Source organism: Drosophila teissieri, chromosome X (genome assembly GCF_016746235.2).
Source record: "Drosophila teissieri strain GT53w chromosome X, Prin_Dtei_1.1, whole genome shotgun sequence".
In the NCBI taxonomy this organism is placed as follows: domain Eukaryota; kingdom Metazoa; phylum Arthropoda; class Insecta; order Diptera; family Drosophilidae; genus Drosophila; species Drosophila teissieri.
This window is the reverse complement of record NC_053034.1, coordinates 23,263,956-23,335,272: the sequence shown is the minus strand read 5'-3', so window position 1 is coordinate 23,335,272 and position 71,317 is coordinate 23,263,956. Positions and strand designations below refer to the sequence as shown.

Genomic DNA, 71,317 nt, shown 5'->3' with positions numbered 1-71,317 from the left:
GCCCATTCCGAAATTTGGATTCTTAAAATTACCTGTAATGTAAAAAACAATTTACTTATAAAAATGAACCCTTTAACCATTGGTACCAATTTCGGGACTACATTTTTATACCCGTTACTCGTAGAGTAAAAGGGTATACTAGATTCGTTGAAAAGTATGTAACAGGCAGAAGGAAGCGTTTCCGACCATATAAAGTATATATATTCTTGATCAGAATCAATAGCCGAGTCGATTTGGCCATGTCCGTCTGTCCGTCCGTCTGTCCGTCTGTCTGTCCGTCTGTCTGTCCGTCCGTATGAACGTCGAGATCTCAGGAACTATAAAAGCTAGAAAGTTGAGAATAAGCATACAGACTCCAGAGACATAGACGCAGCGCAAGTTTGTCGATTCATGTTGCCACGCCCACCCTAACGCCCACAAACCGCCCAAAACTGCCACGCCCACACTTTTGAAAAATGTTTTGATATTTTTGCATAGTTTTATTAGTCTTTCAAGTTTCTATTGATTTGCCAAACAAATATTTGCCATGCCCACCCTAACGCCCACAAACCGCGCAAAACTGCCACGCCCACTCTTCTGAAAATTGTTTTGATATTTTTTCATAGTTTTATTAGTCTTGCAAATTTCTCTCGATTTGCCAAAAATCTTTTTGCCACGCCCACCCTAACGCCCACAAACCGCGCAAAACTGCCACGCCCACTCTTCTGAAAATTGTTTTGATATTTTTTCATAGTTTTATTAGTCTTGCAAATTTCTCTCGATTTGCCAAAAATCTTTTTGCCACGCCCACTCTAACGCCCACAAACCGCCCAAAACTGCCACGCCCACTCTTCTGAAAATTGTTTTGATATTTTTTCATAGTTTTATTAGTCTTGCAAATTTCTCTCGATTTGCCAAAAATCTTTTTGCCACGCCCACTCTAACGCCCACAAACCGCCCAAAACTGCCAAGGCCACACTTATGAAAAATGTTTTGATATTTTTGCATAGTTTTATTAGTCTTTCAAATTTCTATTGATTTGCCAAACAAATATTTGCCACGCCCACCCTAACGCCCACAAACCGCGCAAAACTGCCACGCCCACTCTTCTGAAAATTGTTTTGATATTTTTTCATAGTTTTATTAGTCTTGCAAATTTCTCTCGATTTGCCAAAAAACTTTTTGCCACGCCCACTCTAACGCCCACAAACTGCCTAAAAAACCAATACATTAAAAGTTTTTAAAAAATTAAGGTTTTAAGGCAGCCAGCCGTAATAGATCGGTCACCGATCATCGGTGCAGCGACTTTTTGGCAGACGCTAACAATATTCAAAACTGCAAAAATGCTTCAAGCGTTATTTTGTGCACAAATAAAATATTAGTATTATTAAATACACCCTTTGAAATATTATTGTTCTGCCTTCACGAAATAAGCCCAATATTAATATCTGTTTAAATATTATCTTATTATATAATTTTGATCGGAGCAATGCTTTATCTGAGTAGCTGATATATCTAAGTAGCTGATATATTATGATAAATAAATAAAATCATATGTTGTTTTGATTTTCATTCCCACTTTTCAATAATTCAATATAAATTGATCTAGTGTTGAAAAGAATTTTAGTGTTAAATCTCGCTCTTAGCTTCTCTCTCTCCTAGAGCGCTTTTCCACGTTTTTTACAAGTGCGTGGCAGGTTAATGTTAGAGAGAGACGGACGTCTTTGTTGACACTTTGAAAATAGAAATCGATGCGCACTCTTTATAAAGAGAGAAACTCGGTTTTTGAAAAAACATAATATTATCAATATGTGCCATTTTTCCTTTCTGACCCCTTATTCATCTTCTTCTACTATAGTAAAATATATGTCTAAACTATTTCCTTTTGGTAAGATAAAAGTTAAATTCTAGAAGCTTGAAGTTTGTTTTTCCTATGAGCTGGCAGGCGCTACAATCATTAAGCCTTTAATAATATGTTATGGTTATTTGGCTTTTCTCAGGTACTCTTCAATAATTCAATATATATTGATCTAGTGTTGAATAGAATGTAATTTTAATAAGAGCATTGCTCTTAGATAATGTTATATCTAAATGTAAGAACTTGCTCTTAGCTTACGGTGCTTTCCCGCGCTTTTCTTGAAAAAGTAAATAGTAAAAGAAAATAAAGAAGAAGGGAGTCAGTCGAAGACTAAATTTGCGTATTACAACATCTTTTTAGAGCCGAGTGCGATATTTAATTGACTTTTCCAGTTCTTAACGTGTTTTTTGCCAACCAATAAGTGTTAAGCTCAATTTTTAACGTAAAGATTCAATTTTTTAATAAAAAGTAGCATACATTAACGTAAAATTATATTTTTAAATTACAACGCGGTCGTAAGTGCTGTTGCTGCTTCGATTGACGTCGCTGCCGTTTGGCCCGCTGCTGTCTCGCCGCTGCGCTCATTGCTAAGTATCAAATTTGTAGTTGAATTTTCTTTATCCTTATATCGCCCACGCTTTTCTACCCATATTAATATAAGAACTGAGCCTTTTTAAAGGCTTATTCTTATATTTACGTATTCAGCGTATATAAACTTAATAGTACTAAAAGTTTAAGTCTTTTTAAAGACTTGTACTTATAAAACTATTAATTTAGTTAAGTGTGTTCTAATAATAATAATTTAAGCTTAAGTCTTTTTATAGACTTTTTCTTAACTTAATATTATTTTGCTTTTTTTTTCACTGTTAATTTTAATCTTTTCTAAAAATTCTATAAATTATTATATAAGAATTAAACTTTTTTTAAGAATAATTTGTATATTTTTATACGTACATATTTTACATATTTATACGTATTTTTTTAATAGTGCTGCAAGCGTTAGTCTTTATAAAGACTTATACTTCTAATACTATTAATTAAATTATATTGATATTTAAAATAATAATATAAGCTTGAGTCTTTTTAAATACTCATTCTTATAATATTATTTTGGAGAGAGTGGAGAGAGTGGCCAATGCAGTAACTCAGCGTAGGCGTAGGGAAGACTCGTTAGTCAGGAATGCAGAACAGGGCGTCAATACAGTGCCGCGAAGGTCGAGACGCTTAAATCGTCCTGTTCGTGCGATTGAGCAAGAATCGAACTCTGAGTTTCGTTCTCAAAGGCGGCTAGATCCTGCGATTCGCGCAGCTGAACAAGCAGCCGATACTTTGCGACGCTTTCACATGCGTATAGACCCCGCGATTCGTGAGGTTGAACAAGCAGCCGATACTCGACGTCGTTCTGAAAGGCGACAAAATAGCGAGAATCGAGCTGTGGAGCAGGTTCAAAATACTGCTGGCCATAGGGAAAGGCGCTTGGATCCTGCTCTTCGCGCAGTTGAGCAAGCAGCCGATACTCGACGTCGTTCTGATAGGCGACAAAATAGCGAGATTAGGACTATGGAGCAGGAACAAAACACTGCCAGCCATAGAAGAAGGCGCTTGGATATTGTGTATCGCGCGGGTGAGCAAGAAGCAAATACCCTGCGTCGAGCACTGGCAAGAGATACACAGGAACGCTTATTAGAAAGAGAGCGTGATAGGGCTAGGGCCGGAAGGGATCGCAGGGCAGTCGAGCAGGCGAGAAATACACTTCTCGACGAAGCGCACGATTAGCTGCTTGACAAGCAACGATCGATGCAATTAGAAATGTAAGTTAAAGAGTTAGTCAGTATAGTGCAAATAGGGAAGCAGAAAATCTTCGGAATGCACTTCGAAGTCAGGAGATTAGACTTGATATAGCTCAGGAAAATAGGACTATTAGAATCAGACCTATTGAAATAGAAGCTCACATAGCTACATTCAATAGGAATGTTAAGCTTGGCCCAGATCAGATTTGCATTTGTTGCAAAGGATTGTGGTTCCCCAAGCAAATAAGTAAGCTTTCTAGGTCTTATTTGGAAGAAAATTGCGAGTTCAGGGAAGAGATATACCAAAATGCAAGACATCTTGCTTTCGCTGGTAATCTTTTCAAGTTTTGGAAAACTTGTCACAGCAATATTAAAGCCGGCCGAAAGCCCAAAGGGGCCATTTCAAATGGCTTAGATTTCCCAGAAATTCATAACTCTTTGAGGGGCCTAACTCCCTTGGAAGAACGACTGATTTCACCTCGCCTTCCATTTATGATTATTAAGTCAATAGGTCATGAGCGTCAAAGTGCTATTAAAGGAGCAGTTGTTAATGTCCCTATTCCAGTAAGCAATATCGTGACGTCTCTTCCACGAGCTTTCAATGAGGCTGAGGTAATTCAGCTCCACCTCAAACGAAGAATGGAATACGGACATGATTTCATGGCAGAAACCATACGGCCTGCCAAAATTGCTGACGCTATTAGGTATTTAGTTAATACTGAGCTTTATAGAAAGCACAATGTGTCAGTTAACGAGCAGTGGATCTCTGACTTTACATCCGATACTGTTCCATTCGTAGCATCTCAAGCTGATGTAGCCTTTGTAGAGGGACAACTAGCCATCCAGCAGGAGGATGAAAATTCGGAGGAGCGTAATTCTGATCAGAATACAGAAGCCGAAGAACTCAATCCTGGAGGACAAGAAACTTTGCTTGAGAATAACCAGACACATACTGTAGGAATGACGAGAATTACAATAGCTCCAGGTGAGGGCCAAAAGCCTCTCGACGTAATTCTCGATGCAGATTCTGAAGAACTGGCATTCCCTAGCATATATGCGGCATTAAAAGACCATCTTCAGAAAGCTACACAACCATAGTTAGATCTGAACTTAGGAATGTAGATAGGCGAGGTTGTCGAACTGATAAGTTATTCTTCAATTATAAGAAGTTGGAATTAATAAAAATTCGAAATAATATTTCAACTTGCTTACGTAAGCGGAGTGCCTCCAGTGCCATAACAGCTGCTAACGTCCTAAATGAAGATTTTATGGGCAACCTCATATGTTATGATGAGGGATATAGGATCCTTAGGGACATTCGCACGTCTCCTGCTCACTGGGAAGATGAGAAGAAAAAGGTCATGGCCATGATTCGCCAAATGGGCTGCCAACTTTTTTCATAACTTTATCGGCCGCTGAAACTAGGTGGCCAGAGCTGCTAGTACTGCTCAAGCGCAATGTAGATAGGGTTAATATAAGTGAAGAAGAAGCTTCAAGTTTGCAGTTTAGGGAAAAGGCGCGCCTTATAAGAACAGACCCAGTGACGTGCGCTAGATATTTTGATTACAGGTATAGAGAAGTTTTAAAACTTATGAAAAAGCCAGGGGGTGTCTTTGGAAGTAATATCGTTACTACCTATTACTGGCGAGTTGAGTTTCAACAGAGAGGTTCGCCTCATATTCACGGCATGTTTTGGCTGAAAGATGCCCCAAAAGTGGATTTAAACAATGAAGAATCTATACGTACTGTAATAGCCTTCATTGATCAGTTTGTAACTGTGGATGTTACGAACCCCGATTTGGCTCCGTATATTGAATACCAAAAGCATAAGCACGGGCATTCGTGTCTTAAAAAAGTGCGGGGACAATCTATTTGTCGTTTCGGTATTCCATACCCTCCAATGCCCCAGACGGAAATTTTAAATCCACTTCCCGAAGCAACTCAAAATTCTCTTCATCACGAAAACTTCAAAAAAATTCGAGATTTTCTACTTCGCAATCATGCAGATGACATGATTAGCCATTTAAGCATATTTGAACATTTTCTTTCTCACAACCATGTGAGCCTCAGTTACGAGGACTACATTTATGCTATTAGGTCTAGTTTGAAAAAACCACAGATTTTTCTACAGAGAACATTTGCCGAAATTCAAGTAAATGCTTATAATAAACACATTCTTTCTATGCAAAGGGCAAATATGGATATCCAGTTAATTTTGGACCCTTTTGCTTGCTGTAGCTACATTATTAATTATATTAACAAATCCCAACGGGGTATTTCGAAGTTAATGCGAGAAGCAGCGAATGAAATTAGAAGAGGCAAATTAAGCATTCGACAAAAGCTACAGTATCTCGGTCACAAGTTTATATCAGGCACTGAGATTTCTGCTCAGGAAGCCGTGTATTGTTGTCTGGGAATGGCGTTGTCCGAAGCAAGTAATAAGTGCGTTCATATCAACACCTTCCCTCCAGAACAACGAGTTCGTATGCTTAGACCTACACGCGACCTTCAAAATATGCCTCAGAATTCAACTGACCTATTTCTGAAAGGATTGCTGGATAGATACGAACAAAGACCAGATTTCCATGAAGGCCTGTGTTTAGCCGATTTTTCAGCAAATTTTGAGTTTTCGAAAAGCCGTAGAAGTACTCGTCAGAGGGCAAATAGTGACGATGAAACTGAAGAAGCAAATGACGTGTTAGGAGATGTATATTTTCCGCTCCGAGATGGAAGCGGTTTTATTAGGGAAAGAAATAAGGCCAGTATTATTAGGTATAGGCCATTTAATATTAATACAGATAGGATTAACTATTTTAGATCATTAGTTATGCTTTTTTCTCCGTGGCGAAACGAACAGGTAGATTTAATTCTAAGAAATTGCGAGGAATTTTATAGGGAGAATGTGGAGGCTATTAAAGCTAACTTTGAAAAGTATAATGCCATAGATAGTTTAGAAGACGCGCTTAGAAGGGCCATGGAAGCAGATAGTATAGAGGAAAATGAAGAAGAGGAGGTCGAACCTCATGAGGAGTTTAGGGCATTAGCTATTCCTGAAATATCTTCTCAAATTAATGTTTTAAACTTAAACAACAATTTGTTAGATGTTGATCCGGATAGCAATATCCGGGTAATAAAGCTTCCGCCACTTATATCCCCTTTAAACTTAGCCAATTTAGTTAGATCTCTAAATTTGGAGCAAAAAACTTTTCTTACTCATGTCTTGCATAATGCAAGGTCAAATCGAACCTTTTATGAGTTCGTAGGTGGCGGAGCAGGTGTCGGCAAAAGTAGATTAATATCAACGTTATTTCAATATTCAACGTTATATGGTAGAGTAGGATGCGACCCAACTTCGGTAAAAATTTTACTGTGTGCTCCCACAGGCAAAGCTGCTTTCGGAATCGGAGGATCCACTCTTCATTCCATGTTCTCTCTCCCTGTAAATCAGGCTGGGTCCGCATTTAGAAGTTTAAGTCCTGATTTGTTGAATACCCTTCGTTCAAGATTTATTGATCTTAAAACTCTTATAATAGACGAAATTTCTATGGTCGGTGCAACAATGTTTTCTCATTTAGACTCTCGCCTAAAGCAAATATTTTCTAATGTTGAAACTCCTTTCGGAGGTATTTCGGTTATCGTGTTCGGCGATCTTAGACAGTTGCGGCCCGTATGTGATCGCTGGATTTTTCAGGCCCCGTCGCATGATCCATACAGTGCTATATTTGGATCGTATCTGTGGAGTCCTTTTAGGTTTTTTGAACTCACAGAGATAATGCGACAGCGAGATGACCAACCATTTGCAATTGCACTTAATAACATGGCATCCGGCCAAATGACGTCTGATGATGTTAGCTTGCTTAGATCTAGAATTTCCGATGAAAGTCAAATTCCAAATGACTCAATTCACCTTTTTACAAGTAATCAGGACACAGATCGGTACAATAGGGAGAAGCTAAACTCGATACCCACTGCTCAATTTCTCTCGGAAGCTTTAGACTCAGTTAAGTCCGCTCAAATAAGCTTAGAGCAGAGGAACAGATGTCTGGAACAAGCTAGGTCCCTAAAAACATCTGAGACACAAGGATTGTGTACCTCGCTCACTTTAAAAACCACTGCCAAATATATGATGACGGTCAATGTAGATACATCAGATGGTCTCGTAAACGGAGCCACTGGTGTCCTTAGGGAGATAGGCTTCAGTACGTCCAACACTCCAGATCTTCTTTGGATACAATTTTTAGATGAAAGCATAGGAGTAAATGCGCGTTCCAAGCGCAGACATTGTGAGGAGGCTTCATGGACGCCGATTTCGAAAATAATAAAAAGTTTTCAAATTAATTCTAATCAGGCAACTACCATTGACCGAAAGCAGTTTCCAGTGGTTCCTGCAGAAGCAATAACTATTCATAAAAGTCAAGGCGCTACGTACAGTAAAGTGGTAGTTCACACTAACTCCAGCATGCAGAGAGCTGCGCTGTATGTAGCCTGTAGTAGAGCCACAACTGCGGCAGGTCTTTTCATTATTGGACCTTTTGTCCCCCCAAGATCCGCTCAGGATTCAGCTTCAGAAGCAGAGCTCCGAGAATTGCGTTCCACTAAGCTACTGAATACCCATTTCGATTCTTTAATCAATAGTCCGAATCTTCATATTTTTTTCCATAATACGGAAAGTTTACACTGCCACATAAGCGATGTTTGTTCCGATCGTCTAATGCTTAGGTCTTCTCTTTTGTGCTTCGTTGAAGCATCAACATACTCAAATGAATTATACGAAATTCCTGGTTTTACCACAGCAGTGAGATTAGATTGCCAGTCAGTAGCTAGCGGAGCCCGACCAAAAAAAGGCATTCTCGTTTTTATTCGAAACGAACTATTTGAGAATGTTAGTCTTTGCTCAAGTGGTCGATTTTTTTCAAATCCTTCAAATTTAGCCTCTCCTGTGTTTGAGTTTGCTATCTTTAAGTACCGATCTTTAGGGATTCTTGTTTTATATAAAAGTCCGACCTATCCCTTCAAAAAGTTTGAAACTGAATTTAAGGAGTTATTTCAGCACCACACATTTTTAAATAGTAATTGTTTAGTGTTAGGAGATTTTAACTTGTGCCTCCACTCCATCTCTGGCTGCTGCAAGCAAATTTTCGATTTCCTAGTAGATGTAAAGGGTCTTAGTTCTTTGCTAGATTTGGATTCGTCTACAACCAATTGCAATACGCATATTGATTGGGCGTATTCAAATATTTTCGATAATCGGGCCACTGCGCGCACATTTGAGACCACATATAGTTACCACAGTGGTATATTAGTTAGCGTTAGGGAGGCAGACTAGGTATTGTAGTTATTTAATTAAATATAAACTAAATAAGTATTTATTTTCATTATAATTAGTCATTATTAAATTTAAAAAAAAAAACAAAAAAAAATAAAAAAAAAAAAAAAATATTATTAAATAAGTCGGATAATTTAATTTAATAAAAAAAGAAAAACCCAAAAAAAAATTTCATTTTTAGTTATTAGATGTATTTATTATTAAATTAAAACAAAAATACCAAAAAAAAAACAAAAAAACTTAAAAAAATAATTAATATTTTTAAATAAGTCTGATAGTTTAATTTAATTTAAAACAAACACAAGAAAAACCCACAAAAAAATTAAGTAAAAACAAAAAAAACCTAAAAAAATAATTCATATTTTTAAATAAGTTTAATTTTAATTAATTTAATTTAATTTAATTTAATAATTCATTTTTTAATTATTTTATTTAATAATATCAATATCTATGTCTCCGTATGCTACGGACAAACAAAATTTTTGGGGAACATGGAGTTTTATAAATTGTTCAAAGTTTTTTATACCCGTTACTGTAGAGTAAAAGGGTATACTAGATTCGGTGAAAAGTATGTAACAGGCAGAAGGAAGCGTTTCCGACCATATAAAGTATATATATTCTTGATCAGGATCAGTAGCCGAGTCGATCTGGCCATGTCCGTCTGTCCGTCCGTCTGTATGTCCGTCTGTCCGTATGAACGTCGAGATCTCAGGAAGTAAAAAAACTAGAAAGTTGAGATTAAGCATATAGACTCCTGGGACATAGACGCAGCGCAAGTTTGTCGATTCATGTTGCCACGCCCATTCTAACGCCCACAAACCGCCAAAAACTGCCACGCCCACACTTTTAAAAAAAGGTTTTGATATTTTTTCACTTTTGTATTAGTCTTGTAAATTTCTATCGATTTGCCAAAAAACTTGTTGCCACGCCCACTCTAACGCCCACAAACCGCCCAAAGCTGGCACGCCCACACATTTGAAAAATGTTTTGATATTTTTTCATTGTTGTATTAGACTTGTAAATTTCTATCGATTTGGCAAAAAACTTTTGGCCACGCCCACTTTAACGCCTACAAGCCTCCAAAAACTGTCAGTGTTAAAGACTCTCCTTCGCACTTCCACTAGCTGAGTAACGGGTATCAGATAGTCGGGGAACTCGACTATAGCGTTCTCTCTTGTTCAAAGTTTTAAAACTCAAGTCGACTCGTAGGTCCCCAAAACTGATTTTGGTTTGAACGACCCCGTTGTAACTCAACGGCCTCCATGTGGTGTTCCCTGGGTACCGATTTAAAAATTTTAATCGGAAGCTAATTCGAGCGGCGAAAAATTACGTAAATATATGAAGGCATATTTATTGTTCTTTAAATTTAGCTGCTGAGTAACGGGTATCTAATAGTCGGGGAACTCGACTATAGCGTTCTCTCTTGTTTTATTATTACTTTGCTTTTATTTATTGAATCTTCTTGTATAAGAACTAACAATAAGTTGAAAAATCTTAACTATAACATGTATTTTTTGAACAGTTGTATTAATTTTCCAACCGTTCTATGATTAAACGGCCCTAATAATTTATTCGCTGGGTTGGTAGGTCCTTTCGCCGGAGACGGGAACGGCTGCTGAGCTGGATTAGACATCTCGCTAGGTGGGTGGGGTCCGTGTAAAGCTTGCTATGGTATTTTTCCTTAAGTTCCGTGATTGCATTGGTAACTGATGGTATATTTAAGTCTCTTTGGATGTTTTCACTCCGAACGTACCACGGTGCCCCAGTGATGGTTCTCAGAATCTTTGATTGTGCTCGCTGTATGATGTCAATATTGCTGTTGCTGGCATTGCCCCATAACTGTACGGTTCGAATTGGCAGTATGCTGAGCAAAGGAAGGTAAGGCAAAAACTCCCTTTGAGGGTCTCCACTGGCATACAGATGGCATCCTGAAGATCCACTAGGATGGCTGCCTTCCCTTGCAGGTCGGTGAAGATCCTCATTTCTTCACGCAGCACATCCACCCCATCGCCGCCGAGATACGGCTCCTGCACCAGTGCGAACATTGAGCCCGATCTTCTGAGTCGGACTCCGAGCTCGATGGTCGCAGCTCGGCCTCGGCCACAGTTCGCTTGGATGAAGCTAAACATTAATGTCTAGCTTGCACCCTCGCTAGCACCGCACCGTATATCGGGCATATAATGCCCCGAGGGTTGCCCTTTGTGACGGCAGTTCCGGCAGTCCACCGGGTTCTGGCACTTAGCCGCGGTGTGGCCTTGTTGCCCGCACTGGCGGCATACATTCGTCTTCTGGCGGCATTCGCTGACCTTGTGGTCGAAACCCACACACCTGTGGCAGGCATATGTCCGGACCTGCGATCGGCATCGGAAAGAAAACCACTTGATGTAGACACGGCCTACATCAAGTTTCGCCATCGCCTTGTCGCTGACCTCTAGCGTCACGTTTACGGTGGCGCCGTCAGTCACCGACCACGCCTTGGTGACCAGGTGCACCGACCTCTTGAACTCCGAGGCCGTCATCTCGCCGTCGAAGTTATTCTCGTGGAGCTCCTGCATAAACTCCTCGGGGCCGATTGCTGTGTCGACGTCGTAGACGACGACTTTCCGCTTCTCGGCCGCGTTTCGCGCCACATTCAGCCCTACTTCGGCGAATTTTTTAGAGCTCACCACCTTCTGCAGCTCTCCGACTGAAGGAGTCCGGATAACTGCTCCACCACCTCGGCGGAGCTCACGCACCTCATGCACCCTGACTCCGAGGGAGGGTGCGACCATCGTGCGCACCTTTTCGGCTATCGCCTTCCCCGATAGCGCTGGGTCATCGCACTTCACCACTGCTGACCACGTCTCGCGAACCTTCGTGGTCCGCGGGGCCGCAATGGGTGCAGCCTGAGGCAGCTGGGGAAAACGCGAACTGGCGGATGTCGGCATAGACGGCGGCGGTGGGGGCGGCATAGCCAACCGCGTCTCCAATTCTCCACATCGGAGCATCAATGCCATCACCAGCTCATCGTAGCGGCTGATAGCAAACGAGAGCTCATCAGTGTCTACTCCTCCTAGCCTGCGAAAACTGCTTCTCACCATTCGCTGCGTGGCCGACAGCTCTGCCATCATGGCTGCTTGCCCAGCACGGGCGGCAGCGGAGGCAGCTGTGGCAGTGGCAACAGCAGGTGTAGCGACAGGGGCAGCAACAGGAGCAGCAGCAGGGGCAGCAGCAGGGGCAGCAGCAGTGGCAGCAGCAGTGGCAGCAGCAGGGGCAGCAGCAGTGGCAGCAGTAGTGGCAGCAGGGACCATCCGGGGGTCCTCCAGCGACGAAGGCGCCTCATCCAGCGCTCCCACAGGCTCGGGAACACCACGCGAGGCCACAGCAACGAGCTTGGCCTGCGTAGCTGCCGAGCTCTTCGAAGCCTGGTGGCTTCTGCGCCTGCCTCGTCCCGGCTTCCGCGACGCGCTGCTGGCGCTCGCGGCACTCGCGGCAATCGCGCTGCTATCGCTCTCCATAGGACTTACCACGATTGTGGCTCCTCCTTCTGGCGACTCCGGAGATTGCGCGCTCACTGACAAAAGGTTGTTGCTTTTGTGTACGAGCTCCACCTATTGGCAGATTTGCGCAACCAAAGTACCAGTCTGGCAGCACCGAACCGTCCCAAGACACAGACCGTAGCAGCGACAACAACCAAACAGCTGATTGCTGGTAGCGCGGACACCAACCGACAGGCCCAGCTGTTTAACAGCTGACCGAAAGCTCGCCTGGAACCACGTGCTGTTCTCAGTGGAAAATTTGCAATGATTTATTGCGAATTGTTCCGAAATCACAGGCTTTGCGCTCGCGTAAATAATATCACTATTTCCGCGGAGCACTCAACCACCGATTAATTCACTTTCCGAACTTTGTTTTACAAAGAAAACTTAGCTTTTCGCAATCTGAACACGAGCGTACCGAAAACACGTCCGTCGTTAATCCATTAGATAGGGACAGTAGGAATCTCGTTAATCCATTCATGCGCGTCACTAATTAGATGACGAGGCATTTGGCTATTTTTTTTTTTTTTTGATCGCAAAGGTATGGAAATCTGCGAAAGATACTAGGGCTGCCATCATTTCATTTGGTCAGTTTCCTAGCATGCACGATTCATTGCTCTATCTGAACCGAAGTTCCCCAACGCCTACGTACTAAAACCATCCTCATAGCCATATGCCAAGGCAGCAGGCAGATGTATGTGAACCAAACGTTTTAAGCTACGTCCAATCACGAGAAAACCCGCTAAGGTACATGAACTGTCTAAAACAGCCAAGACTGCCTCTCATAACCTGGACGCTAATGATATTTTTTTTTTTATTATTACTTTGCTTTTATTTATTGAATCTTCTTGTATAAGAACTAACAATAAGTTATTTGCAGCTTTAAGTGGAGGTATAATTTTCTCTTAATTAGATCTTTCCAACGCTTACAATCAGTTAACTTTAGATGAAAAATCTCAAAATCTATGTACCTGGAGTACTCACATAGGAACTTTAAGGATGAAAAGGTTACCGTTCGGCGTTAAGCCAGCAGCGTCCATATTTCAAAAGATAATGGAATCAATTTTAAGTTGCATTCCAAACGTTGTTGTCCACCAAGACGACATCACTGTCTCTGGAACAAGTCTTAGTGAACATCTAAAACACTCAGAATTGTGCTTAATAAGTTTCAATCTGTAGGTCTCAAATTAAATGCAAACAAATGCAAGTTTTTACAGGATACAGTATCGTATTTAGGTTTTACTATTAGTAGAGACGGCTTTCAAAAAAATGAAGGCAGGTACAAAAGTGTAATTTTTATTTATTTATTTATTTATACTCTGGTTCCGGGGCAATTACAAATTACCTCTAACCGATTGTTAAGCTATAGCTACTAGGCCTTAAGCTATATTTACATACTTGGATTTACATTAAATTGAGTTTTAATAGTAATATGAGTAAATATTGGTTAGAATAAAAGTATTGTCTATGTTTTACATTAAGTGATATAAGTTTGTAGCCTTTAGGAATTTCAGGGAAGAGATGATATTCATGGTACTTGGGGATAGGGAATCAATTGGGTTAGCTGGTAGGAACTTCTTTCTTTCCGCCTCAAAAAGAGGACACTCTAGAAAAATGTGGCGTATCGTGATACTGGCGTTGCAGAGCCCACATTGGGGTGCAGGTTGCTTGTTAAATAAGTGTTCTTTTGTGTATTTGGTGTGTCCGAACCTTAGTCTTATAAATTTCACCATATCTTTGCGGTTGATGTTGTCTTGTGGAGTAATATTATAGTTTTTAATTGATGTTTTGTTGGGGTTGATGTATTTGTAGTGTTCCGATGTATTTTCCCATATTAATATGGATTCTTTTTTAAATAAGTTTTTAATATATATTTGTGTATCTTTATAATTTTTATTGATTTCGAATATTTGTGGGAAGATATGAGCTTCCCTAGCAGCTAAATCTGCCGTGTCGTTCCCAGTAATATTTGTGTGGCCTGGGATCCACAATAATATTATTTTTGGTTGGCATCGGTTAAGGATGTCCCTGATTTGGGACGTATAAAAAGTTTGATTATTAATATTGCCTATTGATTGTAGTGATGACAGCGAGTCAGAGCAGACAATAAATCTCTGCTTCTGGCTTTCCGCGTATTGGCAGGCAGCATAAATGGCTGCCACTTCTGCCGTGTATATAGTGCTATGTGCTGGTAGGAGAGTGGATTTGATAACGTGTGTGTCAGTCGTAATGCTGTAAGAGACTCCTTTTGTAGATTTCGATCCATCTGTGTAAATGAATGTGTAGGTGTTATAGTGTTCTTTGAGGGAGAGGAACTTTCTTTGAAATACTTCTGGTGGGGTGGAGGATTTTAAGGTGTAGTGTAAAGTTAAGTTTATTGTGTCTTTTGAAAAAGACCATGGGGGAGTTTTTTGTTTTCCTGATTTTAAAGGAGGAATAAATAAACCATTTTCGTATCTAAATTTGGATACTCTGTGTATGATAGAAGGAATTCTGGGTTTTCGTCTAGATTTTTTAATTTTTTGTAGGACGCTTTGAAGAGGAGTGTTGTTTGCGAAATGGAACGACTTACATATTCTTGCAGATGTCAGACTAAGTCTTAACTCTATTGGCATAATTTCAGCTTTAAAGAGAAGATTATTAATAGGTGTGGTGCGGAAGGCACCAAAAGCGAACCTTAAGGCAGCGTGGTAGAGCGTTTTCAGTTTTTTTAGGTATGAGGTTGGGCAATTCCCGTAAAACGGTAGGCAGTAGTCGATTTTAGACATTAAGAGGGCATTTATTGTACTTACTAGAGATCTGAAGTCGCAGTTGAGTCGTTGGTTCCCTAACCATTTTATAATATCTAATCTTTTGGAGATCTGAATTGCCAATGACTCTATGTGGTCTTTCCACCTGTATTTGTTCGAGATTATTAATTCAAGGATTTTAAGGGAGTTAGTTTGGATAAGGGGGTAAGCCTGAGAATTGATCTTGAAGTTGCATCTGTGTTTTCTGCATATGTGTAGGTGCTGGCATTTATGAATCGGGAGTTTCGCTCCAGAATACTCGCACCATTTTATTATGTCTTTGAAAAGGGGATTGATTTGCAAGGAATTTACGTTTTTGTTTATTTTCTTTACAATAGTGAAGTCGTCTGCGTAGGAGAAAACCTGGAAGCCCCTATGGACTTCAATGGTACGACAGAGTTTGTTGAAGGCTATTAAAAATAGAACCACTGATAATGGGGAACCTTGTGGAATCCCATTGTAGAGTGGTTGGTTGTCTGAAAATTCGTTGCTGACTTGGACTTTAATTTTACGGTTGGTCAGGAAGTTTTTTATAAAATTCAGTATTTTTGGGCCGATTTTCCATCTATGCAATTCGTCGATTATACTGTGTATTCCAATTTTATCATAGGCTTTTTCAAAGTCAAGGCTTATGACTGATAGGTGGCTTCTAGTGGATAGGGCTGCTGTAGTCTGGTAATCTAACAGAGTTAGGCACTCAGATACTGACATTCCCTTCCGAAATCCGAGTTGTCGACTATCGAGAAGTTTGCTGTTAACCGCAAGCCACCATAGTCGGTTTGCTATGATTTTTTCTAGTACCTTAGATATGCAAGGGTTTAGAGAAATCGGTCGATATGAGTTTATGGATATTTTGGCTGTGTTGGGTTTATGGATTGGTAGTATTGTGCTGTTCTTAAAATGCTGTGGAATGTGGCTATCGAGAATGTTATTAAATAAGTCTATAAGGCGGAGTGATACAGGGTAACTGATGTTTTTTAACATGGGATATGAAATCCGGTCAAGCCCTGGGGTCTTCCCTTTAAAGCTATTTAGTGCTGCTCTAAATTCTATGTATGAGATTTTACTTTCTATCAAAAATGACTCTGATGATGTTTCGTAGGTGGGGATTATAGCTTTTGATCGTGTCTTATTTGCTTGAAAAGAGTCGCTGAAATTAGAGTCGGAAGACGATTCTGACCAGTGGGTGGCAAAAATTTGGGCGATGGTTTTTTATCAATAATGTTTAGGGTAGGAATAGTGGGAGAGGTTATGCAGTGAATGTCATTTCTAATCTTTCTGCCACAAAAGGTGTTGATGTTTGCCCAAATCTTTGAAGGAGATGAGCTGGGATTAATTTCCGCAGTGAAGTTTTGGAGTGAGCTACGTTTTGCTTGCTTTATTTCTCTTCTCAGTAAAGCCTTGGCTTTTTTAAACTGTATAATGTTTTCGATGTTAATACACCTTCTTAATTTGTACCATGAATTGTTTTTATTTCTTTTTAATTGGTCGAGAGTTTTACTCCACCAAGGCACAGTGTGTTTTTTATTAAAGATTGGGTTTGTTTGGGGTATTGCGATGTTGGCACTTTGCCGAATAATCTTAATGATGTTGGCGGCTTCTTGGTTAACTTGGTTGCCAATTGGTTTTTCAATGTGGTATGTCAACGTTAGAGATGTAAAGAGGGGCCAATTCGCAGAGTCTACTTTAAACTTGGGTAATCGGTGGTTCGTTCCCGTTACCTCATTTTCAAAGAGGGAAATGTGGATTGGGAAATGGTCACTTCCGTAGAGATCGTGGTCAGTTTTCCATTTAGTGAAAGTGAAAAGGTTTGGAGTTATAATTGTTAGGTCTACATGTGTCATAGTATGGTGTGTTGAGAAGTGAGTGGGAGATCCATCGTTAATTGTTATTAAGTTTGACTGGCTAACATATTTAAAAATAGTGTTGCCCTTCTTGTTATTATTCGGCGATCCCCAGCTCTGATGCCAGCTGTTGAAGTCGCCAGTTATAATAGTGTTGTCGTTAGGGTTTCCAAACATGTTTTCTAAATTGTGTAATTCAACTTTTTTGTCTGGGGCAATATACGTTGATATAAGTCGTATTTTTTGTTTGGAGTGCAAAAGTACTCCAACCGCATCGAAGTCGTTACTTAGAGTTAGAGATTCATATTGGATAGAGTTGTGGACAAGTATTGCTACTCCTCCGTGAGTGTTATTTGACGTGTTTTCGTGTATAAGTGTGAAGTTGATAGGGATAGGGATGTTATGAAGGGAGTGAAGATGGGTTTCTTGCAGGCATATGGCTTTTGGCTTATAATATTTTAATAGTAATTGAAGTTGGTCGTAATTATTTAGGTAACCGTTACAGTTCCATTGAACAATTAATATCATCAAAAATACTTATGTAAAGGGAAAATGCAAATGAAATGAGAATTAAACTTTATAAATAAGTGCTTAGAGCTCTTCTTCGGAGCTGTTGTTATTGGCTATTTTACTTAATTCTTCTGCCAGACTTAAGGAGTTAGGTTTAATTTTTTCGGTTTTGTTTTTGGCTTTTAAAGAGGGTTTTGCAATAGGGTTAGACTTATCTTTAACTTGGCTTCTAAGTTTACGATCAGTTTCTGGAATTAGTCTGTTAGAGTGGGTCATCTTGGGGGCTGCTGAAGTTTCGGTATCCATTTTTTCGTCGACGAATTCTTTTCTTGGGTTTATTGACTTCGATGAGGTACTGGGCTGGGTGTCGATGATGTCGCTGTACGATCTTATTTGGCGATTGAGTTGGTGTGCGCTAGGGTTTTTGTGTGTAGATCCTTGGGATTTGTCATTCTGTTGTGTTGGCATCATTATTTTTTCAGGTTGTTGAGCAGATGTTATCTTGGAGTACGGAGTAGGCTGATGGATATGTCGAAGATTGTATATTCTTGTTGCGGTTTTATGGTCCACTTTTTCAAGAGTCTTAATTGTTGTTATCTCTTTTTGCTTTATAAAAGCGGGGCATGATTTATCTAGGGGGCTGTGGTTGAATTGGTCATTGATGTCGTACTTGCAGTTTACACAGAATTTTGGCTTGTCGCATTCCTGGTCTTCTGTAGTATGTTCTTCTGCCGAGCAGTTCTTGCAGGCTTTATGGCTTTTACAGGCTTTAGAAGGGTGTCCAAATCGGAGGCAGTTGCGGCATTTGAGTGGGTTAGGGACATGGGGTCGAACCTTAACTCGTTCATATCCGATCATCATTGTTTCTGGTAGAATAGTTGATCCAAAAGTGACAATTATTAGTCCAGATTCCTGCAGCTCGTTGTTCCTAAACATACGAATCTTTTCAATGTTAATAACTTTTTGGTGTTTAAGTTCTTCTAATATTTCCGTTTCGTCAATGTTGCGTAGTTCGTTGGAGTAAATAACACCTTTTGAATAGTTTAAGGATTGATGTTCAGATGAGGATACGGTAAAGTCATGGAAAGCTGTTAGTTTCAGTAGCCTACTAGCTTGTATTAGGTTCTTGGTCTTCACTAATAAGGTTCCGTTCCGAGTTTTATTACATGACTCTACTTCGCTTCCGCATGTAAAGTCAATTACTTTTTTAATCACAAATGGTGATACGTTTTCAAATGTTTTGGTGTCTGTTCTAGTGATAGTTATAAACTTCGATTCGGTTATGGGGGTCTTGCCACAAAGTGCGGGGTAATTTAAGTCAGGCGGTTTCGTCATTTCGTTTGTGCTTGGGCTGCTGCCCGGTACACTTGCGTTTGTGTAACTGTTTTCCTGTATAATTGTTTTTGTGCTTTTTTCTTAGATCTTCTTTGTGCGCTTATTTGTTTTTACCAAACTTGGTAGAACTTTGTTTTTGTGATTGGTGGATTTACCGAAGCTCTTCCGATAGCACGTCTTTACCGATTCGTTGTATTCAGATAAGTGTGAGAAAATAATTAATAAAGGACGATATATTGACATAAAAATGTAGACTTAATGACAAAAAAACGAATTCTGGACCATAGTGCATTGCTCAAGTTCATTACTCTACTTTTCCGAACTACTTAATTACTACCATCAATAATAGTTTTTATCGATTAATTTAAGTATTTTTATATGTACCATCGCGAGCAAAAAACTGTCATATTATTATAAAACAAATATCATATTTGTTGTTTTTTTTTCGAAGTAGTTCGGAGCAATGACCGAAAATGAGAGTGAGAGGAGAAAAAATCCGAGTCGACAAAAAAAAAAGCTATGTATAGCCTACTGAATACCGTTCTAATAATTGGTGCGATTTCTATATAGTTTTAATTTATATTTGTTGATTTAAGGATTTTAAGTTTTGTAAGAAATTAAACTGTCGCTATAGGCAACGCAAATTACGTTTTTAATTATTTGTCTCTGTAATTCTAATTACACGGGATCATTATGGTCGGAAATACCCTGGCACCCGCCTGTCAGAATTTTAGGTTTCGTTTTCCGTCACCCCTTTTCTTTTGCATTTGAATTAAATTGTAGAAAGTGACAAGTGGTGTTTGCTTGAAACATTTTCAACGTTAAATATATAAAGTCGGTATTTAAAGGGTTTCGTGTTGATAAATTAGCGTAGCTAATTGCATTCCAAACGGCATGACTTTGCGAAAAGTCTTTAAAATACATAAATGTACATAATATGTTAAGCGCAAGAAATGTGAAGTGCTAAAAGAAAATTTAAGAATGTCCACAGAAAAAAAAACAATGGAATGCAATTGTGATGTTAATTTTATTTTAATTATAAATTATACCACGCCCAAGTCGAAATTAAAGTTAAAAATGGGCCGCGCTATTTTTTTAAAGATTAGTTTTCATGCGTTGATGCGGAACAGAAGTCATTCTGTCTCCGTACATTCACAAGTAAAGTTAAAAACTTTCACAAGTAAAGTTAAAAGAAAAAAGTTAAATAAACCAGCAAAGTTAAAATAAAGCACTTAAAAGTACTTAAAATAGAAAAATCACCAGCAAAGTTAAAATAAAAGACAAAATAAAGCAATTAAGAGCACTTAAAATAGACACACTAAAAACAAAAACTTAATTAGTGAAATAATGGTGATAATTGGACAAAACAAAGACATTAGAATAATGTCTTTGGACAAACCCAGCGAGCTGTAGCTATTTTTCAAAGAAGAACCACTAAGACGAAAAGAAGGAAGAAAGCCAAAAAAGGCAAGGTAGAAGGACAAGAAGCACAAAGGAAACGAAATTAAATCACGGGACCCGCCAAAACTAAAAGCAAGGGTATTTATACCATTACAAGTATCGCATCATAAGACAGAAACACAGCAGATATTATGGCTAATATAATATTCTCTGATGCTTCATCCAATGACGAGGTGGTATCACTGTTCTCGAGCCCAGAACGGCGAAATACCCCGTTTTTCCTTGAAATATCGCCCATGTCCCACGGATCTGACAATTCTCAGCTTAATATTAGTATTATAAACCAGAAGAATCTATCCTCTGACACAGCAATAAAAAGATTAAAAAACCCTTCAGAGACTGCCATAAAAATTGTTAATTCCCTTTCATACAAGGGAAAAGAGAACACGAATAACGAACATGACCAAAATGACCTGCTCTCAACTACTAATACTAACGAAACAACAGATGGCGCCAAAAGAAGCATCTCAAAAGGGAAATTGGCTTCTCCTCCTTCTCCTTCTCACACTAATAGGGGGAATAAACTGACCACAGGAATTCCTGAACGAATTCCCGAGGAATTCTTGGACGATATCCCGAGGAATTCCTGGACGATTCCAGAGGAATTCCTGGACGAATTCCCAAGGAATTCCTAGACAAATTCCCGAGGAATTCCTGGACGAATTCCCGAGGATTTTCTGGACGATTCCAGAGGAATTCCTGGACGATTCCAGAGGAATTCCTGGACGAATTCCCGAGGAATTCCTGGACGAATTCCCAAGGAATTCCTGAGGAATTCCCAAGGAATATACCTGTAAGTCCAGAAAAATCTCCCAAAAAATTAAAAAATTTATTTAAATTGTAAATTAATCTTTTTTTTCTTTTATTCGACTAGTTTTTTCCTTTTTATACCCGTTACTCGTAGAGTAAAAGGGTATACTAGATTCGTTGAAAGGTATGTAACAGGCAGAAGGAAGCGTTTCCGACCATATAAAGTATATATATTCTTGATCAGGATCAGTAGCCGAGTCGATTTGGCCATGTCCGTCTGTCCGTCCGTATGAACGTCGAGATCTCAGGAACTACAAAAGCTAGAAAGTTGAGATTAAGCATACAGACTCCAGGGGCATAGACGCAGCCACGCCCACTCTAACGCCCACAAACCGCCCAAAACTGCCACGTCCACACTTTTGAAAAATGTTTCGGTTTTTTTTGATTTTTGTATTAGTCTTGAAAATTTCTAACGATTTGCCAAAAAATTTTTTTCCACGCCCCCTCTAACGCCCACAAAACCGCCCAAAGCTGCCACGCCCACACTTTTGAATAATGTTTTGATATTTTTTCATTTATGTACATATTACTCTTGTAAATTTCTATGGATTTGCCGAAAAACTTTTTGCCACGCCCACTCTAACGCCCACAAAACCGCCAAAAACTGTATGTGCTGAAGACTCTCCTTCGCACTTCGAATAGCTGAGTAACGGGTATCAGATAGTCGGGGAACTCGACTATAGCGTTCTCTCTTGTTTTGTTTGCATTATTTTTAACACATGCCAGTGCGTGGGCCAAGGCCTTCTCTCCTGGCTGCTGGCCTTCTAATGTGCTTATGCTATCTGTAACGAAAAGTATTTTTATAATAATATTATTAGATTATAGCAAAATAATAAATATACATACCAATCAGAACAGAAAAGAATTTGGGAAATGCTTTTAATGACTTTTTCCCGTTTAGGCCGTCTATGTTGTAGGCGCACAACAGCGTTTCTGACAATACGCCCTTTATTGCCTTTGACAAATTGTTGCTTTTTGAAATTTTTGTTATTGCTTCCATCTGAAAGAAAAAAATAAAAACACAGAATGAATTTTACGATCACTTAGACCATATATACTTTACTTACGTAGCGTTCTTGGGACCCTGAGCTCATGCTCTGATCTAAAGCCACCAGGTCTTCCTCCGATGTGACTGGGAACGCCACATCCACAGCCACATTCTTCGCCTTCCCCTTTACGAAAATCTCCAACAAGGCCGTCATCCTCGCAACCTGGTTCGTGCTATTTATTTATTATTTTTATTTATTTATTATTTTTTATATTATTTAATTTATTATTAGCTTTATCATAAAATAATCATCAATAAATAATAATAATTACCACCGAAGAAGTCCACAGCGAAAAGCGATTTTTTCAACAAATATTTATATTGTGATTGGCTTTTTGTTGTGGATTTTTTCGCGCGATTAATCAAAATTAAAATTTGTATGCTACTCTATTTGTATGCCAAAATAAAAATAGAGGCGCATGAAAACGTATCTTTAAAAAAATAGCGCGGCCCATTTTTAACTTTAATTTCGACTTGGGCGTGGTATATTTTATAATGAATATAAAATTAACATAACAATTGCATTCCATAGTTTTTTTTCTGTGCACATTCTTTAAGCACTTCACATTTCTTCGCTTAACATATTATGTACTTTTCGCAAAATCATGCACTTTGGAATGCAATTAGCTATGCTAACTTATCAACACGAATCACTTTACTTACCGGATTTATATATTTTTTTTTTGAAAATAAATTGAACTTTTTCACAAACACGACGTGTCACATTCACAATTAATTGCAAATGCAAAAGAAAAGGGGTGACGGAAAACGAAACCGAAACTTCTGACAGGCGCGTGCCAGGGTATTTCTGACCATAATGATCCCGTGTAATTAGAATTACATAGAGAAATAATTAAAAACGGACGCACTTGCGTTGCCTATAGCGACAGTTTAATTTCTTAAAAAGCTTAAAATCTTTAAACAAATATAAATTATATATACACTTAAAACAATATAAATATCCCACCAATTATTAGATCGGTATTTAGAAGTCTATACATTGCGTTTTTTCTCGACTCTGATTTTGTCTCCTCTCATCTCTCACTCTCATTTTCGGTCACTGCTCCGAACTACTTCGAAAAAAAACCAACAAATATGAACTGCGGGCAGAGGCAGCGGCAGAGCCACGACAGAATTTTGCTTGACTTTGGTGTTTGAAACTTTGCTAGAAAAAGCCTGTGAGATTTGTTTTTGTTTTTCGAACTCTGGCGAGGAAAAATACGGGAAAGGAATTTTGGTACTGAAGGGTACTAGCCCGGACAGACGCTCAAAAAATCCCGCGCTTGCAAATATTGACGCACGAAATAAATCAGACAACAATTGTGACCGTGGGGAAATATCTTCCCCACACATAAAAACTGACAATAGCAGGGACTGCAACCAAGGGGAAATTCAATGTAAATACACAACACGCAGCGCTTTTTTCTTTAACTTAAATCATAAACCGGATGTTACCAAACTAAGTATAAACAAGAAACCCACCACTGACAAGGAAATTTCTTGGAAGATTACCACTTCCCCCCACCGGAAGGGCGTTTCCCCACGCCCCCCTGCTCAAGACAAATTACAGTCAAAACCCAAATCTATCGCCATGCATACTATGGGAAATACATCAGCATCTCGAACCCTTAGCCGGCCTGCTGCCAAGCGAGATCTATTTAACTCACCCCCTAAAAGCAAGGGCGTGCAGCCAATGAGTTTCTCGGAAGTGGTAACTGGATCAGGATTAGGATTTGTGGCACCCTCCGATCCAGCACCACTAACGAAAACCCCGGGCAAGCGACCAAATGTGGATATGGACAGCTCAAACTACACAACTACACGCCAAATAAAAGGGCATGCGTGCCCTCCGTTTTTGCTACCCCAAGCATCTTTCCCCCCCTGAATACCCCCATCTTCAAAAGCAAGGTGGCCCAAAGTATTGTAGAGGAAATCAAAGCCCCCCGCCACCCAACCCCCTGTGATGAAGCCCCTGCATGCAGCGCCTCGGCGCCAATCAGAAATCAATCAAAAAGAAATCCTAGCAAAGAGTGACACCCCCTTCTTTTCCAACCAGATTAAATCTGAAAGCGGCTTCAGAGTAGTTATTCGCCATTTACACCCTTCCACCCCTTGCACATGGATAACTAGTGAGTTGCAGAAGCTCGGCCTCCAGTCCAACTTTGCACGGAATATGATCAATCCTGCAACTGGAGGCCCGATGCGGATGCACGAACTAGAAATTGTCTAAGTCAAGGATGGCAGCCACCAGCGGATTCTCTCCATAAAAGAGCTAGGCGGGCAAAGGGTGGAAGTTGAAAGGAAGAATAGGACGAGGGAGCCGGTTCAGTGCTTCAGGTGCCAGGGGTTCAGGCATGCTAGAAATACATGCATGAAGCCCCCAAGGTGCATGAAGTGCGCCGGCCAGCACTGGTCTAGCGAATGCACAAAGCCAAGATCAACCCCCGCCTTCTGTTTTAACTGCAACGGAAACCACATCAGCGCATACAAGGGGTGCCCTGCCTATAAGGCAAAGAAACAAAAACTAGCAGTCAACAGGATAGATTTCCACAAAATTAGGTCAACAATGGACGTAAAAACCAACAAATATGAACGGCAGCCCCCCCTCCCATTCAACAAGACCCCCCGACTACCATATAGTACCGAAATAGCCGAAGCCCGAAAGGAAGCCGCCAGGAAGTCTACAATGAATCCGTTCCGGCAAAATGTGAAGGATAGTAGACCAAATCAACCACGCTTTTCTTCACATGAAGCTGCCATACAAAAACGCCTAAATAAATGGCGCCGGAACGCAGACAAGGTCTTCACAAATGGCAGGATCAATCCCAAGGTCAAGGCCCCAAACATGGCTAGAAACCCAGCGCAAAGACATCTGGAAAAATTCCAGAACAGGCTTCGAAATGAACAAAATGTGCATAAGGAACAGACAAATCTATAAAAAACAACGAACCGCAAACAGGGAAATGACGACAGCCCCCCGACAACGAGCAGAGCTGCCATGGCAAATCTGAAGCCAAGGATTGTGAAGGAGAAAACTTCACCTCAAAATACCAACACTCTTCCGAAAAATAGTCACCCCGACGACCCCGTCATTAAACTAGCAAATAGAGTTGACAATTTGGAAAAGAAGATTGTCATTTTAATGGCTTTAATTATACAAGGAAGACAAAATGACCCAGATATGGAAACGTCGATTTAGCTTTAATTAAAATAAGACTGCTAAAGACTGCTATAAGACTGAAAAAAGACTCCAATGGCGTGTTCAGACGAAAAGCGAAGTAGCAACTATACCCTAGCGGCAGCAACTCGCCTAATTTCCCTCTTGACAACCTGTAAACAAGGAAATAACTATAAATAATATTATATAAAATACAAAACGCCACTCACCAGAAAGCAATCCGGACGAAAAGCCTCTTGACGATGTATTCCTGCTGATCCCTACGAAGAGGACGTGAAGGATGTCACCCACTAGGACCCGCATAGATGAATTCAACGCGCGGCAAAAACATGATGAATATCCTTCGAAATGTCATGAAACAACAGCTGCAATCTCTCCTAAAGCCGTACTCGACGATAAAAGACGACCCGACTTGGCGAAATGGATAAACTAACTTTTTGGCAGTTAAAACACAATAAACATACAATGTTTTGATGCCGGCTCCATACTGGGATTCCCCCACGATTTTATAGACCCTAGTCGTGGTGCTGCCGACCCGGCAAAAGGTCGAAATCGTGACCCTTGAAATTGACTTTTTTCCTCAGAAATGTAATATCGACGAAATCTTTGTTAAAGATTGAAATAATTTAATCAAAACATAAAACAGAGAGCTATATAATAATATATATAAAACATTAACAATGTTTTGATGCCGTATCTATGTTAAGAAGCCCCTCGATTTTATTGACCCTTGGCGCGGCGCTGCTGACCCGGCAAAAGGTCAAAATCGTGACTCTTGAATTCGACTTTTTCCTGGTAGCAACGGTATACTGACAACATCCCTGAAAAAGAATATAATAAATTAATAAAAGCATAAAACTACGCAACTTACTACTTCCCGACTTGACGTAACCGAAAATGGAGATTTTGGCACTTAAAACATATAAAACGTATAATGTTTCGATACCGTCTCCATGTGGGGATGCCCCTTCGACTTTCTGGACCCTAGGCGAGGCGCTGCTGACCCGGCAAAAGGTCGAAATCGTGACCCTCGAATTTGACTTTTTCCCGCAGCAAGGTTACACTGACGAAACCCCTGAAAAAGAAGATAATAAATTAGTTAAAGCATAAAACTACGCAACTGACTACTAGAAACAAGAAATAATATAAAACTTACCTTTAAATAGACGAATTCATTTTACATGCGTAACCCTAGCGATTCCCAAAATCAGCAACGGCAACGCAACTGTCGCAGCAAACTGACGAGAATTAATGGCGTCTCCATGCCACAGTCTACCCTCGTCACAGTGGACCATTTGCGTGGCGCTGCTGATGTCGGAAGTGAAAAAATTCGCGCACTCCAAATTCGTCTTTTTCCCCTCAATGACTTCCAGTGACAACTATTGCGTCCAATCCACAGCACTGCATATCCAGCCCATGCTATTTCCAAATCCAACTCGGCAGCTCTCCTGTAAAAAATAGAGCAATTGTTAATAAATTACAAACCAGAAAAACAACGACAACGCCCCTCTCTGCCAATACAAACAAATAACTAGGGTCCGAGGCTCGTCAAAATGCCTGTTGTCTAACTACACGAATTTGCACATTTTTATTAGCCTCTCATCCCTTGATTCCCAAATTGAAAAATCCCGGACAACTGGACCTGTTAAAGAAAAGACAAATGCCAATCAGACAAAAACAAAAAATTAAACACATAGGCACACTTATCTAATGCAATTTTCTATAAGCGATTATAAGATGCTCCTCTATTCCTGGCGAGATGACCTAAGAAAGCGGCAATTCTGACGACTTCAAATCAATGATGACCTCCCTGCCGATTTCTGAAGGACACTAGCTGAGATGCAGCAACTTTTCGGACCTTGCAACGAGACGGCGGCGCGGGAACTGACAGCGTTCTGGACCCCCTGACAACTGGAGAAAAAACCAGAGAACAGTTTGGCAGCTTATTGGCAGACGTAGAGCGTAACGAATCCACTTAAAGCGATGAGTTTCCTGCCCAAATTCAGGCAGACTCCACCGCCAAATGTTGCCAGCAACTCTAAAATGACCGCAATAACGGCTGCGCGGGATCCACATCGGAACCTCAATGTTGACAACTGGCGGAGTGTCTGAAATTTAGAAGAAAATTGCAAACTCAAAATAACGGCCGCTGTGGTGGTAGGAAGTACCACATATGACAGCTGCGTTAAAATATCCACCACGAATTACTCACCTGCAACGCTGGTCCAACTCAAATGTTGCAAGTTGCGCGCACCCTGCGACTGCAACAAATTGGGCCAAACATCCCCAATTCTCCACCGGCAATGACTCCTGAGGTCTCCAGTGACTTGGTGCTTCCGTCCTTCTGGCGGGGGTACCTGTAAAGAGAAATAAAAAGCAATATTAAATTTAAATTTAAAGACTTTGTAAACATTTGGCAATTTGAAAATTTAAACAAAGCAAACAGATGATAATGTTACCATCCTACGCAATCCACCATGAACTTACTTACCTGCAAGCCGGCCCGATTCAAATTTGCAAGTGGCGCGCACCCTGCGGCCGCAACAAACTGGGCCATACATCTTTAAATTTCCACCGACGACGACTCCAGAGGATTCCAGCGACTTGGTGCTTCCGTCCTTCTGGCGGGGGTACCTGTAAAGAGAAAGAAAAATCAATTTTAAACTCAAATTTAAAAACTTTTGTAAGTATTTACACAATTAGAAAATGTAAGCAAAGAGAACATATGTTAATGTTACCAGTCCACGCACTGTCAAGAAAATACTAACTTAAATTTAAATTATATTTACCACACTTGTCCAACCCTTATAGCCTACTGAATACCGTTCTAATAATTGGTGCGATTTCTATATAGTTTTAAGTGTATATATAATTTATATTTGTTGATTTAAGGATTTTAAGTTTTGTAAGAAATTAAACTGTCGCTATAGGCAACGCAAATGTGTCCGTTTTTAATTATTTGTCTCTGTAATTCTAATTACACGGGATCATTCTGGTCGGAAATACCCTGGCACGCACCTGTCAGAATTTTCGGTTTCGTTTACCGTCCCCCTTTTCTTTTGAATTTGCATTAAATTGTAAATAGTGACAAGTGGTTTTTGCTTGAAACATTTTCAACGTTAAATATATAAAGTCGGAATTTAAAGGGTTTCGTGTTGATAAATTAGCGTAGCTAATTGCATTCAAAACGGCATGACTTTGCGAAAAGTCTTTAAAATACATATTTGTACATAATATGTTAAGCGCAAGAAATGTGAAGTGCTAAAAGAAAATTTAAGAATGTCCACAGAAAAAAAAAACAATGGAATGCAATTGTGATGTTAATTTTATTTTAATTATAAATTATACCACGCCCAAGTCGAAATTAAAGTTAAAAATGGGCCGCGCTATTTTTTTAAAGAAAAGTTTTCATGCGCCTCTATTTTTATAGTGTAAGCCAATTTTTATTTAGGCATACAATATAAAAATAGAGTAGCATACAATTTTTAATTTTGATTAATCGCGCGAAAAAATCCACAACAAAATGCCACTCACAATATAAATATTTGTTGCAAAAAATCGTGCGAAAAATAAAGTCTTATTAAAATTGCGCCGAATAAAAATATTGTTTTAAAAATATTGCGCTTAAGGAAATATAGCAATTTAGCTAAAATATGGTTTTGAACGCGACATTTTTAAAACAATATTTTTATGTGACTCAATTTTTTAGTTGCTTTTTGCTGTGGACTTCTTCAGTGGTAATTATTATTTTCTATGATTATTTTATGATAAAGCTAATAATAAATTAGATAATATAAAAATAATAAATAAATATATAACACTCAATTAAATACGCAAAAATAAAGTAATTCTTTTGTCCTCATTAAAATTAGCAAAGGAAGAAAATGGTTGGCTCTAAATATATTAATAAATTAGCAGCTAAGGAAAGGGAAACAATTATTAGGCGATGTGCTCTAGAAAAGCCCAATCAAATTGAAAGCGAGGGTATGGTGAAGTAGCAGGGAATCTTTGAGATGCACATGTTCGTGATAGCTCTGACTTAAATACACAGTTAAAAAATTGGTATTTAAAGCATAAGCCAACACGAGGATGTGCCAGAGAGAAGTTATTGAGATTTTAAATGCTCATAAGTTGAAAATGTAGCCCTTTTATAAATTTAATTGTTTTGATAAACTTGATATAAGTAAAGTAGCAGGCGGCTCTTATTTACATATCGGTTTAGCAAAACAATTAAATAAACTATCAGTGTTTCCCCAATTGCCGGACGTACTGATCATTGATATAAACATTGACGGACTTTCACTTTTTAAGAGTTCTAGGGCAGTTATGGCCCATTCTTCTAAGAATAAATAATATCCATGGCCGCCCCGTATTGACAATTGGTTTTTATGGCATATAATAAGCCTTTTAATTTTAAAGAGTTTTTATCTAAATTGATGTCCGAAACTTCCGAAATGATTAAAAATGGTTTAACAATTTCTACTTCAAAAGTCACCAAGTATAGCGCTGGTCGGAACAGATTGGAAAAAAGATCGTAGTTTCAAGATACTCTCATTATACCTGGATCCTTCCTTGGGTGGAGTAAGCGGGACCTCCTTAACTAGATTCCTAACCCGTTCATTTCCGGACCCCATAACTGAGGGATTAGTATTCTGGAAAGTTGTTCATGATAATACCGACGATAGGGAGCTGAGAGATATATGCATACAGGCGGGAAACCCTAAAATCGTTCAATATGAGTCTGCTCATATATCCAAACTTGCTGAAGACCCCCAGTCTCTGAATATACCACGAGGAATAAGTGCTTAGACTATGATTAAAGAGGAGATTAAAAAAGCACTGATTTTAAACCGAGATAATATAAAGAATGATGTGATATACGGGGTCCTGGATTATGTTCATCAATCAGAATCTCACCTTTGGACATTATTGGAGTCAATCAAGCCTAGATTCCCACGGTTCATCAGAGAATTTAGAGCTTGCACCTTCTCAGGAATAGCCCAAAATTTAATGGGATTATTCCAGAATTCGAGAACCATTCGAAACCAATTCAAGACCAAGTTCTCAAAAAAGACCAACTCTCTGATAATCAAATCAGAGTTGATCTCATTTAAAGTGTTGGGTAGTAAAGTGCCATATCACACTTACGGAGCAATGTGGAGTTGCTCGAGTACCCAAGCTGACATGCTTAGAGTCCGGTCTTGGGGATCCGATGTGGTGGGTGCCACTATACCACATCCTCTGGAATTGCTTTCTCAAGGAATCAAGCCATCTCTTAGATGTAAAGGATGTGAAACTCCTTCAGATTGTCGTCATTACATAGCAGTCCACTTACCTCGTGGCTTGATCGATTATGAGTTTAGGAGGGGACCCTGTGCACCATACCTTGGTTCCAGCACATCAGAGTCCACAAGTATCTTGACGCCGTGGGAGAGAGACACGAATATTCACCTGATATCAAGAGCAGTTCGATTGAGAGATGCAATCAATTGGTTCATATCACCTGACAGTAATTTGTCAAGATTGATCTATGCCAATCTAAAATCATTAACGGGAGAAGACTGGAGTCTCACTGTAAGAGAATACAAACGGCCTGGCTCAGCTCTACATAGATTCGCCTCATCTAGGCAGTCAACCGGGGGGTATTCCGCTCAAAGTCCAATGAAGCTGACCTGGATTAATTCTTCTACCAACACCATGGCGAATGAGTCAATCATGATTTCACGTTTCAATCAGCTTTTATATTATCCCAAGCATCAGCAGGGAAATTCATGATGGAAATGGATCTCAAGGATGCTACCATTTTCATATCGGCTGTTTAGGCTGCTTGAGGCCTATAGAGGAGCCCATGTTGGAGACTACCTGTCAGTATGAATTCCCGGATATGCATGAACTGCTAAATAAATGGAAAATAAAAAAATTGGTTTGGAAATTAGAGCCATAGTTTGTGATGCTCCTGCTCGAGCATTTATTACTGGCAGGCCTGGACATACGTCTAGCCATGGTTGCAGCAAATGTACCCAGGTAGCACGAAAAGTAGATTCTGTATTGACATTTAGCACTGAACGTGGTGAATTGATTACAGATGAAAACTTTAGGCACAGGACATAACCACCATAAAGAATATTTAACTGTTCAGTCCGCTTTAGAAAAACTTGGGGTTCTAATGGTAACTCAAGTCCCTTTAGAGTGCATGCACCTTATTGATTTGGGTGTCATGCAAAAATTTTTAAAAAGAATAGTGGAAAATAAAATAGAGCAAGAATATAGGGTTTCCAAACGAAGGAAACAGCTGCGTCCCACAATAGTTTGCTCGAAAACCAAGAACGTTGGATTAATTGCCGCATTGGAAAGCCGAGGAGTTTAGGCAATTTTTGTTATACACTGGTATTGTAGCTCTTAAAGATACAATTAATGACGACCAGTACTACTTATTCCTTTTGCTGCACTGGGCTTACAGGCTACTTCCCTCTCGCTTGCAACGAGAGTCAAACTTAAATAATGCCCAGCATATGTTGGATATATTCGTGAAGAATTTTCCAATTATTTATGGAGAAAGTAGTGTTTCATAAAATGTTCACGGTTTACTTCATGTAAAAGAGACGATTAAGCAAATCGGAGATCCGGTTTCAGGCTCTTCTTACGATTTCGAGAACTATTTACAAACTCTTAAGAGATTTGTCCGAAAGCCGACACAAATATTACAACAAATTTATAGGAAGATTGTTGAGGATAGTGGGATTCGAGTGGACAATGATCCCGTAAATTTAGAAGGTAGTGTTTTGAAGTTGAAGGGATGTACGCTTAGGAATAAAAGGCCAAATAGTTATTGTTATGTACAAGAACACATCCCGATTGAAGTAGATTATTTTGAACATGATGCAGAAGGTATTTTTATTATAGGTAGGAGAATTTTAGATATTCGTAGCTTTTATAAAGCGCCTGTATCCTCTTTAGCTCTAGGTATTTGCTTAGCAAGTGGGAATATGGCACTCGATTTAAAAAGATTTAAGGTTACTAATATGGTTAGGAAAGCGGTAGCGATGCCATATAAGAACGAAATAGTGCTAGTTCCATATATACATTTTTCGTAGGGTTGTGACGATCTGTCGGTGCTCGGATGGTCAGGAGTCGTCTATGATATTTATTTGATTCCAGCAAAGACTGCTATGCTTAGTTAGTTACCACATCGTTGCCCGCCTCCTATGGCTCTGTCGTCTCCTTACTGCTGATCTTGCTCCGTTCCTGGTAGCTCCTCCTGGAGGTCTTGTCGCCGATCGCCGGCCGAACTGAATGACTTCTAGAAGTCTGGGGTGCGCCTTATATAGCGGTTTGGCGGAGGATAGTGTGCCCGCGTATCCCAACTGATTTAATGCTGTATTAGTGTGGCCGATCTATGTTGGGCCATTGTAACCCTTAGCGCGTGATCTTGGCGCGCGCGCGCATTGTGTTTGAATTTGCCAGTTCCAGTTTTGTTGCTCCGTCCCTATCTCTAGGATGTCGCGATCCGGTAACGCTGTGACACGTTGGCGTGGGGTCGGTGCGATCGGAACTGGCTGCGGTGGCTTCGTTGAGATCTGCGATTTCGACTGCCGTTGGGATGTGACTGCCACCCGGTTGTCGTGGCGTGGGGTCGGCGCGATCGGAGCTGGCTGCGGTGGTTTCGTTGGAACCTGCGATTTTGGCCTCGACTGAGGATGGGGTGTGACTGCCACCCGGTTACCTATCTGGGCCATCTTGGGGTTCGTGGTTGTCCGCAGCGTGTGCGCCACTCGTTGTCTTCCACTGGCCGTTCTCGCCGTTGTGGTCTCAGCGTGTGGTGTCTGCGTGTCCCCCGGTTGCTCTTGGGAGACCCATTTCGGCCGGCGCTGACTTCTTCCGGGCCCCGCCTGGTATTATTGTTGTCTCCACCAGCTGGGTTTTGCCCGTAGCGGCTTCAATTTTCCGGTGTGTTTGTCGAAACTTTATTACGCTTTCTTGGAATCGCTGCATTTTGCTTGCGTGTGTGCGCGAGTTACGTCGTGGTCGAGGATTCGTGCTTCTTTTATATTGATTGCGAGGAGGGTTTTTGATATTCGAAGTGAGTCGCTTGAAGTTCGGTAACAGAATGAATCCTTATTTACAGAATAATTTCCTCTTAGCCTAGCGTACAATTCTTTTGTTCTGCGAAACCCCTTGCGTTGGCGCTTTTCGCCCGGATGCCCCTTCCAGTACTTCGGTTCGATTCTTGGGAATCCTGACTCCGCTGATCCAGTGTGGGTTGATGACTTCGCTGCGGTGTGAGGTGAAGGCATGCTTGTGCCGTCACCGATAACTCCTCCCCCCTCAAGACGGAACGGCGGTCAATGACGTGGAGCCGGCAATCAGGATGTAGATGACTGTAAGGTGGGTCGTTGCGTTGTCGTCTGCGATGTCTTCTTCGGTTTTCAGCGTATTTATTTGTAGTTTCCGCAGGCTGAGTGGTTCTCCTGCGGGTATGGTTTTTACCTCCTCGGCTTTGATCAAGTTAATCTGTAGTTTTCCTGTGATTGTGGTGATGGTGTCGGCATATCTCGTTCCATTTGCTACGATAGAGCAGTTGTCGTATCTTACGATAAACGAGCCGTTTACTATTCTTTCCGGTGCGCAGTTTGTTGTTATGTTGAGGTTTACTGCGTTGGTGATGATGAGTATTCCTTCTATTGGGCTGTAGATTTGCTGGTACCTTGCGGTTTCCACCGTGTCGCATGTCGCTGGTTTGTTGTTGAGTAGGTTGTATAGGCAGGGCTGGTTACCGGGGGTGGGGGGGTTTCGCATACAAATTCGGAGTTTACTTTGATACATGGGTCTTGTACAATATTTAATTATTCGTTATTTCTTAGTATGTAGTTGGGTAGGTTTACTATCTGCGTACCGTTGAACGGTATTGCTATAATTCGGTACAATTTATAATTTGTAATTGACAAAATTGGGATCTTAATTTCGAGTGTTAGGGTTTTATTACTGGTGCTAGTATGAAGTGATAATAATTCGTAGACATCGTGTTCTGCTTTGATTTGTATTCCCTGTTTTGTTAGAGAGTTCCTGATTTAAACTATTTCGGGATTGGTTAGGATGTATTTGGGGATTATTTTTAATTTTGCGAATAAAAGACTTTCCGCTACGCTAGTCAAATGAGCGTGGAGGAGGTCTAAGTTGATATTTAACCTGTGGATAAGACGGTCTAGCTCTATTTCCCTTTGTCCTGTGTTTAGTTCTTTACAAATTTTATTTTGATTTGAGTTAATGATTTCAGTCATTACCTCCTGTTCTCTATTAATGTGTGTTGCTATTTCCCTGAATTTAATTATTGTTTCGTTTTTGAATCTATTCGTTCTCTCCTCCTTGTTATTTAGGTTTGTTAGTTGTTTGTTTATTCTGTCTTCGTCGTTGGCGTCCATGGTACCGTTTACTATTTTCACTATTGTCCCTAGACCCTTGATCAAGCCTCTTCTAGTTCTACCGCTATTGGGGTTGGGTAGCAGAGAGGCTAGCCTATGGTTGATGAGGTCAAGTTTCGCGAGTAGTAGGGATTTAAGGCTAGTGGCCTCCGATTTGTTCAGGAGATCCCCTATAAGCTTGTGCAACCCATTGGATGCGCTCTCGTACTCGTTAAGGTGTATTATATGTGGTATCGTTGTGAATGCCGATACCGTTCTGGCCTTTCCTAATTGGACTTTTATTATTGCTTGGTCGTCAATCTGTAATAGACGTCAGTTAAGTGTTTCTAGTTAGTCATTGGTGGTGTAGTATGCGCCGCATAACGAAATCCCAGGGCAAAAGGTTGGTAATAGAAGTTAACCAAAAACCATGACTTAGTGCACAAAAATATTTTAGTGGAAGAATAAAAAACCCATTGGTGGTAAGAAAATAACAAGGAGCCCCAAAATCCAAGTCCAACTAAAGGGAAGGAAGGGGAAAAAATTTAATTTAAGCCGCAGAAATAACTTAATCGGAACCCAAAATGAAGCTATCGCTAGAGGTATTTCAGTGAAGCCCACGGTCGGAAGAGCAAGTATGCTTTCGTTCCTTTCGCGGATTGTTTCCTGATATGTATAAAGGAGGGTAACCAAAAGGCGATCCTTTCCCTAGACCAAGAGATCATTCAGGAGGATTTGAGCGCGAGGAAGATGGAGCTTCCCGAAGGACTAACAAAATGGAAGAACCAGGTACCCCGTTGCTGGGCGGGATGTCGAAGTTGCAAATCACCCTTGACAATTCGTGTTGTTCGTGTAGTGGAGTGAGAACCTAATTGACGGCGCCCGGCGCCGAGATAAAATTTGTCGAAGAATTTGTATTGTTTGTATTGCACTGGCACCGAATAAAGAGCGCAAGCTCATGATAATTATAGTCCGACGACCGTGGATAGATCTTTATCGTTATTTCACTATGAGCACCTATGGGGCGAGTCGATAATGATGGGATTCAAGGGTCGGTTGAATGTAAGGGGAAAGGGAGCAAATCCGGACCACCACGAGGGCCACATCGATGTCTAGGTTAGGCGATAAGCGGATGCAAAATTTTTTTCTTTTTTTTTTTTTGAATAAAGATAGTGAATAAAAACCCAAAATTTAAATCCCCAATACAGGGAAAAATAAGCAAAAAAGGAGAAACCATGTGTAACTGTCCATGTCGGTGGTCATTTTGGTAAGGAAATCTTTTGTGTATTTTTATACCCGTTACTCGTAGAGTAAAAGGGTATACTAGATTCGTTGAAAAGTATGTAACAGGCAGAAGGAAGCGTTTCCGACCATATAAAGTATATATATATTCTTGATCAGGATTAGTAGCCGAGTCGATCTGGCCATGTCCGTCTGTCCGTCCGTCTGTCCGTCCGTCTGTCCGTATGAACGTCGAGATCTCAGGAACTACGAAAGCTAGAAAGTTGAGATTAAACATACGGACTCCAGGGACATAGACGCAGCGCAAGTTTGTCGATTCATGTTGCCACGCCCACTCTAACGCCCACAAACCGCCCAAAACTGCCACGTCCACACTTTTGAAAATTGTTTTGATATTTTTTAATTTTTGTATTAGTGTTGTAAATTTCTAACGATTTGCCAAAAAACTTTTTGCCACGCCCACTCTAACGCCCACAAACCGCCCAAAGCTGCCACGCCCACACTTTTGAAAAATGTTTCGATATTTTTTCATTTTTGTATTAGTCTTGTAAATTTCTAACGATTTGCCAAAAAACTTTTTGCCACGCCCACTGTAACGCCCACAAACCGCCCAAAGCTGCCACGCCCACACTTTTGAAAAATGTTTTGATATTTTTTCATTTTTGTATTAGTCTTGTAATATTCTATCGATTTGAAAAAAAACTTTTTGCCACGCCCACTCTAACGCCCTCAAACCGACAAAAACTGTCAGTGTTGAAGATTCTCCTTCGCACTTCCACTAGCTGAGTAACGGGTATCAGATAGTCGGGGAACTCGACTATAGCGTTCTCTCTTGTTTGGTTTCGTGTCGTGTGGAGTGTATGTCCGCTGTCCCGTAGTACTGTTTGTCTCGTGAAACGGGGTGTTGTTTTATTCCTCCTGTTCTCCTTCCGGATACACAGTTAAAAAATTGGTATTTAAAGCATAAGCCAACACGAGGATGTGCCAGAGAGAAGTTATTGAGATTTTAAATGCTCATAAGTTGAAAATGTAGCCCTTTTATAAATTTAATTGTTTTGATAAACTTGATATAAGTAAAGTAGCAGGCGGCTCTTATTTACATATCGGTTTAGCAAAACAATTAAATAAACTATCAGTGTTTCCCCAATTGCCGGACGTACTGATCATTGATATAAACATTGACGGACTTTCACTTTTTAAGAGTTCTAGGGCAGTTATGGCCCATTCTTCTAAGAATAAATAATATCCATGGCCGCCCCGTATTGACAATTGGTTTTTATGGCATATAATAAGCCTTTTAATTTTAAAGAGTTTTTATCTAAATTGATGTCCGAAACTTCCGAAATGATTAAAAATGGTTTAACAATTTCTACTTCAAAAGTCACCAAGTATAGCGCTGGTCGGAACAGATTGGAAAAAAGATCGTAGTTTCAAGATACTCTCATTATACCTGGATCCTTCCTTGGGTGGAGTAAGCGGGACCTCCTTAACTAGATTCCTAACCCGTTCATTTCCGGACCCCATAACTGAGGGATTAGTATTCTGGAAAGTTGTTCATGATAATACCGACGATAGGGAGCTGAGAGATATATGCATACAGGCGGGAAACCCTAAAATCGTTCAATATGAGTCTGCTCATATATCCAAACTTGCTGAAGACCCCCAGTCTCTGAATATACCACGAGGAATAAGTGCTTAGACTATGATTAAAGAGGAGATTAAAAAAGCACTGATTTTAAACCGAGATAATATAAAGAATGATGTGATATACGGGGTCCTGGATTATGTTCATCAATCAGAATCTCACCTTTGGACATTATTGGAGTCAATCAAGCCTAGATTCCCACGGTTCATCAGAGAATTTAGAGCTTGCACCTTCTCAGGAATAGCCCAAAATTTAATGGGATTATTCCAGAATTCGAGAACCATTCGAAACCAATTCAAGACCAAGTTCTCAAAAAAGACCAACTCTCTGATAATCAAATCAGAGTTGATCTCATTTAAAGTGTTGGGTAGTAAAGTGCCATATCACACTTACGGAGCAATGTGGAGTTGCTCGAGTACCCAAGCTGACATGCTTAGAGTCCGGTCTTGGGGATCCGATGTGGTGGGTGCCACTATACCACATCCTCTGGAATTGCTTTCTCAAGGAATCAAGCCATCTCTTAGATGTAAAGGATGTGAAACTCCTTCAGATTGTCGTCATTACATAGCAGTCCACTTACCTCGTGGCTTGATCGATTATGAGTTTAGGAGGGGACCCTGTGCACCATACCTTGGTTCCAGCACATCAGAGTCCACAAGTATCTTGACGCCGTGGGAGAGAGACACGAATATTCACCTGATATCAAGAGCAGTTCGATTGAGAGATGCAATCAATTGGTTCATATCACCTGACAGTAATTTGTCAAGATTGATCTATGCCAATCTAAAATCATTAACGGGAGAAGACTGGAGTCTCACTGTAAGAGAATACAAACGGCCTGGCTCAGCTCTACATAGATTCGCCTCATCTAGGCAGTCAACCGGGGGGTATTCCGCTCAAAGTCCAATGAAGCTGACCTGGATTAATTCTTCTACCAACACCATGGCGAATGAGTCAATCATGATTTCACGTTTCAATCAGCTTTTATATTATCCCAAGCATCAGCAGGGAAATTCATGATGGAAATGGATCTCAAGGATGCTACCATTTTCATATCGGCTGTTTAGGCTGCTTGAGGCCTATAGAGGAGCCCATGTTGGAGACTACCTGTCAGTATGAATTCCCGGATATGCATGAACTGCTAAATAAATGGAAAATAAAAAAATTGGTTTGGAAATTAGAGCCATAGTTTGTGATGCTCCTGCTCGAGCATTTATTACTGGCAGGCCTGGACATACGTCTAGCCATGGTTGCAGCAAATGTACCCAGGTAGCACGAAAAGTAGATTCTGTATTGACATTTAGCACTGAACGTGGTGAATTGATTACAGATGAAAACTTTAGGCACAGGACATAACCACCATAAAGAATATTTAACTGTTCAGTCCGCTTTAGAAAAACTTGGGGTTCTAATGGTAACTCAAGTCCCTTTAGAGTGCATGCACCTTATTGATTTGGGTGTCATGCAAAAATTTTTAAAAAGAATAGTGGAAAATAAAATAGAGCAAGAATATAGGGTTTCCAAACGAAGGAAACAGCTGCGTCCCACAATAGTTTGCTCGAAAACCAAGAACGTTGGATTAATTGCCGCATTGGAAAGCCGAGGAGTTTAGGCAATTTTTGTTATACACTGGTATTGTAGCTCTTAAAGATACAATTAATGACGACCAGTACTACTTATTCCTTTTGCTGCACTGGGCTTACAGGCTACTTCCCTCTCGCTTGCAACGAGAGTCAAACTTAAATAATGCCCAGCATATGTTGGATATATTCGTGAAGAATTTTCCAATTATTTATGGAGAAAGTAGTGTTTCATAAAATGTTCACGGTTTACTTCATGTAAAAGAGACGATTAAGCAAATCGGAGATCCGGTTTCAGGCTCTTCTTACGATTTCGAGAACTATTTACAAACTCTTAAGAGATTTGTCCGAAAGCCGACACAAATATTACAACAAATTTATAGGAAGATTGTTGAGGATAGTGGGATTCGAGTGGACAATGATCCCGTAAATTTAGAAGGTAGTGTTTTGAAGTTGAAGGGATGTACGCTTAGGAATAAAAGGCCAAATAGTTATTGTTATGTACAAGAACACATCCCGATTGAAGTAGATTATTTTGAACATGATGCAGAAGGTATTTTTATTATAGGTAGGAGAATTTTAGATATTCGTAGCTTTTATAAAGCGCCTGTATCCTCTTTAGCTCTAGGTATTTGCTTAGCAAGTGGGAATATGGCACTCGATTTAAAAAGATTTAAGGTTACTAATATGGTTAGGAAAGCGGTAGCGATGCCATATAAGAACGAAATAGTGCTAGTTCCATATATACATTTTTCGTAGGGTTGTGACGATCTGTCGGTGCTCGGATGGTCAGGAGTCGTCTATGATATTTATTTGATTCCAGCAAAGACTGCTATGCTTAGTTAGTTACCACATCGTTGCCCGCCTCCTATGGCTCTGTCGTCTCCTTACTGCTGATCTTGCTCCGTTCCTGGTAGCTCCTCCTGGAGGTCTTGTCGCCGATCGCCGGCCGAACTGAATGACTTCTAGAAGTCTGGGGTGCGCCTTATATAGCGGTTTGGCGGAGGATAGTGTGCCCGCGTATCCCAACTGATTTAATGCTGTATTAGTGTGGCCGATCTATGTTGGGCCATTGTAACCCTTAGCGCGTGATCTTGGCGCGCGCGCGCATTGTGTTTGAATTTGCCAGTTCCAGTTTTGTTGCTCCGTCCCTATCTCTAGGATGTCGCGATCCGGTAACGCTGTGACACGTTGGCGTGGGGTCGGTGCGATCGGAACTGGCTGCGGTGGCTTCGTTGAGATCTGCGATCTCGACTGCCGTTGGGATGTGACTGCCACCCGGTTGTCGTGGCGTGGGGTCGGCGCGATCGGAGCTGGCTGCGGTGGTTTCGTTGGAACCTGCGATTTTGGCCTCGACTGAGGATGGGGTGTGACTGCCACCCGGTTACCTATCTGGGCCATCTTGGGGTTCGTGGTTGTCCGCAGCGTGTGCGCCACTCGTTGTCTTCCACTGGCCGTTCTCGCCGTTGTGGTCTCAGCGTGTGGTGTCTGCGTGACCCCCGGTTGCTCTTGGGAGACCCATTTCGGCCGGCGCTGACTTCTTCCGGGCCCCGCCTGGTATTATTGTTGTCTCCACCAGCTGGGTTTTGCCCGTAGCGGCTTCAATTTTCCGGTGTGTTTGTCGAAACTTTATTACGCTTTCTTGGAATCGCTGCATTTTGCTTGCGTGTGTGCGCGAGTTACGTCGTGGTCGAGGATTCGTGCTTCTTTTATATTGATTGCGAGGAGGGTTTTTGATATTCGAAGTGAGTCGCTTGAAGTTCGGTAACAGAATGAATCCTTATTTACAGAATAATTTCCTCTTAGCCTAGCGTACAATTCTTTTGTTCTGCGAAACCCCTTGCGTTGGCGCTTTTCGCCCGGATGCCCCTTCCAGTACTTCGGTTCGATTCTTGGGAATCCTGACTCCGCTGATCCAGTGTGGGTTGATGACTTCGCTGCGGTGTGAGGTGAAGGCATGCTTGTGCCGTCACCGATAACTCCTCCCCCCTCAAGACGGAACGGCGGTCAATGACGTGGAGCCGGCAATCAGGATGTAGATGACTGTAAGGTGGGTCGTTGCGTTGTCGTCTGCGATGTCTTCTTCGGTTTTCAGCGTATTTATTTGTAGTTTCCGCAGGCTGAGTGGTTCTCCTGCGGGTATGGTTTTTACCTCCTCGGCTTTGATCAAGTTAATCTGTAGTTTTCCTGTGATTGTGGTGATGGTGTCGGCATATCTCGTTCCATTTGCTACGATAGAGCAGTTGTCGTATCTTACGATAAACGAGCCGTTTACTATTCTTTCCGGTGCGCAGTTTGTTGTTATGTTGAGGTTTACTGCGTTGGTGATGATGAGTATTCCTTCTATTGGGCTGTAGATTTGCTGGTACCTTGCGGTTTCCACCGTGTCGCATGTCGCTGGTTTGTTGTTGAGTAGGTTGTATAGGCAGGGCTGGTTACCGGGGGTGGGGGGGTTTCGCATACAAATTCGGAGTTTACTTTGATACATGGGTCTTGTACAATATTTAATTATTCGTTATTTCTTAGTATGTAGTTGGGTAGGTTTACTATCTGCGTACCGTTGAACGGTATTGCTATAATTCGGTACAATTTATAATTTGTAATTGACAAAATTGGGATCTTAATTTCGAGTGTTAGGGTTTTATTACTGGTGCTAGTATGAAGTGATAATAATTCGTAGACATCGTGTTCTGCTTTGATTTGTATTCCCTGTTTTGTTAGAGAGTTCCTGATTTAAACTATTTCGGGATTGGTTAGGATGTATTTGGGGATTATTTTTAATTTTGCGAATAAAAGACTTTCCGCTACGCTAGTCAAATGAGCGTGGAGGAGGTCTAAGTTGATATTTAACCTGTGGATAAGACGGTCTAGCTCTATTTCCCTTTGTCCTGTGTTTAGTTCTTTACAAATTTTATTTTGATTTGAGTTAATGATTTCAGTCATTACCTCCTGTTCTCTATTAATGTGTGTTGCTATTTCCCTGAATCTAATTATTGTTTCGTTTTTGAATCTATTCGTTCTCTCCTCCTTGTTATTTAGGTTTGTTAGTTGTTTGTTTATTCTGTCTTCGTCGTTGGCGTCCATGGTACCGTTTACTATTTTCACTATTGTCCCTAGACCCTTGATCAAGCCTCTTCTAGTTCTACCGCTATTGGGGTTGGGTAGCAGAGAGGCTAGCCTATGGTTGATGAGGTCAAGTTTCGCGAGTAGTAGGGATTTAAGGCTAGTGGCCTCCGATTTGTTCAGGAGATCCCCTATAAGCTTGTGCAACCCATTGGATGCGCTCTCGTACTCGTTAAGGTGTATTATATGTGGTATCGTTGTGAATGCCGATACCGTTCTGGCCTTTCCTAATTGGACTTTTATTATTGCTTGGTCGTCAATCTGTAATAGACGTCAGTTAAGTGTTTCTAGTTAGTCATTGGTGGTGTAGTATGCGCCGCATAACGAAATCCCAGGGCAAAAGGTTGGTAATAGAAGTTAACCAAAAACCATGACTTAGTGCACAAAAATATTTTAGTGGAAGAATAAAAAACCCATTGGTGGTAAGAAAATAACAAGGAGCCCCAAAATCCAAGTCCAACTAAAGGGAAGGAAGGGGAAAAAATTTAATTTAAGCCGCAGAAATAACTTAATCGGAACCCAAAATGAAGCTATCGCTAGAGGTATTTCAGTGAAGCCCACGGTCGGAAGAGCAAGTATGCTTTCGTTCCTTTCGCGGATTGTTTCCTGATATGTATAAAGGAGGGTAACCAAAAGGCGATCCTTTCCCTAGACCAAGAGATCATTCAGGAGGATTTGAGCGCGAGGAAGATGGAGCTTCCCGAAGGACTAACAAAATGGAAGAACCAGGTACCCCGTTGCTGGGCGGGATGTCGAAGTTGCAAATCACCCTTGACAATTCGTGTTGTTCGTGTAGTGGAGTGAGAACCTAATTGACGGCGCCCGGCGCCGAGATAAAATTTGTCGAAGAATTTGTATTGTTTGTATTGCACTGGCACCGAATAAAGAGCGCAAGCTCATGATAATTATAGTCCGACGACCGTGGATAGATCTTTATCGTTATTTCACTATGAGCACCTATGGGGCGAGTCGATAATGATGGGATTCAAGGGTCGGTTGAATGTAAGGGGAAAGGGAGCAAATCCGGACCACCACGAGGGCCACATCGATGTCTAGGTTAGGCGATAAGCGGATGCAAAATTTTTTTCTTTTTTTTTTTTTGAATAAAGATAGTGAATAAAAACCCAAAATTTAAATCCCCAATACAGGGAAAAATAAGCAAAAAAGGAGAAACCATGTGTAACTGTCCATGTCGGTGGTCATTTTGGTAAGGAAATCTTTTGTGTATTTTTATACCCGTTACTCGTAGAGTAAAAGGGTATACTAGATTCGTTGAAAAGTATGTAACAGGCAGAAGGAAGCGTTTCCGACCATATAAAGTATATATATATTCTTGATCAGGATTAGTAGCCGAGTCGATCTGGCCATGTCCGTCTGTCCGTCCGTCTGTCCGTATGAACGTCGAGATCTCAGGAACTACGAAAGCTAGAAAGTTGAGATTAAACATACGGACTCCAGGGACATAGACGCAGCGCAAGTTTGTCGATTCATGTTGCCACGCCCACTCTAACGCCCACAAACCGCCCAAAACTGCCACGTCCACACTTTTGAAAATTGTTTCGATATTTTTTCATTTTTGTATTAGTGTTGTAAATTTCTAACGATTTGCCAAAAAACTTTTTGCCACGCCCACTCTAACGCCCACAAACCGCCCAAAGCTCCACGCCCACACTTTTGAAAAATGTTTCGATATTTTTTCATTTTTGTATTAGTCTTGTAAATTTCTAACGATTTGCCAAAAAACTTTTTGCCACGCCCACTGTAACGCCCACAAACCGCCCAAAGCTGCCACGCCCACACTTTTGAAAAATGTTTTGATATTTTTTCATTTTTGTATTAGTCTTGTAATATTCTATCGATTTGAAAAAAAACTTTTTGCCACGCCCACTCTAACGCCCTCAAACCGACAAAAACTGTCAGTGTTGAAGATTCTCCTTCGCACTTCCACTAGCTGAGTAACGGGTATCAGATAGTCGGGGAACTCGACTATAGCGTTCTCTCTTCTTTGGTTTCGTGTCGTGTGGAGTGTATGTCCGCTGTCCCGTAGTACTGTTTGTCTCGTGAAACGGGGTGTTGTTTTATTCCTCCTGTTCTCCTTCCGGAAGACTGTGTATCCGTTAGGTAAGGCAGGGGGGTCCTCCCTCGTTTCGTTGAGTTTAGTCGTGCGCTTTAAAGCGATGTCTTCCTCTGGTTAGACTTCCTAAATAAACTCAATGAATTTAGAACCAAAATCTAACCAGAGGAGTTTTTTGGCAAATCGTTAGAAATTTACAACACTAATACAAAAATGAAAAAATATCAAAACAATTTTCAAAAGTCCGTATGTCCGTATGTTTAATCTCAACTTTCTAGCTTTCGTAGTTCCTGAGATCTCGACGTTCATACGGACAGACGGACAGACGGACGGACAGACGGACATGGCCAGATCGACTCGGCTACTGATCCTGATCAAGAATATATATACTTTATATGGTCGGAAACGCTTCCTTCTGCCTGTTACATACTTTTCAACGAATCTAGTATACCCTTTTACTCTACGAGTAACGGGTATAAAAATACACAAAAGATTTCCTTACCAAAATGACCACCGACATGGACAGTTACACATGGTTTCTCCTTTTTTGCTTATTTTTCCCTGTATTGGGGATTTAAATTTTGGGTTTTTATTCACTATCTTTATTCAAAAAAAAAAAAAGAAAAAAATTTTGCATCCGCTTATCGCCTAACCTAGACATCGATGTGGCCCTCGTGGTGGTCCGGATTTGCTCCCTTTCCCCTTACATTCAACCGACCCTTGAATCCCATCATTATCGACTCGCCCCATAGGTGCTCATAGTGAAATAACGATAAAGATCTATCCACGGTCGTCGGACTATAATTATCATGAGCTTGCGCTCTTTATTCGGTGCCAGTGCAATACAAACAATACAAATTCTTCGACAAATTTTATCTCGGCGCCGGGCGCCGTCAATTAGGTTCTCACTCCACTACACGAACAACACGAATTGTCAAGGGTGATTTGCAACTTCGACATCCCGCCCAGCAACGGGGTACCTGGTTCTTCCATTTTGTTAGTCCTTCGGGAAGCTCCATCTTCCTCGCGCTCAAATCCTCCTGAATGATCTCTTGGTCTAGGGAAAGGATCGCCTTTTGGTTACCCTCCTTTATACATATCAGGAAACAATCCGCGAAAGGAACGAAAGCATACTTGCTCTTCCGACCGTGGGCTTCACTGAAATACCTCTAGCGATAGCTTCATTTTGGGTTCCGATTAAGTTATTTCTGCGGCTTAAATTAAATTTTTTCCCCTTCCTTCCCTTTAGTTGGACTTGGATTTTGGGGCTCCTTGTTATTTTCTTACCACCAATGGGTTTTTTATTCTTCCACTAAAATATTTTTGTGCACTAAGTCATGGTTTTTGGTTAACTTCTATTACCAACCTTTTGCCCTGGGATTTCGTTATGCGGCGCATACTACACCACCAATGACTAACTAGAAACACTTAACTGACGTCTATTACAGATTGACGACCAAGCAATAATAAAAGTCCAATTAGGAAAGGCCAGAACGGTATCGGCATTCACAACGATACCACATATAATACACCTTAACGAGTACGAGAGCGCATCCAATGGGTTACACAAGCTTATAGGGGATCTCCTGAACAAATCGGAGGCCACTAGCCTTAAATCCCTACTACTCGCGAAACTTGACCTCATCAACCATAGGCTAGCCTCTCTGCTACCCAACCCCAATAGCGGTAGAACTAGAAGAGGCTTGATCAAGGGTCTAGGGACAATAGTGAAAATAGTAAACGGTACCATGGACGCCAACGACGAAGACAGAATAAACAAACAACTAACAAACCTAAATAACAAGGAGGAGAGAACGAATAGATTCAAAAACGAAACAATAATTAGATTCAGGGAAATAGCAACACACATTAATAGAGAACAGGAGGTAATGACTGAAATCATTAACTCAAATCAAAATAAAATTTGTAAAGAACTAAACACAGGACAAAGGGAAATAGAGCTAGACCGTCTTATCCACAGGTTAAATATCAACTTAGACCTCCTCCACGCTCATTTGACTAGCGTAGCGGAAAGTCTTTTATTCGCAAAATTAAAAATAATCCCCAAATACATCCTAACCAATCCCGAAATAGTTTAAATCAGGAACTCTCTAACAAAACAGGGAATACAAATCAAAGCAGAACACGATGTCTACGAATTATTATCACTTCATACTAGCACCAGTAATAAAACCCTAACACTCGAAATTAAGATCCCAATTTTGTCAATTACAAATTATAAATTGTACCGAATTATAGCAATACCGTTCAACGGTACGCAGATAGTAAACCTACCCAACTACATACTAAGAAATAACGAATAATTAAATATTGTACAAGACCCATGTATCAAAGTAAACTCCGAATTTGTATGCGAAACCCCCCCACCCCCGGTAACCAGCCCTGCCTATACAACCTACTCAACAACAAACCAGCGACATGCGACACGGTGGAAACCGCAAGGTACCAGCAAATCTACAGCCCAATAGAAGGAATACTCATCATCACCAACGCAGTAAACCTCAACATAACAACAAACTGCGCACCGGAAAGAATAGTAAACGGCTCGTTTATCGTAAGATACGACAACTGCTCTATCGTAGCAAATGGAACGAGATATGCCGACACCATCACCACAATCACAGGAAAACTACAGATTAACTTGATCAAAGCCGAGGAGGTAAAAACCATACCCGCAGGAGAACCACTCAGCCTGCGGAAACTACAAATGAATACGCTGAAAACCGAAGAAGACATCGCAGACGACAACGCAACGACCCACTTTACAGTCATCTACATCCTGATTGCCGGCTCCACGTCATTGACCGCCGTTCCGTCTTGAGGGGGGAGGAGTTATCGGTGACGGCACAAGCATGCCTTCACCTCACACCGCAGCGAAGTCATCAACCCACACTGGATCAGCGGAGTCAGGATTCCCAAGAATCGAACCGAAGTACTGGAAGGGGCATCCGGGCGAAAAGCGCCAACGCAAGGGGTTTCGCAGAACAAAAGAATTGTACGCTAGGCTAAGAGGAAATTATTCTGTAAATAAGGATTCATTCTGTTACCGAACTTCAAGCGACTCACTTCGAATATCAAAAACCCTCCTCGCAATCAATATAAAAGAAGCACGAATCCTCGACCACGACGTAACTCGCGCACACACGCAAGCAAAATGCAGCGATTCCAAGAAAGCGTAATAAAGTTTCGACAAACACACCGGAAAATTGAAGCCGCTACGGGCAAAACCCAGCTGGTGGAGACAACAATAATACCAGGCGGGGCCCGGAAGAAGTCAGCGCCGGCCGAAATGGGTCTCCCAAGAGCAACCGGGGGTCACGCAGACACCACACGCTGAGACCACAACGGCGAGAACGGCCAGTGGAAGACAACGAGTGGCGCACACGCTGCGGACAACCACGAACCCCAAGATGGCCCAGCTAGGTAACCGGGTGGCAGTCACACCCCATCCTCAGTCGAGGCCAAAATCGCAGGTTCCAACGAAACCACCGCAGCCAGCTCCGATCGCGCCGACCCCACGCCACGACAACCGGGTGGCAGTCACATCCCAACGGCAGTCGAGATCGCAGATCTCAACGAAGCCACCGCAGCCAGTTCCGATCGCACCGACCCCACGCCAACGTGTCACAGCGTTACCGGATCGCGACATCCTAGAGATAGGGACGGAGCAACAAAACTGGAACTGGCAAATTCAAACACAATGCGCGCGCGCGCCAAGATCACGCGCTAAGGGTTACAATGGCCCAACATAGATCGGCCACACTAATACAGCATTAAATCAGTTGGGATACGCGGGCACACTATCCTCCGCCAAACCGCTATATAAGGCGCACCCCAGACTTCTAGAAGTCATTCAGTTCGGCCGGCGATCGGCGACAAGACCTCCAGGAGGAGCTACCAGGAACGGAGCAAGATCAGCAGTAAGGAGACGACAGAGCCATAGGAGGCGGGCAACGATGTGGTAACTAACTAAGCATAGCAGTCTTTGCTGGAATCAAATAAATATCATAGACGACTCCTGACCATCCGAGCACCGACAGATCGTCACAACCCTACGAAAAATGTATATATGGAACTAGCACTATTTCGTTCTTATATGGCATCGCTACCGCTTTCCTAACCATATTAGTAACCTTAAATCTTTTTAAATCGAGTGCCATATTCCCACTTGCTAAGCAAATACCTAGAGCTAAAGAGGATACAGGCGCTTTATAAAAGCTACGAATATCTAAAATTCTCCTACCTATAATAAAAATACCTTCTGCATCTTGTTCAAAATAATCTACTTCAATCGGGATGTGTTCTTGTACATAACAATAACTATTTGGCCTTTTATTCCTAAGCGTACATCCCTTCAACTTCAAAACACTACCTTCTAAATTTACGGGATCATTGTCCACTCGAATCCCACTATCCTCAACAATCTTCCTATAAATTTGTTGTAATATTTGTGTCGGCTTTCGGACAAATCTCTTAAGAGTTTGTAAATAGTTCTCGAAATCGTAAGAAGAGCCTGAAACCGGATCTCCGATTTGCTTAATCGTCTCTTTTACATGAAGTAAACCGTGAACATTTTATGAAACACTACTTTCTCCATAAATAATTGGAAAATTCTTCACGAATATATCCAACATATGCTGGGCATTATTTAAGTTTGACTCTCGTTGCAAGCGAGAGGGAAGTAGCCTGTAAGCCCAGTGCAGCAAAAGGAATAAGTAGTACTGGTCGTCATTAATTGTATCTTTAAGAGCTACAATACCAGTGTATAACAAAAATTGCCTAAACTCCTCGGCTTTCCAATGCGGCAATTAATCCAACGTTCTTGGTTTTCGAGCAAACTATTGTGGGACGCAGCTGTTTCCTTCGTTTGGAAACCCTATATTCTTGCTCTATTTTATTTTCCACTATTCTTTTTAAAAATTTTTGCATGACACCCAAATCAATAAGGTGCATGCAATCTAAAGGGACTTGAGTTACCATTAGAACCCCAAGTTTTTCTAAAGCGGACTGAACAGTTAAATATTCTTTATGGTGGTTATGTCCTGTGCCTAAAGTTTTCATCTGTAATCAATTCACCACGTTCAGTGCTAAATGCCAATACAGAATCTACTTTTCGTGCTACCTGGGTACATTTGCTGCAACCATGGCTAGACGTATGTCCAGGCCTGCCAGTAATAAATGCTCGAGCAGGAGCATCACAAACTATGGCTCTAATTTCCAAACCAATTTTTTTATTTTCCATTTATTTAGCAGTTCATGCATATCCGGGAATTCATACTGACAGGTAGTCTCCAACATGGGCTCCTCTATAGGCCTCAAGCAGCCTAAACAGCCGATATGAAAATGGTAGCATCCTTGAGATCCATTTCCATCATGAATTTCCCTGCTGATGCTTGGGATAATATAAAAGCTGATTGAAACGTGAAATCATGATTGACTCATTCGCCATGGTGTTGGTAGAAGAATTAATCCACAGGTCAGCTTCATTGGACTTTGAGCGGAATACCCCCCGGTTGACTGCCTAGATGAGGCGAATCTATGTAGAGCTGAGCCAGGCCGTTTGTATTCTCTTACAGTGAGACTCCAGTCTTCTCCCGTTAATGATTTTAGATTGGCATAGATCAATCTTGACAAATTACTGTCAGGTGATATGAACCAATTGATTGCATCTCTCAATCGAACTGCTCTTGATATCAGGTGAATATTCGTGTCTCTCTCCCACGGCGTCAAGATACTTGTGGACTCTGATGTGCTGGAACCAAGGTATGGTGCACAGGGTCCCCTCCTAAACTCATAATCGATCAAGCCACGAGGTAAGTGGACTGCTATGTAATGACGACAATCTGAAGGAGTTTCACATCCTTTACATCTAAGAGATGGCTTGATTCCTTGAGAAAGCAATTCCAGAGGATGTGGTATAGTGGCACCCACCACATCGGATCCCCAAGACCGGACTCTAAGCATGTCAGCTTGGGTACTCGAGCAACTCCACATTGCTCCGTAAGTGTGATATGGCACTTTACTACCCAACACTTTAAATGAGATCAACTCTGATTTGATTATCAGAGAGTTGGTCTTTTTTGAGAACTTGGTCTTGAATTGGTTTCGAATGGTTCTCGAATTCTGGAATAATCCCATTAAATTTTGGGCTATTCCTGAGAAGGTGCAAGCTCTAAATTCTCTGATGAACCGTGGGAATCTAGGCTTGATTGACTCCAATAATGTCCAAAGGTGAGATTCTGATTGATGAACATAATCCAGGACCCCGTATATCACATCATTCTTTATATTATCTCGGTTTAAAATCAGTGCTTTTTTAATCTCCTCTTTAATCATAGTCTAAGCACTTATTCCTCGTGGTATATTCAGAGACTGGGGGTCTTCAGCAAGTTTGGATATATGAGCAGACTCATATTGAACGATTTTAGGGTTTCCCGCCTGTATGCATATATCTCTCAGCTCCCTATCGTCGGTATTATCATGAACAACTTTCCAGAATACTAATCCCTCAGTTATGGGGTCCGGAAATGAACGGGTTAGGAATCTAGTTAAGGAGGTCCCGCTTACTCCACCCAAGGAAGGATCCAGGTATAATGAGAGTATCTTGAAACTACGATCTTTTTTCCAATCTGTTCCGACCAGCGCTATACTTGGTGACTTTTGAAGTAGAAATTGTTAAACCATTTTTAATCATTTCGGAAGTTTCGGACATCAATTTAGATAAAAACTCTTTAAAATTAAAAGGCTTATTATATGCCATAAAAACCAATTGTCAATACGGGGCGGCCATGGATATTATTTATTCTTAGAAGAATGGGCCATAACTGCCCTAGAACTCTTAAAAAGTGAAAGTCCGTCAATGTTTATATCAATGATCAGTACGTCCGGCAATTGGGGAAACACTGATAGTTTATTTAATTGTTTTGCTAAACCGATATGTAAATAAGAGCCGCCTGCTACTTTACTTATATCAAGTTTATCAAAACAATTAAATTTATAAAAGGGCTACATTTTCAACTTATGAGCATTTAAAATCTCAATAACTTCTCTCTGGCACATCCTCGTGTTGGCTTATGCTTTAAATACCAATTTTTTAACTGTGTATTTAAGTCAGAGCTATCACGAACATGTGCATCTCAAAGATTCCCTGCTACTTCACCATACCCTCGCTTTCAATTTGATTGGGCTTTTCTAGAGCACATCGCCTAATAATTGTTTCCCTTTCCTTAGCTGCTAATTTATTAATATATTTAGAGCCAACCATTTTCTTCCTTTGCTAATTTTAATGAGGACAAAAGAATTACTTTATTTTTGCGTATTTAATTGAGTGTTATTTATTTATTTATTATTTTTATATTATTTAATTTATTATTAGCTTTATCATAAAATAATCATAGAAAATAATAATTACCACCGAAGAAGTCCATAGCAAAAAGCAACTAAAAAATTGAGTCACATAAAAATATTGTTTTAAAAATGTCGCGTTCAAAACCATATTTTAGCTAAATTGCTATATTTCCTTAAGCGCAATATTTTTATTCGGCGCAATTTTAATAAGACTTTATTTTTCGCACGATTTTTTGCAACAAATATTTATATTTTGAGTGGCATTTTGTTGTGGATTTTTTCGCGCGATTAATCAAAATTAAAAATTGTATGCTACTCTATTTATACCCGTTACTCGTAGAGTAAAAGGGTATACTAGATTCGTTGAAAAGTATGTAACAGGCAGAAGGAAGCGTTTCCGACCATATAAAGTATATATATATATTCTTGATCAGGATCAATAGCCGAGTCGATCTGGCCATGTCCGTCTGTCCGTCCGTCTGTCCGTCCGTCTGTCCGTCTGTCCGTCCGTATGAACGTCGAGATCTCAGGAACTACAAAAGGTAGAAAGTTGAGATTAAGAATACTGACTCCTGAGACATAGACGCAGCGCAAGTTTGTCGATTCATGTTGCCACGCCCCCTCTAACGCCCACAAACCGCGCAAAACTGCCACGCCCACACTTTTGAAAAATGTTCTGATACTTTTTCATTTTTGTATTAGTCTTATAAATTTCTAACGATTTGCTGAACAACTTTTTGCCACGCCCACTCTAACGCCCACAAACCGCCCAAAGCTGCTACGCCCACACTTTTGAAAAATGTTTTGATATTTTTTCATTTTTGTATTAGTCTTATAAATTTCTAACGATTTGCCGAACCACTTTTTGCCACGCCCACTCTAACGCCCACAAACCGCCCAAAGCTGCTACGCCCACACTTTTGAAAAATGTTTTGATATTTTTTCATTTTTGTATTAGTCTTCTAAATTTCTATCGATTTGCCAAAAAACATTTTGCCACGCCCACTCTAGCGCCCACAAACCGCCAAAAACTGTCAGCGCTGAAGACTCCTTCGCACATTCACTAGCTGAGTAACGGGTATCAGATAGTCGGGGAACTCGACTATAGCGTTCTCTCTTGTTTTATATTGTATGCCAAAATAAAAATTGGCTTACACTATAAATATAGAGGCGCATGAAAACTTTTCTTTAAAAAAATAGCGCGGCCCATTTTTAACTTTAATTTCGACTTGGGCGTGGTATAATTTATAATTAAAATAAAATTAACATCACAATTGCATTCCATTGTTTTTTTTTTCTGTGGACATTCTTAAATTTTCTTTTAGCACTTCACATTTCTTGCGCTTAACATATTATGTACAAATATGTATTTTAAAGACTTTTCGCAAAGTCATGCCGTTTGGAATGCAATTAGCTACGCTAATTTATCAACACGAAACCCTTTAAATTCCGACTTTATATATTTAACGTTGAAAATGTTTCAAGCAAAAACCACTTGTCACTATTTACAATTTAATGCAAATTCAAAAGAAAAGGGGGACGGTAAACGAAACCGAAAATTCTGACAGGTGCGTGCCAGGGTATTTCCGACCAGAATGATCCCGTGTAATTAGAATTACAGAGACAAATAATTAAAAACGGACACATTTGCGTTGCCTATAGCGACAGTTTAATTTCTTACAAAACTTAAAATCCTTAAATCAACAAATATAAATTATATATACACTTAAAACTATATAGAAATCGCACCAATTATTAGAACGGTATTCAGTAGGCTATAAGGGTTGGACAAGTGTGGTAAATATAATTTAAATTTAAGTTAGTATTTTCTTGACAGTGCGTGGACTGGTAACATTAACATATGTTCTCTTTGCTTACATTTTCTAATTGTGTAAATACTTAAATTTGAGTTTAAAATTGATTTTTCTTTCTCTTTACAGGTACCCCCGCCAGAAGGACGGAAGCACCAAGTCGCTGGAATCCTCTGGAGTCGTCGTCGGTGGAAATTTAAAGATGTATGGCCCAGTTTGTTGCGGCCGCAGGGTGCGCGCCACTTGCAAATTTGAATCGGGCCGGCTTGCAGGTAAGTAAGTTCATGGTGGATTGCGTAGGATGGTAACATTATCATCTGTTTGCTTTGTTTACATTTTCAAATTGCCAAATGTTTACAAAGTCTTTAAATTTAAATTTAATATTGCTTTTTATTTCTCTTTACAGGTACCCCCGCCAGAAGGACGGAAGCACCAAGTCACTGGAGACCTCAGGAGTCATTGCCGGTGGAGAATTGGGGATGTTTGGCCCAATTTGTTGCAGTCGCAGGGTGCGCGCAACTTGCAACATTTGAGTTGGACCAGCGTTGCAGGTGAGTAATTCGTGGTGGATATTTTAACGCAGCTGTCATATGTGGTACTTCCTACCACCACAGCGGCCGTTATTTTGAGTTTGCAATTTTCTTCTAAATTTCAGACACTCCGCCAGTTGTCAACATTGAGGTTCCGATGTGGATCCCGCGCAGCCGTTATTGCGGTCATTTTAGAGTTGCTGGCAACATTTGGCGGTGGAGTCTGCCTGAATTTGGGCAGGAAACTCATCGCTTTAAGTGGATTCGTTACGCTCTACGTCTGCCAATAAGCTGCCAAACTGTTCTCTGGTTTTTTCTCCAGTTGTCAGGGGGTCCAGAACGCTGTCAGTTCCCGCGCCGCCGTCTCGTTGCAAGGTCCGAAAAGTTGCTGCATCTCAGCTAGTGTCCTTCAGAAATCGGCAGGGAGGTCATCATTGATTTGAAGTCGTCAGAATTGCCGCTTTCTTAGGTCATCTCGCCAGGAATAGAGGAGCATCTTATAATCGCTTATAGAAAATTGCATTAGATAAGTGTGCCTATGTGTTTAATTTTTTGTTTTTGTCTGATTGGCATTTGTCTTTTCTTTAACAGGTCCAGTTGTCCGGGATTTTTCAATTTGGGAATCAAGGGATGAGAGGCTAATAAAAATGTGCAAATTCGTGTAGTTAGACAACAGGCATTTTGACGAGCCTCGGACCCTAGTTATTTGTTTGTATTGGCAGAGAGGGGCGTTGTCGTTGTTTTTCTGGTTTGTAATTTATTAACAATTGCTCTATTTTTTACAGGAGAGCTGCCGAGTTGGATTTGGAAATAGCATGGGCTGGATATGCAGTGCTGTGGATTGGACGCAATAGTTGTCACTGGAGGTCATTGAGGGGAAAAAGACGAATTTGGAGTGCGCGAATTTTTTCACTTCCGACAGCAGCAGCGCCACGCAAATGGTCCACTGTGACGAGGGTAGACTGTGGCATGGAGACGCCATTAATTCTCGTCAGTTTGCTGCGACAGTTGCGTTGCCGTTGCTGATTTTGGGAATCGCTAGGGTTACGCATGTAAAATGAATTCGTCTATTTAAAGGTAAGTTTTATATTATTTCTTGTTTCTAGTAGTCAGTTGCGTAGTTTTATGCTTTAACTAATTTATTTTCTTCTTTTTCAGGGGTTTCGTCAGTGTAACCTTGCTGCGGGAAAAAGTCAAATTCGAGGGTCACGATTTCGACCTTTTGCCGGGTCAGCAGCGCCGCGCCTAAGGTCAAGAAAGTCGAGGGGGCATCCCCACATGGAAATGGCATCAAAACATGATACGATTTATATGTTTTAAGTGCCAAAATCTCTATTTTCGGTTACGTCGAGTCGGGAAGTAGTCAGTTGCGTAGTTTTATGCCTTTATTAATTTGTTATATTCTTTTTCAGGGATGTTGTCAGTATACCGTTGCTACCAGGAAAAAATCGAATTCAAGAGTCACGATTTTGACCTTTTGCCGGGTCAGCAGCGCCGCGCCAAGGGTCAATAAAATCGAGGGGCTTCTTAACATAGAGACGGCATCAAAACATTGTTAATGTTTTATATATATTATTATATAGCTCTCTGTTTTATGTTTTGATTAAATTATTTCAATCTTTAACAAAGATTTCGTCGATATTACATTTCTGAGGAAAAAAGTCAATTTCAAGGGTCACGATTTCGACCTTTTTCCGGGTCGGCAGCACCACGCCTAGGGTCTATAAAATCGTGGGGGAATCTCAGTATGGAGACGGCATCCTAACATTGTATGTTTATTGTGTTTTAAGTGCCAAAAAGTTAGTTTATCCATTTCGCCAAGTCGGGTTGTCTTTTATCGTCGAGTACGGCTTTTGGAGAGATTGCAGCTGTTGTTTCAGGACATTTCGAAGGATATTCATCATGTTTTTGCCGCGCGTTGAATTCATCTATGCGGGTCCTAGTGGGTGACATCCTTCACGTCCTCTTCGTAGGGATCAGCAGGAATACATCGTCAAGAGGCTTTTCGTCCGGATTGCTTGCTGGTGAGTGGCGTTTTGATATTTTATATAATATTATTTATAGTTATTTCCTTGTTTACAGGTTGTCAAGAGGGAAATTAGGCGAGTTGCTGCCGCTATACCCTAGTTGCTGCTTCGCTTTTCGTCTGAACATGCCATTGGAGTCTTTTTTCAGTCTTATTTTAATTAAAGTTAAATCGACGTTTCCATATCTGGGTCATTTTGTCTTCCTTGTATAATTAAAGCCATTAAAATGTCAATCTTCTTTTCCAAATTGTCAACTCTATTTGCTAGTTTAATGACGGGGTCGTCGGGGTGACTATTTTTCGGAAGAGTGTTGGTATTTTGAGGTGAAGGCGTTGTCTCCTTCATAATCCTTGGCTTCAGATTTGCCATGGCAGCTCTGCTCGTTGTCGGGGGGCTGTCGTCATTTCCCTGTTTGCGGTTCGTTGTTTTTTCTAGATTTTTCTGTTCCTTATGCACATTTTGTTCATTTCGAAGCCTGTTCTGGAATTTTTCCAGATGTCTTTGCGCTGGGTTTCTAGCCATGTTTGGGGCCTTGACCTTGGGATTGATCCTGCCATTTGTGGAGACCTTGTCTGCGTTCCGGCGCCATTTATTTAGGCGTTTTTGTATGGCAGCTTCATGTGAAGAAAAGCGTGGTTGATTTGGTCTACTATCCTTCACATTTTGCCGGAACGGATTCATTGTAGACTTCCTGGCGGCTTCCTTTCGGGCTTCGGCTATTTCGGTACTATATGGTAGTCGGGGGGTCTTGTTGAATGGGAGGGGGGGCTGCCGTTCATATTTGTTGGTTTTTACGTCCATTGTTGACCTAATTTTGTGGAAATATATCCTGTTGACTGCTAGTTTTTGTTTCTTTGCCTTATAGGCAGGGCACCCCTTGTATGCGCTGATGTGGTTTCCGTTGCAGTTAAAACAGAAGGCGGGGGTTGATCTTGGCTTTGTGCATTCGCTAGACCAGTGCTGGCCGGCGCACTTCATGCACCTTGGGGGCTTCATGCATGTATTTCTAGCATGCCTGAACCCCTGGCACCTGAAGCACTGAACCGGCTCCCTCGTCCTATTCTTCCTTTCAACTTCCACCCTTTGCCCGCCTAGCTCTTTTATGGAGAGAATCCGCTGGTGGCTGCCATCCTTGACTTAGACAATTTCTAGTTCGTGCATCCGCATCGGGCCTCCAGTTGCAGGATTGATCATATTCCGTGCAAAGTTGGACTGGAGGCCGAGCTTCTGCAACTCACTAGTTATCCATGTGCAAGGGGTGGAAGGGTGTAAATGGCGAATAACTACTCTGAAGCCGCTTTCAGATTTAATCTGGTTGGAAAAGAAGGGGGTGTCACTCTTTGCTAGGATTTCTTTTTGATTGATTTCTGATTGGCGCCGAGGCGCTGCATGCAGGGGCTTCATCACAGGGGGTTGGGTGGCGGGGGGCTTTGATTTCCTCTACAATACTTTGGGCCACCTTGCTTTTGAAGATGGGGGTATTCAGGGGGGGAAAGATGCTTGGGGTAGCAAAAACGGAGGGCACGCATGCCCTTTTATTTGGCGTGTAGTTGTGTAGTTTGAGCTGTCCATATCCACATTTGGTCGCTTGCCCGGGGTTTTCGTTAGTGGTGCTGGATCGGAGGGTGCCACAAATCCTAATCCTGATCCAGTTACCACTTCCGAGAAACTCATTGGCTGCACGCCCTTGCTTTTAGGGGGTGAGTTAAATAGATCTCGCTTGGCAGCAGGCCGGCTAAGGGTTCGAGATGCTGATGTATTTCCCATAGTATGCATGGCGATAGATTTGGGTTTTGACTGTAATTTGTCTTGAGCAGGGGGGCGTGGGGAAACGCCCTTCCGGTGGGGGGAAGTGGTTATCTTCCCAGAAATTTCCGTGTCCGTGGTGGGTTTCTTGTTTAAACTTAGTTTGGTAACATCCGGTTTATGATTTAATTTAAAGAAAAAAGCGCTGCGTGTTGTGTATTTACATTGAATTTCCCCTTGGTTGCAGTCCCTGCTATTGTCAGTTTTTATGTGTGGGGAAGATATTTCCCCACGGTCACAATTGTTGTCTGATTTATTTCGTGCGTCAGTATTTGCAAGCGCGGGATTCTTTGAGCGTCTGTCCGGGCTAGTACCCTTCAGTACCAAAATTCCTTGCCCGTATTTTTCCTCGCCAGAGTTCGAAAAACAAAAACAAATCTCACAGGCTTTTTCTAGCAAAGTTTCAAACACCAAAGTCAAGCAGAATTCTGTCGTGGCTCTGCCGCTGCCTCTGCCCGCAGTTCATATTTGTTGTTTTTTTTTCAAAGTAGTTCGGAGCAGTGACCGAAAATGAGAGTGAGAGATGAGAGGAGACAAAATCAGAGTCGAGAAAAAACGCAATGTATAGACTTCTAAATACCGATCTAATAATTGGTGGGATATTTATATTGTTTAAAGTGTATATATAATTTATATTTGTTGATTTAAGGATTTTAAGCTTTTTAAGAAATTAAACTGTCGCTATAGGCAACGCAAGTGCGTCCGTTTTTATTTACCCTGAAATACCCTGGCACGCGCCTGTTAGAACTTTCGGTTTCGTTTTCCGTCACCCCTCTTCTTTTGCATTTGCAATTAATTGTGAATGTGACACGTCGTGTTTGTGAAAAAATTCAATTTATTTTCAACAAAAAAAAATATAAATCCGGTAAGTAAAGTGATTCGTGTTGATATGTTAGCATAGCTATTTGCATTCCAAAGTGCATGATTTTGCGAAAAGTACATAATATGTTAAGCGCAAGAAATGTGAAGTGCTTAAAGAATGTGCACAGAAAAAAACAAGAGAGAACGCTATAGTCGAGTTCCCCGACTATCTGATACCCGTTACTCAGCTAGTGAAAGTGCGAAGGAGTCTTCAGCACTGACAGTTTTTGGCGGTTTGTGGGCGCTAGAGTGGGCGTGGCAAAAAGTTTTTTGGCAAATCGATAGAAATTTACAAGACTAATACAAAAATGAAAAAATATCAAAACATTTTTCAAAAGTGTGGGCGTGGCAGTTTTGCGCGGTTTGTGGGCGTGGCAACATGAATCGACAAACTTGCGCTGCGTCTATTTCTCAGGAGTCTGTATGCTTAATCTCAACTTTCTAGCTTTTGTAGTTCCTGAGATCTCGACGTTCATACGGACAGACAGACGGGCAGACGGACGGACAGACGGACGGACAGACGGACATGGCCAGATCGACTCGGCTATTGATCCTGATCAAGAATATATATACTTTTTATGGTCGGAAACGCTTCCTTCCGCCTGTTACATACTTTTCAACGAATCTAGTATACCCTTTTACTCTACGAGTAACGGATATAACTATGGAATGCAATTCTTATGTTAATTTTATATTCATTATAAAATATACCACGCCCAAGTCGAAATTAAAGTTAAAAATGGGCCGCGCTATTTTTTTAAAGATAAGTTTTCATGCGCCTCTATTTTTATTTTGGCATACAAATAGAGTAGCATACAGATTTTAATTTTGATTAATCGCGCGAAAAAATCCACAACAAAAAGCCAATCACAATATAAATATTTGTTGAAAAAATCGCTTTTTGCTGTGGACTTCTTCGGTGGTAATTATTATTATTTATTGATGATTATTTTATGATAAAGCTAATAATAAATTAAATAATATAAAAAATAATAAATAAATAAAAATAATAAATAAATAACACGAACTAGGTTGCGAGGATGACGGCCTTGTTGGAGATTTTCGTAAAGGGGAAGGCGAAGAATGTGGCTGTGGATGTGGCGTTCCCAGTCACATCGGAGGAAGACCTGGTGGCTTTAGACCAGAGCATAAGCTCAGGGTCCCAAGAATGCTACGTAAGTAAAGTATTTATGGTCTAAGTGATCGTAAAATTCATTCTGTGTTTTTATTTTTTTCTTTCAGATGGAAGCAATAACAAAAATTTCAAAATGCAACAATTTGTCAAAGGCAATAAAGGGCGTATTGTCAGAAACGCTGTTGTGCGCCTACAACATAGACGGCCTAAACGGGAAAAAGTCATTAAAAGCATTTCCCAAATTCTTTTCCGTTCTGATTGGTATGTATATTTATTATTTTGCTATAATTTAATAATATTATTATAAAAATACTTTTCGTTACAGATAGCATAAGCACATTAGACGGCCAGCAGCCAGGAGAGAAGGCCTTGGCCCACGCACTGGCATGTGTTAAAAATAATGCAAACAAAACAAGAGAGAACGCTATAGTCGAGTTCCCCGACTATCTGATACCCGTTACTCCGCTATTCAAAGTGCGAAGGAGAGTCTTCAGCACATACAGTTTTTGGCGGTTTTGTGGGCGTTAGAGTGGGCGTGGCAAAAAGTTTTTCGGCAAATCCATAGAAATTTACAAGAGTAATATGTACATAAATGAAAAAATATCAAAACATTACTCAAAAGTGTGGGCGTGGCAGCTTTGGGCGGTTTTGTGGGCGTTAGAGAGGGCGTGGCAAAAAGTTTTTTGGCAAATCGTTAGAAATTTTCAAGACTAATACAAAAATGAAAAAAAAAAAACGAAACATTTTTCAAAAGTGTGGACGTGGCAGTTTTGGGCGGTTTGTGGGCGTTAGAGTGGGCGTGGCAACATGAATCGACAAACTTGCGCTGCGTCTATGACCCTGGAGTCTATATGCTTAATCTCAACTTTCTAGCTTTTGTAGTTCCTGAGATCTCGACGTTCATACGGACGGACAGACGGACATGGCCAAATCGACTCGGCTACTGATCCTGATCAAGAATATATATACTTTATATGGTCGGAAACGCTTCCTTCTGCCTGTTACATACTTTTCAACGAATCTAGTATACCCTTTTACTCTACGAGTAACGGGTATAATTATTCATCAACTATACCCTGCAACTTACTATGGTAGATGGTAAAGTGTGCAACGCGTTAAGCAATACGCCCTCAATGAAATGTTTTATATGCGGTGCAAAACCAACGGAAATGAATCAATTAGAAAAATGTCTAGCAAAAAACGTTGATGAAAAGTATTTTGAATTCGGCTTATCGCCACTTCATTCGTACATACGCTTTTTTGAGTACATAATGCACCTTTCATACAAGTTGGAAATAAAAATGTGGCAGGCGAGATCAGCAGAACATAAGCTCAATGTACTGCAAAGAAAAGAAGGAATCCAAGCGGAATTTCGTGACAAAATGGGAATCATTGTTGATAAACCAAGAGACGGAGGCAAGGATCTTCCAACGATGGAAATACAGCTAGAAAATTGTTTGGAAACCCCAGCTTGGCATCTGAGATTACAGGCATTGATGAAGAAGTCATAACCCGATGCGCAACAATATTGCAAGCTTTAGCATCAGGATATTCTATTAATATTCAAAAATTCTAAAGCTATGCTTTGAATACTGCTGAACAGCTAGTAACAAAATATTCATGGTATTACGAGGGTCGTTTGATAAGTCCGTGACTTTTTGTATTTGCCGCGCACCTGCTCTAAATACAACACTGCTCCTGTCAGCAGTTATCGATTAACAGCTGACTGTAAAATTTTGAGAAAGCTGCGTTTTTTGGTTTGCGTTTTATAGGCATTGAAAGCAGACGATCTCGTGAATTTTAACGAAAATGGAAAAAAGTGAATTTCGTGTGCTAATTAAGCATTATTTTTTGCGTAAAAAATCCATCACCGAAACCAAGGAAAGACTTGATAAATATTATGGGGACTCTGCACCATCAATTTCAATGGTTAAGAAATGGTTTACTGAGTTCCGTTGTGGTCGTACCAGTACAAGTGATGCCGAACGTTCAGGTCGCCCAAAAGAGGTCGTCATGCCAGAAATCGTCGACAAAATCCATGGAATGATATTGGATGATCGGAGAATGAAAGTGCGTGAGGTAGCTGAGGCTGTAGGCATCTCAACTGAACGGGTACATCACATTTTACATGAATATTTGGACATGAAAAAGCTTTCCGCGCGATGGGTGCCGCGATTGCTCACACACGACCATAAGCGCAACCGTGTGACCATTTCAAAGGAGTGTTTGGCGATGTTCAACCGCAATCCAAACGAATTTTTGCGCCGTTTCGTTACCGTAGACGAAACATGGATCCACCACACCACACCAGAGACCAAAGAACAATCAAGACAGTGGGTTTCTCCGGGTGAACGTGCACCAAAGAAGGCCAAGGTGGGTCTGTCGGCCAACAAGGTCATGGCCACAGTTTTTTGGGATGCACAAGGTATCATTCACATCGATTACCTTGGAAAGGGTAAAACGATCACCGGCGAATATTATTCAGAGCTTTTGGACAGATTCGATATTGATTTGAAGCAGAAACGACCGCATTTGGCGAAAAAAAAAGTGCTGTTCCATCAGGACAATGCACGGGTGCACACGTGTGTAGTCAGCATGGCAAAATTTCATAAATTGGGCTACGAACTGCTACCCCATCCAGCATATTCTCCAGATTTAGCCCCCTGTGACTATTTTTTGTTTCCAAACATGAAGAAATGGCTCGGCGGTAAGAGATTCGGGTCAAATGAAGAGGTCATCACAGAAACAAACGACTATTTTGAGGGCCTTGAGAAAACCTATTATTTGGAAGGAATAAAAAAATTAGAAAAACGCTGGACTAAATGTATAGAGCTAAAAGGAGATTATGTTGAGAAATAAAACGCTTCTTTGACGAAAAAAATATATTTTATTCAAAAAGTCACGGACTTATCAAACGACCCTCGTATCTTCCAGCAACAGTACATAAAATTTGAATTCACGGTGCGAAGGTGATAGATCATGCGTTGCTGTCGATAGGAGAGCTTTCAGAAGAAGCTGCGGAGTCCAACAATAAGGAAATAAGGAAAGAAGTACCGGCTTCAGCATACTCGAAAAATGTCTCGCATATTAACAAATACCGATTTGATGAACAACCTTCTTTTGCGTTCTGGCCCCTTTATAACAGGTCAAAGAAAACTACCAAAAAAAGATAAATCTCAATTCTTTTCGTCGACATTTGATTTGTTTGATGATATTTGTTAAGTTTTTGAATTCAAATTAAAATTCGTTTCAATTTTACTTTTATTATTAACTGAAAGAACTGGAGATTTTTAATTTGTTTATATTTACGGGACCTGCAACTCTACTGGAAGTGTTTTTGCACACCATCGGCATATTAGCAATACTATGGGAGCTATAAGATAACGTCGTCCGATTTAACTAATTTTTTTAATACATGTTCAAATATTTTTTTTAGATTTTTGGGAAAAATTTCATAACGATATCTCAACGGGAACTATTTATGGCCGCGGTCCCCTACAAGTGCAACCACTGTGCGCTGGTCGGAGATCGGTTACGCAGATAAGCCGAAGTGTTGACAGCTTCTGCCCAAAAACTATCTCCTAGCCCCGCCTGGACCAGAAGACATCTTGACATTTCCACCAGCGTCCGATTTGCCCTTTCCGCCACGCCATTTTGCTGCGGCGTATGCGGTATTGTTAGCTGTCTGGCAATCCCATACTTCCTGAGGTATTCGTCAAACTGCTTATTGACAAACTCTCCGCCGTTGTCACTCCGCAGGCATTTCAGCTGTTTGCCTGTCTGCCGTTCCACCAGATTCTTGAACTCCATGAACTTTGACAGCACCTCGTTCTTTCCACGCAGAAAATAAACAAAGTCAAATCCTCCTGGATTTGTCGTCAATAAAAGTAAGAAAATACTTTGAACCTCCCAGAGAAAGTGTTGGGAAGGGTCCACACACATCCGCGTGTATCAGCTCCAAAAGCTCCTTCGCCCGATTACACGTTGTCCTTGGGAATGGTTGAACATGGATCTTGCTAACCATACATGTTTTGCAGTTAATATTTTCTGGCAAACCAATATTTTCTATGCCGCGCACCATCCCTTTGGAAATAAGTTCTTTCATGCTGGAGAAATTAATGTGTCCGTATCTCTTGTGCAATGAAATCCCATCAACTGCTGACATAGCGAAACACCCGCTTCGACCACCTTCAAACAAATACAAATTGCCAATCTTTTTGGCTTTCACGATGCATTCTCCATCTTGCACCACCATGGCCTTCTCTAGGTCAAATGTCACCTTGCATCTGTTCTGCACAGCACTGCTCACGGACATGAAGTTTCCTGTCATCTTCGGGACGTAGAGAACATTCTTGAGAGTCAACATGCACAGGCCTGTCTGAATCTTGACGTCGCCTATACCTTCTGCTTGAAGAAAACCAGCATCGGCCAGTCCGATCTGCTCTGTGTGCTTCTCAAACTTTATGAAAAGCTCCCGTGCACAACACATATGGCTTGTTGCACCGCTATCTAAGCACCACATCGAGTTCTGTAAGTTGTTGACGTCACAAGCATGCAGCAGACTGCTTTGTCGATACACCAAATTTTTTGGCACCGTGCGATTGCTATCTCCTTCGCTCGCACTCCGACACTGGGACTTAATGTGCCCTTGCTCACCGCACCTAAAGCAAACGATATTTTTTCGTTTCTTCTGCCCATACGTCTTTGTCTGCCAATTTTGCCTCTGTGTTGCAGCGAATGCCTTAGTATTGTCAATTCGCTCTTCTGCTATTCCTTTTCGTTCGCTCTCTTCAACTTTATGGTCAGAATCTCGAAAGTAGGCAACTGATCTCGTGTTTCCATGGCCACCACGAAATGTTCGAATTGTTCAGCAAGGCTCGACAGCAAAACGATAGTTCGTAACTCATCGTTTAGCTCTATTCCAACTCCAGCTAGACCATCCAGAATTTCCACAAACTCGCTTATGTATGTCGACATGCTCTGCCCCTGCTCCATCCGTTTGTTAAGCAGCTTCTTGTACAACTGTACCTTTCGTACAGGCCCGCTTGGCTGATGTACGTCCCTCAATTTGTTCCATGCCTCCACAGCAGTCGAGCAATTCTTGATGTAGGCCAACTGAGATGTCTTTACACTCAGTGTTATTGTTGCTAACGCCTTATTGTCCAAAGCCACAAAGCTGTGTCCCTCTGGAATGTTCGTTGATGTTAGCTCTCCTGATGTCACACTCCATAACCCGGAATGCACCAATACAGATCGCATCTGTATTTTCCACGTGTCATAGTTTTTCTCCTCTAACTTTTCAATTTGATAAAGAGCACTCATTGTTCTTGATCGTGAGTCACACACCGCTTAACCAAAACTTTATTAAATTCACCAATGCCTGGGCCCATAACCTATTGAGCGGCAGAATTTTATAAGAGAAACACCGTGTGTTCGCTGCGGAATTTTATTTGCTAAATGACTAAATGATGAATGAAAGAAATGACAAAATGGTTATACATATTTTCTTATTCCTAATTCGTTAGAGCGGGATAAATCTATGATCGGTAACGAAATACAAGAGTGCATTGTATACATATACAGGGCATATACAGGACCTCTATTTTCTACAACACGTTTTCAAAGTATGCGTTCGCCGAAGCGGTTAAGACAAAGTCTGCCCCAGATGTAGTACAGGCAATGGAAACTGTTTTAAGAACTAGTAAATGCAGACTTAAGAACATTCAGTCAGATCAAGGAAGAGTTTTTTAATTCCGCTTTTAGGGAATTAATGACAAAATTTTATATAAATCATTACCATACTTATACACACCTAAAGGCTTCTATATGTGAACGCTTCAATCGAACTCTAAAAAATCGTATGTGGAAAATGTTCAGTATGAAGGGAATGGAATGGAATATGAATGGAATCATAAAATCAAATTTCTTGTAGATCAATACAATAATTCTTATCATCGAACTATTAAAATGAAGCCTGTGGATGTGTGTGCCAAAAATGAAGAGTTCATTTTAAAATCAGTATATAATATACCAAAAATATTCCCAAAACATAAATTTTCAGTAGGGGATTTCGTTAGAATAAGTAAATTCAAGGGAGTATTTATGAAGGGATATGAACCTAATTGGACTACAGAAGTTGTTAAAGTTTTAAAAGATAAGTCAACAGGGCCTGTAACGTATGAAATAGAAGATTATATGAGTAACCCTATTCAAGGTTCGTTTTATGAAGAGGAACTACAAAAAGTAACCTTACCGGCATGTTCATCTTCCATTTTTCCTGGTTCTTTATTATTAGCCTGTATTATATTAAATTGGTTTTCTTGCTTATAGTTAGAAGTATCAAAGCGTTGTGGGTTGTCTTTTATAGTTTAATAAAAATCTTCTTCTGAAGATAGTATAAATGAATCTGTATCCATATATATTATTTTCGTAGATGGACTTTTAATTAAAAGGAAGTTATAATAAAATTCATACTTTAGCCATTTTGAGAGTTCTAAAACGGTTACTCCTATATATGGGTTTATCATACATAATTTTGGACGGTGTTGACTCAATTGCTGCTAAGTCTGAACCAAATATTTATACGCTATGAAAATCATTTCTAGCTATGCGCTGTCTAAAACCTGGAGAATTTTGTTTCGATTGATAATGTTTAACTAAAGCTACTTGACGACGCTTTGCTACATTCTCCATTGTTTTCCCGTAAACAGCATTATACATTAGCTTACAACATTTTTTTTTCAAAATCGTTTTCAGCCAATTTTCTCTGATGTGTGTTTAGGTCGATATAAGGCTTCAGCCAGCATGATTGCGTAAAGGATAAAACTCGGTGAACCTTTCTTACGATAAGACCATGCTCTAAACAAAGTTGAAGCTGTGTTAAGTGAATTATGTATTCACTTTTATTAGTTAAATAAGCTATAAGCTTTCTTTGCTTGCCCCCGGGTGGAATTTTATTTTCAGGACAGAATGGTAAATAATTATGTAAATCATGCTTATGGGCAGGATACTCTAGATCAAATTCTAGCATATACCCTACTACCATCACATTCTATATTTATACCCGTTACTCGTAGAGTAAAAGGGTATACTAGATTCGTTGAAAAGTATGTAACAGGTAGAAGGAAGCGTTTCCGACGATATAAAGTATATATATTCTTGATCAGGATCAGTAGCCTAGTCGATCTGGCCATGTCCGTCTGTCCGTCCGTCTGTCCGTCCGTCCGTCCGTCCGTCTGTCCGTCCGTCTGTCCGTATGAACGTCGAGATCTCAGGAACTACAAAAGCTAGAAAGTTGAGATTAAACATACGGACTCCAGAGACATAGACGCAGCGCAAGTTTGTTGATTCATGTTGCCACGCCCACTCTAACGCCCACAAACCGCATAAAACTGCCACGCCCACACTTTTGAAAAATGTTTTGATATTTTTTCATTTTTGTATTATGTAAGGTAGCTTGTCGTTGATCTCGGCCTAAAAGTAGGCACTTAATTAGGTCATTCTTAAGGTCGGGAAAAATGTTAACTAGGCTGTCAGGTAGAACATTTCTCCAACTGCAATTTTTGGAGTTCAGACTCGGGGTCCCGACCCGAAGCGGTAGCCACTGGGCATTAATTGAGTTTAAACCAGCGAGCGAGAAAGTGCGTCCGTGCTATCCGAAAATAAAAGTGATCTCTCAAAAATACAAAAAAAAGAGAAATTCAACGATTCGATAATTCAACCAATTCAACCAAAACCCAGTGAATCGGAAAATCTATATTTCGATTAACTTTAGTGCCAACCCCTAGAGGGTAAGTTTTGTGCGTGTGTTGTGGTTCAGAATTTTTTGTTAAGGGCATAAAATTACAGGTGGCACCTAGGAAAATATTTAATTTCAAGAAAATAACCATTGAGGCAGTGAGACCAGTGAAGGAAGCATAAATTGCCGACCAGGAGGTCTATTTCTGGATTGCATCAGACAACAACGCCACCGTTAAGCGAAAAAACATGATTTAATTGAATTCACTATATTAACATTATCTACATATATACCCATTTTACCTTACACCGCTTCACACCTGACCGACTGCTTGTTAAGCAGATCGGCAACCAGTCAAGCAGATCAGCATAAGTTATTCCGATAGAAAAAAATAAATTCCACCTTATGTTAGGAAATTAATTTGAGATATGTTGTATGAGAAATAGAATTCATTTAGGGCAATTCCTTTCTTTTCTTTCCTTCTCCCTTTATCCCATATTCCTTCCTCTTCCCACATAAGCGAAAGCCCGCCTAAACTGGCGTGAGCACAAGAATGAGGTAAAAAGAGAAGAAAGAGTACCGCAGTAGGAGAGCGGCTCAAAAGAGCAGATCAAAAAGAAACAGCTCTCTTAGGATTACAAGGCGGTGTAAGCTGATTTCTCTTTCACAGGCAACCACTTGAAGCGCTTCATCGTGGGAAATGCAGAGTGAGTACTATAAATGTTTTATTTAAATGAGAAAGCAGCTGCCGGAAGAAAAATCAAATAATTAGCTACTGCGGCGCTACTTGTTTCCAAGTTCACTGTTTACCAATAATAAATTCAAAAAAAAAGAAATTTTAAAATGGAAATGAAAATTGCTCTTGTCTAAATTTTACCCTTGCCCCAATCTTCGCTTTTGGCTAAAATCTTAAAAGAATAAAAAACAAAAAATTTAAAAATTAAAATGCACATCCCTATATAACCAACTTCTCCTATTCTTAATGCCCAGCATAAATATTCCTTTTTTGTTAAGCAAACAAAAATTTTACATTTTACATACATATCTGTTGCGATAACGCCACAGTCCAAAAAGTCTTTTAAAAATTAAAATCTAGATGTTTAAAATTTGTAAGTTAGGGTAATCATTTAGGATATGTTGTCTAAACCTGTTTCAGTTAAAACATTGTCAGTTTTTAAGTTTATTCTATGTTAAAAATTAAATTTTATAATGTTTAAATCCGAGTAAATCTCTCTAGGGGTGCCATGCGTCGACGGAAGGTGTATGTCGTGTAAAATATAGCATACTTGTAGGGATCACCGGTTAAGTCAAATGGTTAGTGGTGGTCAAGGTAGGGTGGGCGTCGACAGCTTAACAGCTGCTGTCGTACGAGTGTGCTATGTCCTTGTTTGTCCTTAGTCCTGTCGTCCGATAGTCCTTTAGTTTTTTTGTGGAGATCAATTCCAAAGCACGCGAAATAAATAAGAGTGTGATACGAGAACCAGCGGAACCAGCGCGTGCTTGATCGCCCAACTGCAATTTACCATCTGCTCGGGGAAGTTATACTCGTAGTTCGCTACAGTATTCTTATTATTTATCATAATCTTATTTTGGCGCCCAAACGTGTGAGGCCCGATTCTGTCATGGTGACAGATCGATCCGGCGAGGCCAGATCAAAAATAAACATTTTTTCAAACCGTCAATAACATCAGACGTTCGTCCCCAAGATCTCCACAAGTTCATTAACAAAAGTATGTGGTCAAAGCAAAAAAAAAAAAAATCGCGATCTAGAAATCCGAAAATTGCTTAAATCAGGCAGCTGGAAAAGTATTAGTCATTTGGCTCTTACGCCGCTACTGAATCGGAACACATATTGTTTTATTATTATATTAAATTGTCCTATTGACTGCTGGAAGAGTTTCAGCTATTTAGCTTTAACGCCGCGTCATAATAAGTGCATTTAATGTTTTAATAATTTATTTTGTTATTTTTATTCCTTTTTAATTTTGTTTTGTTCGTTAATCTTTTGTATAAAATTAAAAAAATTAAATGTATAAATTGTACAAGCCAATTGTTGTCTTTTGCCTTTTGTGTTTTGTATAATTTGTCATTTATTAATGAAATTCAAAAGGTTAATGTACATAGGATGTTAAATGTAGGACTAGTGAAAAGTTCACTAGGATTTCAAAGAATCAAGGAACCACTTGTTGCCTTTTGCCTTGTGTTGAGCCAAGATAATTGTTTTCTATGTCTAAATACAACATCCTTCACCTTCCATTCTAGTAATTTTCTGTTTTAAATCAGTAGTGTCAATAGCATACATTTAAACCACGTCAGGACTTTAGTAACAAGGAATTTTACACAACGATACCTGAAATCGATTGCATGGCAACCCGATTTTTATTTGTTTTTTTATTTTCTTTTACCTTATTTTTGTGTTCTCAATTATTTATTTAATAGGATAATTTTTTTTATTAATAGTCCACATTATTTATTTATTTATTTTATTATATGTTCTTGAGTGTATAGTATAGGTCAGTGTATAGCATAGGTTCATTAGAGATGCCACTAGCACACAGCACCGAAGACTTATCTAAAATTGTAGAAAATATATGCCACATCTGCGCTAGAACTATTTCTTATCCTAGCCAAATTTTAACCACCAGTTGCGGACACGAATTTCACCGAACTTGCTTTACTGCGAAATCGGGGAAAAATAAAATCTGTCCTGTCTGCTCTAGTTCCCTTTCATTACCGTCCACCGAAAACTTGTCCGGGGACCTAGAAAACCAACCGTCAGGGTCAAAACTTAAAACTCCAAGAGCACAACCGAACGTTCTGACTAGGTCCAAAACCAGTCAAGAAAGGCACCAACAAAAAACGACAATGTCCAACTCAAAAAACCAAGAACAGCCTTCACCTCCGACTGAACCCACAACCGATTTTCAGACAGCAATGGCTGAAAGCATAAAATCGGCTATCTCGGGAGCCATTACGGCAGCCTTGGCCCAAGCGATCACTGCGGGCTTTCAAGCTCAGGCATCAAGCCTTTCGTCTAACCAAGTATTCCTAGACCCAATATACGACAGATCTAACGGAGTACCACAAGGCTCACCAAATGTAGGTCCAACCCGTAGCGTTAACCAGTCACCTGCGTCAGCAATGACCTCCTTAAGACCGGATAAGATCGCCCAGATAATGTTTAACTGGAAACTACGTTTCTCAGGAAAGGGTCCATTGGCTGTCGAGGACTTTATTTACCGAGTCGAAGCTTTAGCCGGTCAAACATTGGACGGTAATCTTCAACTCGTGGCTCAAAATGCCAGTACGTTATTCGAGGGTATTGCGAGCGAGTGGTATTGGCGTTACCACAAAAGTGTAACCGTTGTGCGCTGGTATTATGCGCCGCACTCAAAGGGCAATTTAAGGACGACCGAACTGACAGAAATATCAGGGCCGAGATAGACCAGAGAAAGCAACGCGGAAGCGAATCATTCGATGATTTCTACCGGGTAATCGCAACTCTTGCGGATAGACTATCGCAGCCCATGTCA

At 40.6% G+C, this 71,317-nt stretch overlaps 4 protein-coding genes and 1 pseudogene across 8 annotated transcripts; 4 read left to right on the top strand and 1 right to left on the bottom strand.

The window, feature by feature from the left end:
- Positions 1 to 24,231: 24,231 nt before the first annotated feature.
- Positions 24,232 to 25,467, top strand: LOC122625000 (annotated as a pseudogene).
- Positions 25,468 to 25,548: 81 nt separating this feature from the next.
- On the bottom strand, positions 25,549 to 28,119 carry LOC122624456. 4 transcript variants are annotated; one of them, XM_043803999.1, is made up of 7 exons: positions 27,938 to 28,119; positions 27,659 to 27,803; positions 27,305 to 27,554; positions 26,603 to 26,894; positions 26,329 to 26,521; positions 25,656 to 26,267; positions 25,549 to 25,598 (listed from the first exon to the last, which is right to left on the bottom strand). In XM_043803999.1, exons 1-4 carry the CDS (start codon positions 28,001 to 28,003, stop codon positions 26,654 to 26,656), a joined length of 702 nt encoding a protein of 233 aa, XP_043659934.1. In that variant the 5' UTR covers positions 28,004 to 28,119; the 3' UTR covers positions 25,549 to 25,598; positions 25,656 to 26,267; positions 26,329 to 26,521; positions 26,603 to 26,653. The 4 variants fall into 4 exon arrangements, 2 of the variants coding, with proteins under 2 accessions (XP_043659934.1, XP_043659933.1); XM_043803998.1 differs by having other exon boundaries at positions 25,656 to 26,521; XR_006326468.1 differs by lacking the exons at positions 27,305 to 27,554; positions 27,659 to 27,803; positions 27,938 to 28,119 and adding an exon at positions 26,972 to 27,289 and having other exon boundaries at positions 25,656 to 26,521.
- A 25,623-nt stretch (positions 28,120 to 53,742) lies between these two features.
- Positions 53,743 to 55,994, top strand: LOC122624378. Of its 2 annotated transcripts, XM_043803887.1 has the most exons (5): positions 53,743 to 53,767; positions 53,817 to 53,959; positions 54,094 to 54,238; positions 54,343 to 55,294; positions 55,376 to 55,994. In XM_043803887.1, exons 2-4 carry the CDS (start codon positions 53,894 to 53,896, stop codon positions 54,618 to 54,620), a joined length of 489 nt encoding a protein of 162 aa, XP_043659822.1. In that variant the 5' UTR covers positions 53,743 to 53,767; positions 53,817 to 53,893; the 3' UTR covers positions 54,621 to 55,294; positions 55,376 to 55,994. The 2 variants fall into 2 exon arrangements, 1 of the variants encoding a protein (XP_043659822.1); XR_006326464.1 differs by lacking the exon at positions 53,743 to 53,767 and having other exon boundaries at positions 53,841 to 54,238; positions 54,343 to 54,953; positions 55,003 to 55,294.
- Positions 55,995 to 59,951: 3,957 nt separating this feature from the next.
- LOC122624998 lies at positions 59,952 to 60,469 on the top strand (the record flags this gene model as incomplete). Its single annotated transcript, XM_043804809.1, has 3 exons — positions 59,952 to 60,086; positions 60,154 to 60,307; positions 60,372 to 60,469. Coding segments are annotated over exons 1-3 (387 nt in total), but the record flags the coding sequence as incomplete, so codon positions are not given.
- Positions 60,470 to 61,788: 1,319 nt separating this feature from the next.
- LOC122624997 (histone-lysine N-methyltransferase SETMAR-like) lies at positions 61,789 to 63,019 on the top strand. The gene is made up of 2 exons (XM_043804808.1): positions 61,789 to 62,593; positions 62,981 to 63,019. Exons 1-2 carry the CDS (start codon positions 61,856 to 61,858, stop codon positions 63,017 to 63,019), a joined length of 777 nt encoding a protein of 258 aa, XP_043660743.1. The 5' UTR covers positions 61,789 to 61,855.
- The last annotated feature ends 8,298 nt before the right edge of the window (positions 63,020 to 71,317 follow it).

Bases quoted from the DNA above. Each gene is read 5' to 3' on its own strand.
- LOC122624456 (XM_043803998.1), bottom strand. From the start codon at position 28,003: ATGGCCCAGTTTGTTGCGGCCGCAGGGTGCGCGCCACTTGCAAATTTG. The intron at 27,804-27,937 runs GTAAGTAAGTTC...TTCTCTTTACAG, and splicing joins TGAATCGGGCCGGCTTGCAG to GTACCCCCGCCAGAAGGACG. The intron at 26,895-27,304 runs GTCCGAAAAGTT...TATTTTTTACAG, and splicing joins CGCCGCCGTCTCGTTGCAAG to GAGAGCTGCCGAGTTGGATT.
- LOC122624378 (XM_043803887.1), top strand. From the start codon at position 53,894: ATGGCCCAGTTTGTTGCGGCCGCAGGGTGCGCGCCACTTGCAAATTTG. The intron at 53,960-54,093 runs GTAAGTAAGTTC...TTCTCTTTACAG, and splicing joins TGAATCGGGCCGGCTTGCAG to GTACCCCCGCCAGAAGGACG. The intron at 54,239-54,342 runs GTGAGTAATTCG...TCTAAATTTCAG, and splicing joins GAGTTGGACCAGCGTTGCAG to ACACTCCGCCAGTTGTCAAC.
- LOC122624997 (XM_043804808.1), top strand. From the start codon at position 61,856: ATGGAAAAAAGTGAATTTCGTGTGCTAATTAAGCATTATTTTTTGCGT. The intron at 62,594-62,980 runs GTGCTGTTCCAT...CGTATCTTCCAG, and splicing joins CGCATTTGGCGAAAAAAAAA to CAACAGTACATAAAATTTGA.